This window comes from Oncorhynchus mykiss, chromosome 7, assembly GCF_013265735.2.
Source record: "Oncorhynchus mykiss isolate Arlee chromosome 7, USDA_OmykA_1.1, whole genome shotgun sequence".
Classification (NCBI taxonomy): Eukaryota; Metazoa; Chordata; class Actinopteri; order Salmoniformes; family Salmonidae; genus Oncorhynchus; species Oncorhynchus mykiss.
In genome coordinates, this window is record NC_048571.1 from 38,059,620 (window position 1) to 38,110,901 (window position 51,282).

Below are 51,282 nucleotides of genomic sequence, written 5' to 3' on the forward strand. Positions count from 1 at the left end.
AACACACATCACGACAAAAGACAACACAACGCTACATAAAGAGAGACCTAAGACAACAACATAGCAAGGCAGCAACACATGACAACCAAGGGTACTCTGTGACAGGTTGTGGCTGAGACAACAGATTTTGACTTTATACACTGAACCCTTTGAGAAAGGTAGTTAGCAAACCAGGCCAAAGACCCCTCAGAGACACCAATACTCCTTAGCCGGCCCACAAGAATGGAATGGTTTAACGTATCAAAAGCTTTGGCCAAGTCAATAAAAATAGCAGCATAACATTGCTTAGAATCAAGGGCAATGGCGACATCATTAAGGACCTTTAATAAGGTTGCAGTGTCCCATCCATAGCCTGAAACCAGATTGCATACCAGTGAGAATACTATTGACATCAAGAAAGCCAGTCAGTTGATTATTGACAAGTTTTTCCAACACTTTTGATAAACAGGGCAAAATAGAAATAGGCCTATAACAGTTAGGATCAGCTTGATCTCCCCCTTTAAATAAAGGACGGACCGGGGCTGCCTTTCAAGTAATGGGAACCTCCCAGAGAGGAGAGACAGGTTAAATGGTCAGAGATAAGCTTGGCGATGATAGGGGCAGCAACCTTAAAGAAGAAAGGGTAAACCATCTGACCCAGATGTTTTTTGGGGGGTCAAGTTTAAAGGAGCTCCTTTAGCACCTCGGGCAGGGGGAAAATAGGGAGGAGCGTCAGAGCTAGTCGTATTAGAAGGGGTGGCTGAGTCAAATAAGAATCCTGACTTAATGAAGTGGTGATTAAAGAGCTCAGCCATGTGCTTCTTGTCAGTAACAACCACATCATCAACATTAAGGGCATGGGCAGATGTGGAGGTGGTTTATTCTCCAGATCTTTAATTGTTTTCCAGAACTTCTTGGGGTTAGACCCAGAGAGAGAACTGCTCCTTAAAGCAACTCACTTTGGCCTTCCGGATAGCCTGAGTGCACTTATTTCTCATTTGCCTGAACGAGAGCCATGAGTCAGCCTGAGTATGTGTATGCTGAGCCTTTTGCCAAATGTAATTCTTGAGGTAGAGTAACTCTGCAAGATCATGGTCGAGCCAGGGGCCGAACCTGTTTTTAATGATCATTTTGTTTATGGGGGCGTGTTAACAATACCACTGAAAATATCAAAAAAAGAAGGTCCAAGCGTCTTTGACAGAGGGGATCAAGCTGATTCTATACCATTTGACAGAGGCCAGTTCATGAAGGATGGCATGCTCATGAAAGTTTTTTAGCAAGCGTCTATGACAAATCAGGACAGATCGTTTCACTGAGCAGCCATTACGAACACAGGCTGTAAAACAGTGATCACTAAGCTCATTACAGAAAACACCAGACTGATACCTACCAGGATTATTTGTGAGGATAACGTCGAGGAGAGTAGCCTTTTCTGGGTGTTTGGAGTCATACCTTGTGGGATTGGTGATAATCAGAAAGATTTAGGGAGTCCCATTGCTTTAGGACTTGGTCAGGTGGTTTAAGCATGTCCCAGTCACTTGGCAGGATATATTCAGACTTAGTGTAAAGGGCCGGTTCTGATGGAGGACAATAGCACCCAGCAAAAGTCAACAAAGAGCTTTTTGAAAGTTTAATGCTTAAAACCAACAAATCAAATTGTTTGGGGACAGACTTGGTGGAGACAACCGAGCATTGAAGGTGATCCTTGGTAAAGATTGCCACTCCCCCACCTTTGGAAGATCTGTCTTGCCGAAAAAGGTTATAACCAGAAAGGTTAACATCAGTATTCAAAACACTCTTAACCACGTCTCAGTAATGACCAACACATCTGGATTGGAGCTGTGAACCCACACTTTCAATTGATACATTTTAGGCAATAAGCTTCTAGTGTTCACGTGCAGAAAACACAGGCTTTTACAAGAGTAGAAATCAGTGGAGCCGATATCAGAGCACAAGTCAGAATTGGTGCTAGCAACAGTAGATGGGCCAGGGTGTACATGCACATTTCCACATATAATTGGCAGTAATACAATCAAGGTACGGCAGAGGACAGGGAGAGCTCTGCAGTGTTGATTTATCAAATCAAATGTATTTATATAGCCCTTCGTACATCAGCTGATATCTCAAAGTGCTGTACAGAAACCCAGCCTAAAACCCCAAACAGCAATCAATGCAGGTGTAGAAGCACGGTGGCTAGGAAAAACTCCCTAGAAAGGCCAAAACCTAGGAAGAAACCTAGAGAGGAACCAGTCCTCTTCTGGCTGTGCCGGGTGGAGATTATAACAGAACATGGCCAAGATGTTCAAATGTTCATAAATGACCAGCATGGTCAAATAATAATAATAATCACAGGCAGAACAGTTGAAACTGGAGCAGCAGCATGGCCAGGTGGACTGGGGACAGCAAGGAGTCATCATGCCCAGTAGTCCTGAGGCATGGTCCTAGGGCTCAGGTCCTCAGAGAGAGAGAAAGAGTTCATAACTTATGATTATGAATGTGCACCAGATGGCAACAAGATGACATTGTACAGCAATTTCATCAGATAACATGAATACAAAGCCGGCGAGAGGTGGTTAGAATAGGATGGGAAGCCAAAAGTCTGTGTAACCAATTGAGTCAGAGTCCCGAGTGAGGGAACAAAGTCTGTCCCAAGTTCGGGTAAACAATAAAGTTCATAGTCAACAAAGCATGCAGGAGTCATGAGGCAAATAGCAAAATGCACAAGAACATTTTAAAAATATATAACAACTTGGGGCTAGCCATTGTAAGGTCAGGGTCACTTTCCCCAGCAGTGCGTGTGTGCTGGAGGCGAGCGAAAGCTCGGAAGAGAGGCGGGAGTGTGGTAGGGGTACCTGTACCAGACAGGGGGAGATGGGCCAGGGCAGACGGTGAACAGGAGGAATCCAAGCAGCAGTGCAGCAGGCAACGGGTGTAGGTGTCATCCATTTGGGAGCAGCTTTTTCTCGTAGAAAATGTCAGTGGATGGTCTCTGAACAACAGGAGGTGGCTTCAAAGACCTCTGGATTTGGGTTGGGCAGACGGAGTTACTCGTGCCACTTGTTGGGCACAAAAGCCTTGATTCCTCTCACCTCAGTGCTAATTGAAGTTGTATCTGGTCTGTCCTAGCAAGCCTGGCAGCCTTAACTCAGCATTCAGTCCCCACAAAGTAAAATATATCATTGTAACGTACTTTATTTTTCATTTTTCTTCTCCGGTTTCAAAATAGAATCAGACAAAACACTACTCACTCAGTTCCAGGTTGGATGGTGTCCTCAAGTCTCTGCTGTATAGCTTGAAAAAAGGAATCATTGGTAGCAGTAATCCCTCCAGGTAATTTTGTCCAAAATTAGGTTGTTGGTTTGGAGTTCTGATCTGGAGCAAAGGCCATGCTGTGGAGGGTAGCATCCTGCCGAAAAATCCAAGTTTATCTAACTCCAAATCTACCCTTCTGTAAAAAAAAAAAAAAAGCTCACATGCAGCCATCTCTCGCTCTCTCCCTTCTCTCACTGCTGACTGCAGGAACATCCACCAGAGCCGTTGCCAGAGAATTTAATGTTAATTTCTCTACCATAAGCCATCTCCAACTCATTGGCTGGGCCTGGCTCCCCAGTGGGTGGACCAATGCCCTCCCAGGCCCAGTCATGTGTAATCCAGATTAGGGCCTAATAAATCTATTTCAATTGACTGACTTCCTTATATAAACTGTAATTTAGTAAAATCTTTGAAATTGTTGCATTTACATTTATTTAACTGTATTTTATTGGATAAAAAAATAGTAGTAAAAGTAGTGTTTTCTCCATATCCCTTTTGCCATAGAAGTACGCATTGAGGGAAAAACCTGAAACTAACTATCAGAGGTTGTGATTTGAACACTTTACTGTACTAGAGGCACAATGAAAGGTTGATACAAGTTTGCATATACTCCTGAACCCAACAATCACCAAAGTATCTTTGTAAAACCTCTCAAAACACCACATTATTTCACTCTTTGTGCTACTTATCAGCATTCCTGTTTTCATTGCAAAGCATTCACGTATAACAAAAATCTTAAAGCATTCAGCTAATTTTCCTGATTATGCACTATGCTTCCCTGGAGATCTCATTCATATTGGTAATCAGGGACTGGGTTAAAGGTCAACTGTAGCCATTTTACCCTAATATCAAATTCCAGAAACAATTAAGTCTTACGGTGATGGGTGCACATTTAGTTTTTTTCCCCAAGCACTACACAGCTGATTCAAATAACCAACTCATCATCAAGCTTGGATTATTTGAATCAGCTATGTATTGCTTGGGCAAAACACTAAAAGTGCACCTGGGGACAGGGTTTGAGAAACCCTGGTCTGAGTTGGGGAGGGGAAAACTGTAAATGAGATGTTATTAACAGAGGTTTGGAACTCTTTAAAATCGGTCTATTAACTAATTTGCCGTATGGTGAAAACTACATCCCACAAAAACAGGCTGTAATTTCAGGTAGTCTTTCCAAAAGGCTCTTACACTAAAAAGTCATTCGCATTTTTCACAATTTTACAGTATTATTCCAACCGCAGGGTGGAAATATTATAAAACACAGGAATATCACAACTGCACTGGGCCTTTATACAAAAATCTCTGTAAAATGATGGCACTTGTTTCCACTCCACCATTTGGCTCCAAGCCTACCATTGTACCATGGCATTACAATACACACTTAGACAATATTCCCTAATATTACAGACTTTATTCATTAAGAAGTACAAAGAGTGAAACCCATACATTTCAGAGACTTATTAAAAATACCAGAGATATAAAACATTTCCACCACATGTAAACATTATAGCTGTGTTTGTGGCCTTTGCTCTACTTCTCTCTCTCCAACTTGAAAATAAAACTATAAAACACTGTAGGAGTACAGTCAGTGTGGGGTTGGGGGGGGGGGGGGGGGGGGGGGGGGGGGGCGGAGGAGGAGTCTGAGGAGTTGGTGTGGCAGGTAAGAGGGGGGGGGGGGCTAAGGCTGTAGCAGTCAGGTTGTAGACGTACACGTACTCTCTTCAGCTAGCAATTTTTTCAATCTCATCCAGATCATCTGTGTCCAGCTTCTCAATTTTCTTATCTGTGGATGATGGGGAATAAGGATTAGGTCATTCTAAAGACTATTGTCTTATGGAGAGAAAAAAACAACATGTTATATCAAAAGAAAATGGATGACTAGCTAAACTGGATAAATCTCTGCAGTGGACGTATTCTAAAGTTGTTATTTTGTTCTTGGTTGATAATTCATTATTTCTGTGTCATATAGCATGCAGAAATTAATATAGAGAAATATTGCACAACATAGCATTTCCATCGTGACTTACTGAAGTGATCCTGGATCTTGTTGAGGACATTCATGCTGAACTTGCTGTCCACCATGTTGATGGCCAATTCCCTCTTCCCAAAACGACCTGTGCGGCCAAGCCGGTGCAGGTACGTCTCATTGTCTGGGTCACCGTCTCTGTCCACCGGCAGGTCAAAGTTTAGCACCACGGAAACCTGCTCCACGTCGATACCTGGAGGGAAGGTCAGAAAGACAGATGAGAACGGGTGGATGGCCAGATCATTTGGCGCCGACAGATAGGGCTGCTGTGCTTCTAGTTCTTAGGATTTTTTTTTTTTTTTTGTGTTATTTCTTACATTATTAGCCCATATTTTTTTGTGTTATAACATACAGCTGGAAATAACTTTTGGATATCAGAGAGGCGGCTACTCACCAGAATTACGATAAGGAATAGGACTTTCCCAAATCAGATCCTTTGTTAGTATCCCCCAGGGCAATTGAACTGATTCCAGAAGCTGACCAAAAACACCGCCGGCAGAGGAGAGATACTCAGAGTGGAATTCTAGTCCGACTCAGGTGGTGCACACACCACCCACCGCTTCCGAGTATATTACTCGCTAATGTTCATTCTCTGGATAATAAAGTTGACGAGCTCAGGGCGAGGTGTGATAACAGAGAAACTCAAGTCCTTCTGCTCACCCGCCCGAGAATACCTCAAATGCCGACCGTATTACTTCCCAAAATAATTATCTTTGGTTAGGGTCGCAGCCATTCATATTCCCCCTCAAGTCGATACCATGACGGCCCTCAACTTCACTGGACTTTGTGCAAACTGGAAACTACATATCCTGAGGCCTCATTTATTGTAGCTGGTGATTTTAACAAAGGAAATCTGAGAAAAACGCTACTGAAGTTCTATCAGCACATTGACTGTAGTACTCGAGCTGTTAAAACACTCGACCGCTGCTACTCCAACTTCTGGGATGCCTACAAGGCCCGACCTCCCTTCGGCAAATCTGATCACGAGTCCATTTTGCTCCTCCCTTCCTATAGGCAGAAACTCAAAGCAGGAGGTACCTGTGCTAAAGTCTATTCAACTCGTCTGACCAATCGGAATCAACACTTCAAGATTGTTATGATTCCGAAGACTGGGATATGTTCTGGGTAGCCTCTGAGAATAACATTGACAAATACACTGATACGATTGGTGAGTTTGTGTGTGAAGTGTATAGGACATGTTGTAACCACTGTGACTATTTAAAACCTACCCTAACCATAAACTGTGGATAGAATTGGGGCAAATATTTTCCCTCATAATCCTGGACTATCGGACCACCATTTTATTACGTTTGCAATCGTAACCAACCAAGGAGCATCAAAAGTCGTGCTATAAATTCTGAGACAAACCAAAGATTCCTTGATGCCCTTCCAGACTCCCTCTGCCTACCCAAGGACATCAGAGGACAAAAATCAGTTAACCACCTAACTGAGGAACTCAATTTAACCTTGCACAATACCGTAGATGCAGTTGCACCCCTAAAAACATTTGTCATAAGAAACTAGCTCCCTGGTATACAGAAAATACCCGAGCTCTGAAGCAAGCATCCAAAAAATTAGAACGGAAATGGTGCCACACCAAACAGTCTTCCGACTTGCTTGGAAAGACAGTACCGTATCGAAGAGCCCTCACTGCTGCGCGATCATCCTATTTTTCTAACCTAATTGAGGAAAACAAGAACAATCCAAAATTTATTTTTTGATACTGTCGCAAAGCTAACTAAAAAGCAGCATTCCCCAAGAGAGGATGGCTTTCACTTCAGCAGTAATAAATTCATGAACTTCTTTGAGGAAAAGATCATGATCATTAGAAAGCAAATTATGGCCTCCTCTTTGAATCTGCGTATTCCTCCAAAGCTCAGTTGTCCTGAGTCTGCACAACTCACAACCTAGGGAGACACTCAAGTTTTTTAGTACTATATCTCTTGACAATGATGAAAATAATCATGGCCTCTAAACCTTCAAGCGGCATACTGGACCCTATTCCAACTAAACTACTGAAAGAGCAGCTTCCTGTGCTTGGCACTCCCATGTTGAACATAATAAACAGCTCTCTATCCACCGGATGTGTACCAAACTCACTAAAAGTGGCAGTAATAAAGCCTCTCTTGAAAAAGCCAAACCTTGACCCAGAAAAAAAAAATATATATATATATACAGTGCCTTGCGAAAGTATTTGGCCCCCTTGAACTTTTCGACCTTTTGCCACATTTCAGGCTTCAAACATAAAGATATAAAACTGTATTTTTTTGTGAAGAATCAACAACAAGTGGGACACAATCATGTAGTGGAACGACATTTATTGGATATTTCAAACTTCTTTAACAAATCAAAAACTGACAAATTGGGCGTGCAAAATTATTCAGCCCCTTTACTTTCAGTGCAGCAAACTCTCTCCAGAAGTTCAGTGAGGATCTCTGAATGATCCAATGTTGACCTAAATGACTAATGATGATAAATACAATCCACCTGTGTGTAATCAAGTCTCCGTATAAATGCACCTGCACTGTGATAGTCTCAGAGGTCCGTCAAAAGCGCAGAGAGCATCATGAAGAACAAGGAACACACCAGGCAGGTCCGAGATACTGTTGTGAAGAAGTTTAAAGCCGGATTTGGATACAAAAAGATTTCCCAAGCTTTAAACATCCCAAGGAGCACTGTGCAAGCGATAATATTGAAATGGAAGGAGTATCAGACCACTGCAAATCTACCAAGACCTGGCCGTCCCTCTAAACTTTCAGCTCATACAAGGAGAAGACTGATCAGTGATGCAGCCAAGAGGCCCATAATCACTCTAGATGAACTGCAGAGATCTACAGCTGAGGTGGGAGACTCTGTCCATAGGACAACAATCAGTCGTATATTGCACAAATCTGGCCTTTATGGAAGAGTGGCAAGAAGAAAGCCATTTCTTAAAGATATCCATAAAAAGTGTTGTTTAAAGTTTGCCACAAGCCACCTGGGAGACACACCAAACATGTGGAAGAAGGTGCTCTGGTCAGATGAAACCAAAATTGAACTTTTTGGCAACAATGCAAAACGTTATGTTTGGCGTAAAAGCAACACAGCTGAACACACCATCCCCACTGTCAAACATGGTGGTGGCAGCATCATGGTTTGGGCCTGCTTTTCTTCAGCAGGGACAGGGAAGATGGTTAAAATTGATGGGAATATGGATGGAGCCAAATACAGGACCATTCTGGAAGAAAACCTGATGGAGTTGAATAATTTTGCACGCCCAATTTGTCAGTTTTTGATTTGTTAAAAAAGTTTGAAATATCCAATAAATGTCGTTCCACTTCATGATTGTGTCCCACTTGTTGTTGTTTCTTCACAAAAAAATACAGTTTTATATCTTTATGTTTGAAGCCTGAAATGTGGCAAAAGGTCGCAAAGTTCAAGGGGGCCGAATACTTTCGCAAGGCACTGTATATATATATTTTTTTTTTCTGGGTCAGCTTTTTCAAAAATGTTTTGAGAGGAATGGGAGATTCGATATAGGCCTATATATATATATATATATATATATAACATTTTTGAAAAAGCTGTTTCGCAGCAACTCAATGCCTTCCTGAAGACAAACAATGTATACGAAATGCTTCAGTCTGGTTTTAGACCCCATCATAGCACTGAGACTGCACTTGTGAAGGTGGTAAATTACCTTTTAATGGCGTCAGACCGAGGCTCTGCATCTGTCCTCATGCTCCTAGACCTTAGTGCTGCTTTTGATATCATCGATCACCACATTCTTTTGGAGAGATTGGAAACCCAAATTGGTCTACACGGACAAGTTCTGGCCTGGTTTAGATTTTATCTGTCGGAAAGATATCAGTTTGTCTCTGTGAATGGTTTGTCCTCTGACAAATCAACTGTAAATTTCAGTGTTCCTCAAGGTTCTAGGACCACTAAGGTTTTAGGACCACTATTCTTTTCACTATATATTTTACCTCTTCGGTATGTCATTTGAAAACATAATGTTAACTTTCACTGCTATGCCGATGACACACAGCTGTACATTTCAATGAAACATGGTGAACCCCCAAAATTGCCCTCGCTGGAAGCCTGTTTCAGACATAAGGAAGTGGATGGCTTGAACATCTTGGCCATGTTCTGTTATAATCTCCACCCGGCACAGCCAGAAGAGGACTGGCCACCCCTCATAGCATGGTTCCTCTCTAGGTTTCTTCCAAGGTTTTGGTCTTTCTAGGGAGTTGTTCCTAGCCACCGTGCTTCTACACCTGCATTGCTTGCCATTTAGGGTTTTAGGCTGGGGTTCTGTACAGCACTTTGTGACATCAGCTGATGTAAGAAGGGCTATATAAATACATTTGATTTGATTCATACCAGGCTGTGTCAGAGGAAGGCCCTATTATGTGAAAGACTCCAGCCACCTTAGTCATAGACTGTTCTCTTCGCACGGCAAGCGGTACCGGAGCGCCAAGTCTAGGTCCAAAAGGTTTCTTAACAGCTTCTACCCCCAAGCCATAAGACTCCTGAACAGCTAATCAAAGGGCTACCCAGACCCCTCTTTTACACTGCTGATACTCTGTCTATAATCTATGCATAGTCACTTTAACTCTACCTACATGTATATATTACCTCAACTAACCGGCGCCCCCGCACATCGACTGTACCGGTACCCCCTGTATATAGCCTCCACATCGACTCTGTACCGGTACCCCCTGTATATAGCCTCCACATTGACTCTGTACCGGTACCCCCTGTATATAGCCTCCACATTGACTCTGTACCGGTACCCCCTGTATATAGCCTCCACATTGACTCTGTACCGGTACCCCCTGTATATAGCCTCCACATTGACTCTGTACCGTTACCCCCTGTATATAGCCTCCACATTGACTCTGTACCGGTACCCCCTGTATATAGCCTCGCTTGTTATTTTACTGCTGCCGTTTCATTATTTTTTTCTTTATTTTCTATATTACTTATCACTTAGTTTTTTATTAAGGGCTTGTAAGTAAGCATTTCACTGTTGTATTCAGGTGCATGTGACAAATACAATTTGATTTTAACATTTAAAAAAAAGGTAGTGTACACAATAGTTTCCCAAGTAGAGATAGACCTGTGTAATGAATCAGTCTACTACAGCCATGTGCAGGAGTCAGAGTTGCTCTTGTATGACTACCTTAACTGAAAGTCTTTCTCTAAAAGAGCTCTCAGGTCTATGTGTTCTGATGCATGTCTGTATTGTCCCTCAGTGAGTCCTATACTGTAGACAATTTCCACATACAGATCATTCAATTCAGTTAAATGCATTCAAAGCTCCCATTAGTATGGTTGCTTGAGTAACCTCTGGCGCAGACGTTGTTGGTGACCAGGACCTTCTCCCTTCCTTCTCTGAAGCGGTCGATGACAGCAGCTCTCTGCTCCACCTGCATCTCCCCACTGAGCAGCGCCACCTGGTGGCCCTCCCGGGACAGCTCACCTGCCAGCCAGCCCACAGCCTTGTCTGAGGGAGGACAGAGAAGGGGGATAAAGTATACTGAGAGGAACACCACATACCAAATCAACCCCCTACCCACTTGAAACTGCTCCCCTAGCCCGTTGTGTAGATCTGAGATTATCAAATAGGTGTAAGCAATATGGTAATACTGCTTACATTATTTTACAATTTTCAGATTTAAAGCTTGGCAGTTGGGATTGAAAATGCCCTGATTCCACATCCCTTATCTGAGAATAAATAAAATACATTGTGTGTGTTTGAGATCGACTACATTGCCGACAGACAGCTCCGAATCACTGATCTACAAATCACCTTGCTTCCCAAATAACTACTCATCATGTGATAACGATTCGTGGTTCTGCACCTGCAAACGTCCAGATGACTCGCCCCGAATAACTCCTCTTAAATCACATGACAGAAGATCATGGCCTGAGCAATGGTGATGGCCCCGTAGATGTCGCAGAGGGCCATGAACTTCTCCTCTTTGCTGTGACAGACGACGTAGTACTGCTTGATGGTGTCCTGCGTCCCCTCTTCCCTCTTCAGCTTGATGATGTTGGGGGTCTGGGACGACGCGCTGGGCAAAGTTCCACACCATCTCCTCAAACGTGGCAGAGAACAGGAGAATCGAACACTGTTTGGGTAGCGTCCTAAAATACAGAGCGCAAGAGGGGGGGGGGGGGGGGGGGGGGTCAGGGGGGTGTGTTTTTTTGTTTGTTGGCAATCAACTCAGACACTGGAGAAGTTGTTCATTGGTGAGCTTGGTGCGGTATTTGTTTTTAAAAGAAGTTAATTGTGGAGAAGACTGATTCACAGCTGTATGTGGAGCCAAACATGGTCAGGATGTAGAGTGCCAGTTTCTTGAGAACAGGGACATCAGCTGCAGGTAGCAATCTTTCCCCAAAAGGTTACAAAGTTAAATCACCAGCCTGCTCCTTCAAAGCCACATTCTTTTGCAGCTCAATCAACTCCATTTGCAGTGATGCAACACCTACCAATCTGAAGAACTGTTTTGCTTCTTCTGACAACTTTGTCATATTTGTGACCAAGAAGTGGTCCTGGATGAGCAGCAGCAGTACTATTCCAATAGTGAAGTCATCAAAGCGAGCCATGAAGTTATCCATTAGCTTCTGGATGAAATCAACACGGTTGGAAACACCTTTGTCTCCCTGCATTTACACCAGAAGATTTGGGAAGTGGACAAGTAAGTTCTCCTGGAGATCATTCTTGAAAAGCTCCAATTTCTTCTGGAAAGCCAGGACTGCCGTTATATCATACACTGTGTCGTCCCATCCCTGCAGATTAACATTCAGTTGATTAGCGGTGTGATGTAATGTCTGTCAAAAATGCAACTGTTTCCATCTTCTCCTCATCTTCCAAAAACTCAGAAAACTGAGTTGCCTGGTCACTCTTTCTCTCGGAGTAAAACAAAAGCTTTGATTTCCTTCCCAAAAGGCCCACAAGAGTTCCAAAACCCTGCCGTTGCTGAGCCATCTGACATTGCGCAGTAGTAAGTCCTCAAAACTGGCATTGGCCTCTGTCAGAATGCCTCGCAGCAGTTGATGTTTCTCTCAAAATGTTGACCAGTTTAATCATCGTTGTCATGACCTCAAGAATATTATTATTTTCCCAGACTGGCACATAGGACCGATTGATGAATGATGCAGTGATATGTCAGGTCAGGGTGGTCCTCTTTCAAATGTGCAACCAGTACCCTTATTCTTCCTATCATGGCTGGAGCGTCATCTGTGGTGATGGAGACCACAGACTTCAGATCTATCCCCCTTTGTCATTATCCCTTTGATGGCCTCATGGATATCCTCTCCGCGCATCTGTGCTTCTAGATTTGTTAAGCCCAACAGCTCCTCACAGAATCCCTTCTTTGTTTCGTTATGAAATCTAACAAAACACCAGAAGCTGGGCATAATCAGTGTCATCTGTTGATTTAGCCACAGCTAATGAAATGCATGTTGCATTCTGAATGGCCTTCATCAAGATGTGAAGTTAAATCTTCAGCTAATATTTCAGTCCTCATTGTTGTGGAATCTGTCAGTGTGATTTGTTTGATATTCTCCCTGAGCTCATCTTTTTGTTTACCTTCAAGCAAGGTGTCAGCAACTTTACACATGCATTATTTTACAGTCTCAGTGTCTGAACATGTTTTTTGGTGTTTTCCCAAAACCCAAGTTATCCTCAGTGAAAAATCCATTGCACATTGTTGGGCTGTCAGGAAACTGACAAGGACTTTGGTGAACATCTCATATTGGGATTTGAGTTGGTTAATCTGGTTTGTTCTCACCTCAGTGTTCAGGGGATACATCTGATCCAATTTACTATGTCTGGGCTCATAATGGCACTTAACATTGGGACTTTTCACAAGAGCTAAGGACTCATATGTGCTAGTTTTGTGCTAGTTGCGGGGAGAATGAATACATGCTGTTCCATCCAATTGTCTTTGAAAATACGGTTTTCAGAGTCAACCTTTCTTTTTTACAAGCTATATTAACAAAGATACTGGTAACTAAGTTCCTTCTATCTGTGATATTAACGGTTGTGAACTACGGTCAAAACGTTGTTTCTTTCCGTCTACCTGTCCCAAGATTCCGCAGAGGATATTTGGATTGATGTAATTGCGTATGACGCGGTTTCTTGTATTTGCATATAACTACTCGATTGGATTAGACGGGGCACTAGTAGTAGGTGGCCGTTGCTTGGAGAGAGAGTAAGAAAGAGAGGTTGCGGAGTTAAAGAGAGCGCTGCGCCCGGTAGATTTTTTTTTTAAAGCCGTCTAAAAATAATTTATTAACTTTATGTATCAAAATGCGATCCGGGTCCGGTTTGGATTGACCCTTCTCTGGGCCCGGACCCGGATCCGGATCGCAGTCCACCAGTTGAGTTTGGCTCTTCTAAAACATCCCATTGTGACATCATCACTAATATACACTTTAAACAATGTAACTTTTGACACATCAGCTACTTTGACCACTTCGCAATCAACTTAGACAAAAAGTTAAAGCATATGAAATCTTCCTGTATTTCTCTGCTATACAAATCTGAAATATTAACAGAATTATCTGATACCAATAAAACTTTACAGCTGTTTAAGTAACACGGCATGAACAACATTTTATCTAACTTTTTAGAGGGTATGACATCTTCGTATATTTCTTTCAAATCTGTTTGCAGAACAAATATATATCAGCTACAATAGATCTGTTTTAACACATTTATTTCCAAAACAACTGCTGTTTTGACCACTCCCCCAACAAGTCAGACAAAGACTTAGAGTATGAAATCTTCATATACTGCTATTCAAATCTGGTTTGAACAAAAAATATATTCTACCAATAAAAAGTTAACTGTTTGTAGGAGTTTAGAGTAACAAACAAAAGCTAGCTAACAGCCCCCTTATGTCTCATCATTATGCAGCCCAAACAGAGCTGTTGCTATGGATACTCACACAAACTTAGAGGGTATGACATCTTGGTCTATTTCTGTGTTATTAAAATCTGGAACAGAATCTAGAACATAATTATTCTACCAATAACAGCTGTTTGTCAGAGTTTAGAGTGACGAAAAGCAGTTAGCCAACTAACACCTCTCTTTATGTCGCTTCATTGAGTAGAGCAAATTGCACCGTTGCTATGGATATATCAATGCATTTCGGATGGCAAAAAGGTCCATACACTAGAAAAAAAAAGACATCCAATTCTCGACCTCTCCTCATTCACCATCAACTCCAAACCAATGCTGAGACGTTCAGACTGACTTTACTTAGATTATGGTATCAAAAATCTTTTGACAAGCAGACACTTTTTGAACTAAAACCATTTAAAATTTGCATAAATTAACCTGGATTTTTATTTTATACTAGCATTTTCCAACCTCTTTTAAGAGACAGTAAAGGACTAAGTAATAGACTTACGTTTGTTTCCTCTGATGGCGTAGACTAGTTTGACCTCTGAGGAGTACTTCCCCATCTGCTCAATGACCTTCCCTGTCTGTAGGGCCAGCTCATAAGTGGGAGACACACAGACACTAGGGGAGAGGAGAGAGGAAGGTGTTAGATAAAAGTGGTATTAAACATCTCACCTGCTAACGCCCAAAATATGCCACTATGAACAATGGAGACACACCCATGCAGTCTTGCCCCTTTACACATGGGTCATGTTCATTAGGCGCGTTTGGACGTACTACCTGGAACTGTGTGTCCTAATGAATATGACACAGAGAGGTCAGGGTTCAGAGGTCAGACTCACCTGAGGAAACTTGTTGTTGGGGTCGACGTGACTGAGCATGGCCAGGACAAAAGCAGCCGTCTTAAATGGGGAAGAGCAAGAGAGTGAGGGAGGTAGACTCTTGGTAGTGATCTCATGTTTTAACTCAAATCTAGAGGAAGCTCTCTGTAAACTCACGGTTCTGCGAGCATCAAGGGTAAAGCATTCTCTTGGATTTTGGAGGGGCGGTTGAAGCCCACGGCATATACTCCCTGAAGCAGCTGAGGTTTACTGTGAGGACGGTAAGGGGTGAAAGGACACAGTGGATATTAAAGGCCAAGTACAGTCAAAAACATGGATTTTCTTCTGTTTTATATATTTCCACACTATGAGGTTGGAATAATTCTGTGAAATTGTGAAAATGATAATGCACTTTTAGTGTAAGAGCGGTTTGAAAACACTGCTTGAAATTTCAGCCTGTTTTGGTGGGATGGAGTTTACCTGCCTAGCGACATTACCAGGCGGTATAGCTAAATAGACCAATAACAAAGTCTACGTTTCAAACACCCTCGTCCACTTACCCTCGCCTTATGCCCTTGGGGGAATCCCCACGGCCATATTTGTCATCGGTCCAAATGATTAGCCAAGCAAGGGAAGTTTGCAGCGTAAGACCCTCAGCCCTCGTTTTGAAATGGAGTTCGCGAGTGTACAATTATGTTCACTTCGGAGCCTGAAACGCCCCATAATTCAATTTGCGATGATTGTACATCCGCTAAGAAAAGTCCACCAAAACTTAAAACGTCAACGTCGATAATGGAGTCAACTTTTTAGAAAAGTAAAAAACGAATGTAAATAAGTTTGAAATTGTGCTACTAATGCACAAACAGGTCTCATAAAAGTAATGATGTTTTTGTTCGGTTTGCTTTTGGAAATTGGAGAAATATAACAGGTTCCTTCTTCAGAAGTAGCTAGGCAGGCTAACCTTAGCTAGCATATGAATTAGCTAACTATCATACAGTAGGCATATATTAATAATGCTATAGTTAATATAAGTAGACATGCAATCATAATTGACTGCAGCGCATATAAAGCACCCACAAGGGCGGTCCATTTAAAATTAATTCCTCCCTCCCTCGCCCTGCAAGTGTAAACTCGTCAGACGTCATCAGAAGTGTCCACTTAATTTGAGGGCTGAGGGGAGACGGTGTGCCTGTTAAGTGTTTGGAATGCAGCCAATGAGTTTCAAACCTAGTTCAGGTTACATACAGTGCCTTGCGAAAGTATTCGGCCCCCTTGAACTTTGCAACCTTTTGCCACATTTCAGGCTTCAAACATAAAGATATAAAACTGTATTTTTTTGTGAATAATCAACAACAAGTGGGACACAATCATGAAGTGGAACGACAGTTATTGGATATTTCAAACTTTTTTAACAAATCAAAAACTGAAAAATTGGGCGTGCAAAATTATTCAGCCCCCTTAAGTTAATACTTTGTAGCGCCACCTTTTGCTGCGATTACAGCTGTAAGTCGCTTGGGGTATGTCTATCAGTTTTGCACATTGAGAGACTGAATTTTTTTCCCATTCCTCCTTGCAAAACAGCTCGAGCTCAGTGAGGTTGGATGGAGAGCATTTGTGAACAGCAGTTTTCAGTTCTTTCCACAGATTCTCGATTGGATTCAGGTCTGGACTTTGACTTGGCCATTCTAACACCTGGATATGTTTATTTTTGAACCATTCCATTGTAGATTTTGCTTTATGTTTTGGATCATTGTCTTGTTGGAAGACAAATCTCCGTCCCAGTCTCAGGTCTTTTGCAGACTCCATCAGGTTTTCTTCCAGAATGGTCCTGTATTTGGCTCCATCCATCTTCCCATCAATTTTAACCATCTTCCCTGTCCCTGCTGAAGAAAAGCAGGCCCAAACCATGATGCTGCCACCACCATGTTTGACAGTGGGGATGGTGTGTTCAGCTGTGTTGCTTTTACGCCAAACATAACGTTTTGCATTGTTGCCAAAAAGTTCAATTTTGGTTTCATCTGACCAGAGCACCTTCTTCCACATGTTTGGTGTGTCTCCCAGGTGGCTTGTGGCAAACTTTAAACAACACTTTTTATGGATATCTTTAAGAAATGGCTTTCTTCTTGCCACTCTTCCATAAAGGCCAGATTTGTGCAATATACGACTGATTGTTGTCCTATGGACAGAGTCTCCCACCTCAGCTGTAGATCTCTGCAGTTCATCTAGAGTGATTATGGGCCTCTTGGCTGCATCACTGATCAGTCTTCTCCTTGTATGAGCTGAAAGTTTAGAGGGACGGCCAGGTCTTGGTAGATTTACAGTGGTCTGATACTCCTTCCATTTCAATATTATCGCTTGCACAGTGCTCCTTGGGATGTTTAAAGCTTGGGAAATCTTTTTGTATCCAAATACGGCTTTAAACGTCTTCACAACAGTATCTCGGACCTGCCTGGTGTGTTCCTTGTTCTTCATGATGCTCTCTGCGCTTTTAACGGACCTCAGACTATCACAGTGCAGGTGCATTTATACGGAGACTTGATTACACACAGGTGGATTGTATTTATCATCATTAGTCATGTAGGTCAACATTGGATCATTCAGAGATCCTCACTGAACTTCTGGAGAGTTTGCTGCACTGAAAGTAAAGGGGCTGAATAATTTTTCACGCCCAATTTTTCAGTTTTTGATTTGTTAAAAAAGTTTGAAATATCCAATAACTGTCGTTCCACTTCATGATTGTGTCCCACTTGTTGTTGATTCTTCACAAAAAAATACAGTTTTATATCTTTATGTTTGAAGCCTGAAATGTGGCAAAAGGTCGCAAAGTTCAAGGGGGACCGAATACTTTCGCAAGGCACTGTATCCCTCCATTAGGCTCGTCCAATTAGGCCCCTCCCGCAGACCACTCCAAGACAGTCTTAAAGTTAGAAAGTTATTGCTTGAGAAATTGCTCATTGCTAAGCAGATATTGGCTTTTTTATTTTTTATTTTAATTGAAAACAATCACAGTAAGGTACTTAATTGTTACCCAGAAATGATTTGATAGAGATAGAGTTAAAAAATAAAAAAATGGCTGCATTGGCGCTTTAAAGAGAGAAAAGGAGACAGGGCACCATGGGAAAAGCACATTGGTTGTGTTCAATAAGACTCGCAACTGAAAATGTTTTAAAATATTTTGCAACAGAGAGCAAAAATAAATATTTTTGTAGGGGGGACAAGTTCATTTCAGGTATTCCGTGTCAGTTTCAGTCAGTTTCCTTCCATTTGATGCCTAATAAACACCACCCCTGTATGTGCACTCTTGACTGGACAGTTTGTAGCATAGCTGGGCAGTTTGTAGCATTACTTACAGCCGCAGCTCCACAAATTATTTTACGGACTAGAGTGGAGAGTTAGGATCCCGCTGAAGGACCTCGATTTGTTGTGTTCACTAGATTACTGCGTATCAACTTATTCAACAACGACTGTGCCGCCTTGTCATCTAAGGAACATACAATACACCAGAAGAGATGTCAGTTTGGACATGCTGTTACAAGTTCAAGTACAAGAACAGAACAGTACTTTGACAACATAGAACATTTCCATAAACATCTGATCATTGAAGGCGACCCAGGCTCTCTGTCAAAGTAAACTTAAGCGTACTATAAATAAGTCACCGTATTCTGTGAGGCCAAGCTGTAATGGTCTGTTGTCTTGGTTGTGCCCACCTTTGTCGTCTTTCTCCTCTGTTTTGTTTCCCTCGCCTCCTTCCATCTTTGCAGGCGTTGAAGCACTTGCTGCTGCGGTTGTTGTTGTCGTGCTTGCTGCGTCTGTGTGGGTTCAATATGTTATGTGTTAGCTTGTATTCTCAGGACAAAGTATACATTTTAAAATAAAATATGTTTATAGACCTAAGGCGGCTGAGAACCTATCTTGTCTTTGATTTGCAGGCTACCAATCTAGGAAACAAAAACCTTGAATGTTTTTGGGGACGTGCAAGAATTTTGATTATGTTGTACTATACTTGTCATTTCAGGTGCACCCTTTCAATTACAAACAAAGAATGATTGCTGGCTTTGACTTGGTTCTCGGGAGCCCCATTGGAGTCATGAGAAGGGCTAACTTTGACTCAAAACAACTGACAGCCAAGTGCACTGACAGATCGATGAGTGGGTAAACGTCAACCACTGATTTCACACACGCATGCCCGGCCACTTCGGAATCTTCAGCTCCCTGGACAGATGACACGCTCGTGAACATGTCGCGAGAAGCAATAATTGTAATCTAGTACGAAATCAAAGTGTGTCATAAGCTTAATGGCATGCATTACCATCAAAAACAAACCACTTGTTACTAGTTGATCTGGCTGGCCGAGTTAGAATGGTAACTCACTTGGTTAACTAGCTAGCGTTAGTCGTCGTGATGTTGATTTTTTAAGATTGAGGGAGTCTTTGAGTCATGCATACAATGTTCATTGCTTACAATACATTTAGGTAAGTTGACAGAGGACGCGGTAGCTAGAGAACTAGACGAAGTATAGGCAGGGGGACTAACATTTCGTCAAAAGCGCCGTTCGGGCTAGTGCTTACCGATTCCGCCGCGGCTTCTTGTTCGCCCACAGCCTGGGCCCAGGAGTCCGTTGCCATGATGTCAGCGGTTGTTCAGTCACCACCGGGACCCCTCTAGTTTCAACACCGAACAGACAACTGAGCTAGGAAAGTGTTTCCAAAGTCTGAAAAATAAACTAATTGTACAATGACGTGCCGGGATTCGGGTCCAGACGGTTTCCACTAGTTACCACAGCCACAAAGTCCACATCGATTTTTGGTCTTCATTCACGGTTAGGTTTAATAAAATCTCATTTTAAGAAAAGTATTTGTAGAATTAGTTGGGTTGTATGACTTTGTGTCAGGTCAGTGGTAACTAGTGAGGACCGCTCTGGAATGCACCTGTGCGTCCGTAAAAAGGTCTGAATGGAGAATGAGACAAGAGCGAGCAAAATAGTTCCTCCCAACACCCAACTGGCACAAATAAAAGTGCATTCAAAACTATCTAATTATATGTTGTGCATTTACAAAAAAAACGCCCTTTCTGGGTAATATTATTGTATTTCCGATTGAGTTTTCTCAATACTTGCCGATGCGTTCAATAATTTATCTGCCGTAAAATATTTCTCACAATATGAAATACTTTACTCAGCCTTTAGATGTCGCCCTAAACATCCTGTCTTGGAAAACTGGGATAGTGGTTGCATTCAAGTCATTTCATAGATCTTAGGGAACAGTTTGCAACTATTTGCAGAGGAATCCATTCATAGCTCATGTAATGGCTGTGTCCAGTTATTTACAGACAGTCTATGGAATTGTGTTCTGAATTTACTCTTGTCTGGATGCAAGCAAGCCCAACGCCCTGACCCACAGAAGATAAGGGCACCTAAAGACCCTGTGCCCTGCCTGCCTGCCTGCCTGCCTGCCTGCCTGCCTGCCTGCCTGTCTCTCTCTCTCTCTCACACATACACTTTCTCTGTCTCTCTCTCTCACAAACTCTCTCTCTCTATCTCTGTGTGTTTGTGTGTCCAGCTGCATTGTCCAGACACAGCATTGATTAAACCCACAGAGAGCCAGAGGTCACCTCTTTGAAGCTTGACTTCCCTGCGGCTACTGCTGCTGCTTCATTACATGCAGAATTGATTTAACACCTTGCTTGGTCTCGTTCCACTGGGATGGATGGACAGAGACAGAGAGAGAAAGAGAGAGAGAGAGAAGGGATGGCTAGATGGATGGCGAGAGAGAGAGAGTGAAAGAGAAAGAAGAGGGAGATGTATACGATGACAGTGGCTTTGGATTGTGTTGAGGAAGACTATCTTGATCGTTGTTCCCATGTCACTCGTCGAGAGTGATCATCGGTGCATGTTGAGGTATCGGAGGAGGTGTGTGTGGGGACTTTCAGAGCTTTAGTTTGGAGATGCATTTATCAAGGCTTAAAAAGGAGTCTTGAGTTTATTGTTGCCTTACAAACGGCGGCTGCGCTGGAGGAGGTATCCATGGCAACCGAAAGTGTAAAAGTAAGGTTTAAGGTCCCCCGAGATTTTTGGAAGAGACAAAGAAGAAGTGCTACGCATAATCACATCAATGAAACTCAATGGTGTGTGTGTGCGTGTCTGTGCGTGCGTGTGTGCTTGTATATATTTCAATTTTTTTTTTTTACCAACAAGCAGGTTTGGCGTCAATTCCAATTTAGTTTTAAATTCCAATTCAATTCTTGAATTCACTCATGTAGTCGAGTATTTACGTTGAATTCAATTTCAACCTTCAACAGTCTTCAAGTTTTGGAATTGGAACTTAATTGGAATTGTAAAAACATTTTCAAAAATTCAAATTCAATATTTTTTACATTTCCAAGTTAATGGAATTAATGTACTTCGTATCAAACATTTACTGCAAGATTTGCTTTAAATCATTTTATTTCTATATTTCAAGTATAGCTAGGCAGTTTAAACAGTGATACGATCAGCCTGAAAGCCTGAGAGAATTGGAATTTGTGGAATTGTTGGGGATAATATTGAATTGGGAATTTAATTATTGGAATTGACCTAACATTGGAATTGAGAGGAATGGAATTGTCTCTGAATTCAAACACTGACTTGGAATTTGAATTGAATTAAATTGAATTCACAGGGAGAAGGAATTTATTTTGAATTTAATTGGTAAGTCTTGTACTTACAAGACTTACCAATTTACCACATCATCCACATACATCTAGTAGACTGTGTTTACCGTTACTGCAGGTACCAAACCATTGTCAATGTGACAACTATAGAGATAAGGTAGATATAGTTGTATATGTGACAGTACATTGTTTTCACAAATGTTGAGCTTCAAGCCTGTGTCTCTTCACTCAGATGCACTTTGGCTAAATCAATTTGACAGTTTTATTTTTTACCAGTGTCGAAGTCACATATTTACAGGTACCAAACCATGGTCAATATGGCAATAATACTATGATCAGGTTCCTTCACATCCAGATCCAGTCTTTACTGTTTCCTCAGTCCCATTGTGAAGGTGTTTGGCTGTTTGTGTGTCTGCTAATGAATGAGATCAAAGGGAGGCTGATCCTGTAAACTGGTTGCAGGTCCCTGTGGTCAGATAGCAGGGATTAAAGAAGATTCTCCTCCTCAGTCCTCATTTGCATCCCAATTGGTACCCTATTCCCTATGGGCCCTGGTTAAAAGTAGTGCACTATATAAGGGATAGGGTTCCATTTGGGACGCTCTACTGCTCTGTTCCTGGAAGACATTAACATGCAGTCCGTGCCCCCCCCCCCTCTCTTCCTCTATGTCTCTGTCTCCCTCTCTCTGTGCATCTCTCTCCCTCTTTCTATTTCTCTCTGCCTCCCTCAGAAAACATGCACACCCACGCCAGAATTAAAATGGTGATGCAGCACTTGTTTTCCGTCTTAGAGAGAGAGAGAGAGAGAGAGAGGAGAAAGAGAGAGAGATCAAGGCTGGTTGTTATTCCAGAGGCTTAGTGAGAGAAGTGAGCGGAGCATACTGGACATCACTACGGAATTACAATGGCGACACAACATCCCATAATAGAAGCATGTATTAGGGTTTTCACCACTATTCTTCACTGGGATGCATAGAGCATCGTTGCACACAGAAATGCATTGGATAGACTGGACATGATAGGGAGTCATTAATTACATTCCAAATGCCTTCTCTCTATCTGCTATGAACTTCTGAATGATGATGTGTCCCACAGTGAATACCAAGCATGTTCTTGGTTTACCCGACTGAGTGGCTTCTTGAACAGGGGAGCACTACTACGGTCCTTGAGGGCCGCTGTGTCTGCTAAGTTTCACTTCTCCCTTTGGAATAGTGACTGATTTAGACCTGGAAATCCAGGCAATATTTTGGGTTATTCGTAGCGTTAATGGATAAGATAGGTGCTAGGAACAAGATGAAAACCAGCTAGTTGATCATCCCTGGGTTAGTGGTTATCAGTCTTGCATTGGAACAAACTATTCTATAACGAATTTAATTTTATTAATTTTTTTAAATCAGGAAAATACAGTAGTTCTGGGGTTATGCAATGACTAGTTGTCCACTCCCTAATTTAGAGGGTTCTAGTGTAATGTCCAAGCAAAACGAGTCTGCAGGCTGGAGTTTCAGGGGTGAACTGAGCTGTTTCCCTCAATAGCTGGATCATGACATAACTCATGGGGCCAAATAGCTGCAGGTTCTTTGAAAACATTCAAGGTTTCTTTAACCTAGACCTAGTCCAAGTTGATGCTGTTGATGCTCCCGGCCTTGCTTTGTTTGTCAGGTTCATGGCCCCGCTTCAATGTCCTCCATCACTCAACAATTTTTAATTCCCTAATAATTTATTGATACTATACTGACAATCAAATTGCATATCAATAATGTAGAGCAGGGGTGTCAAACTCATTCCATGGAGGGCCTAGTATCTGCGGGCTTTTGGTTTTTCCTTTCAATGAAGTCCTAGACAACCAGGTGAGGGGAGTTCTTTACTAATTAGTGACCGTAATTCATCAATCAAGTACAAGGGAGGAGCGAAAATCCGCAGACACTCATCCCTCCGTGGAATGAGTTTGACACGTGATGTAGAGGGTTCAGTGTCGTCTTATAGCCGTGTTGATTCAAAATACTTGTCTGTTGTGCTCATCCATGCTTGCAGACATTGGCTTTGTCCCAAATGGCACCCTATTCCCTTATATAGTGCACTACTTTTGACCAGGGCCCTATGGGACGCTCTACTGCTCTGTTCCTGGGCCCTGGTCAAAAGTAATTAATTATGTAGGGCAGGGTTTAACAAACCCCTGGGTGCCCGTTTAGTTTTTTGCCCTAGCACTACACAGCTGATTCACATAATGAAAGAGTGACGATGAGTTGGTTATTTGAATCAGCTGTGTAGTGCTAGGGCAAAAACCTAAACATGCAACCAACTGGGGCCCAGGGAAAACCTGATGTAGGGAATGGTGTGCCACTTGGGATGCAGACATACAGTACAGTGAGCTATGTTTAGTTGCATGTGGTCTGTGGAAACAGCATGATTGTTATCTGCATCACTGAACTGAAGAGGAGACGAGCAGCAGCACATATAGCATCTAGAGCACGACAAAATGTTTATCATTCTCGGATTTTGTTTTTTCTTTTTGCAAGAGAGAATGATATATCGCATTGTGAAAGAGAGAAATTTTACAAACCCCGAACTACAAGCCATAATACAAAAAACTGATACAATTGATTAGAAGTGAAGTAAAAACAGAGCAACCATGACCAAGATTACATATTGAGAAAGAGTTGTAATGTTGTATCGAAAAACATGTCATATGTACATTATCTTAGTAGATGTACACTGTCCTTGGATCATGTCTCATCATCTATTTAAAGGTAGACTCAGGGATATGATGTAGATGCAGAAAGTAAACAGCATAGTGGGTCAATTTCCGCAACAACTAAGAGAGTTGAAGCGGCGAGGCTCAACTTTTCCGCTTTTTTGGTCCCCTTGCTCCCGTGCTGTGACAGCGTGAAGTGGACCCATGTGCAGATACTGTGTGTGATTGTGAGAGAGCGAAGTCTTGCATCTCGCTCATCTCAATATCTCCGGTGCTGCTCGTGGCAATGACATTTCCCTGAGACTAACTTTATTTCAATATTCAGCTCCTTTTTATTTATTTGTACATGTTGTATTGTATGCAAATGCGCCATTGCATTGTTATTCTCCAACTCCAAAGAGGACAACCAGCAACAACAGTTGGGAACGTGTGCTAATTTCATCCACATGATATACAAACAAAAAACCTCTCTCTAAGGCCTCACTGTCCTGTGTGTTTTGACGCAAGCCAATCACGCATGTAGGACAAATTAAGTGACCAATGGCGGATTTCCACCTAGGTCACCATGTTTTATTCAGGAAGCTCGGCACACGTACACAGTTACATGCCACTTCGCCCCGGGGCCCTATACACAATCCCTGATTTGGAATGCATCCCAAATGGCACCCTAGTCACTATACAGTGCACTACTTTGGACCAGAGCCCTATGGGTGGAAATGATCTCTGTGCATGAGGCCAGAAAGCATTCCGTTTTTTTTGTTTTTTTGTGGTGTTGTTGTGCAGCAAGCAGCCTGGTTTGGATATTGCTGATTGGGGGTGGGGATTTGGGAGTGGGTGGGGGGTAAAGTGGTGGTGGTGGAGGTCGCCGTTCAACGCAGGGGAGAATACAATCTGTGTGTTGGTGTGTGTCTGTGATAGCAGCTAACAGTAACGTGTTGCTGAGAAAGAGGGACAGAGAGAGATGCATATGATTCCTTATGCATGTTGGATGGACACCCACACTACCGTTCAAAAGTTAGGGGTCACTTGTCCATTTAAAATAACATAAAATTGATCAGAGATACAGTGTAGACATTGTTAATGTTGTAAATGGCTATTGTAGCTGGAAACGGCTGATTTGTAATGGAATATCTACACAGGCGTACAGAGGCCCATTATCAGCAACCGTCACTCCTGAGTTCCAATGGCACGTTGTTAGCGAATCCAAGTTTATAATTTTAAAAGGCCAATTTATCAATTGAAAACCCCTTTGCAATTATGTTAGCACAGCTGAAAACTGTAGTGCTGATTGAAGAAGCAATAAAACTGACCAGTCTCAATGTCAACAGTGAAGAGGCGACTCCGGGATGCTGGCCTTTTGCAGAGTTGCAAAGAAAAATACATATCTCAGACTGGCCAATGAAAATAAAATAATAAGATGGGCAGAAGAACACAGACACAGGAACACTGCCAAGAAGGCCAGCATCCCAGAGATGCCTCTTCACTGTTTTTTTATTTGACTTTTAATTAACTAAGCAACTCAATTAAGAACAAATTCTTATTTTCAATTACATCCTAGGAACAGTGGGTTAACTGCCTTATTCAGGGGCAGAAAAACATATTTACATAGCCTGGTTCCTCTCTAGGTTTCTTCCAAAGGTTTTGGCCTTTCTAGGGAGTTTTTCCTAGCCACTGTGCTTCTACACCTGCATTGCTTGCTGTTTGGGGTTTTAGGCTGGGTTTCTGTACAGCACTTTGAGATATCAGCTGATGTACGAAGGGCTATATAAATACATTTGATTTGATTTGATATTTTTACCTTGTCACCTCAGGGATTCGATCTTGCAACCTTTCGGTTACAAATCCAACGCTCTAACCACTAGGCTACCTGCCGCCCCAAATGTTGATGTTGAGAAACGTTGATGTTTGCGGGTACTATTTATGAAGCTGCCAGTTGAGGACTTGTGAGGCATCTGTTTCTCAAACTAGACACTCTATTGTACTTGTCCTCTTGCTCATTTGTGCACCGGGGCCTCCCACTCCTCTTTCTATTCTGGTTAGAGCCAGTTTGTGTTGTTCTGTGAAGGGAGTAGTACACAGCGTTTTACAAGATCTTCAGTTTCTTGGCAATTTCTCGCATGTAATAGCCTTAATTTCTCAGAACAAGAATAGACTGACGAGTTTCAGAAGAAAGTTTTTTGTTTCTGGCCATTTTGAGCCTGTAATCGAACCCAAAAATGCTAATGTTCCAGATACTCAACTAGTCTAAAGAAGGCCACTTTTATTGCTTCTTTAATCAGAGCACAGCTGAAAACTGTAGTTAACATAATCACAAAAGGGTTTTCTAATGATCAATTTGCCTTTTACCATGATAAACTTGGATTAGCTAACTGGAACACAGGAGTGATGGTTGCTGATAATGGGCCTCTGTACGCCTATGTAGATATTCCATAAAAAATCTGCAGTTTCCAGCTACAATAGTCATTTACATTAACAATGTCTACACGGTATTTCTGATCAATTTGATGTTATTTTAATGGACCATTTTCCTTTGCTTTTCTTTTTTTCTTTTCTAAGTGACCTCAAACTTTTGAACGTTAGTGTATGTCCATGCATATGTTCACATGAAAGAGCAACTAAGACATCACCATGTCTTAGTTGCTCTTTCATGTTAACATATGCATGGACATACACTAACGTTCAAAAGTTTGGAGTCTGTCACACACAGATCAATGCCACACACAGATCAATGCAGACATCTCTCCTTAAACTCCCAGAACATTGTATTATGCTAAAATATATATACTGTACACAGTATCTAAAAAGGATTGACGAATGCATGGGGATGGATGGAAAGCGATCAAGCAGCACAGTGTGAAAAAGAGCTCACAAGGAGAGGTGGAGATAGAGGGAGCAATGGAGAGATGGAAAAGGGAGATGGGAGAGATAGAGGTAGGAATAGAGAGGGGGAGGGGAGAGGGGGGACATGAGACATGTAGTGTTACAACAGCATTATTGTTACTGTGAAATAAGTTGGTTTATTAACATCTGCTTATGATGATGATGCCACATGCACCAAAATCGGGGCTTGCTAAAAAAAATCCTCTCCTCTTCTCTCGTAGTCAGTCGTTTCCCTCCAAAGGCTTCACAGCAACAAAGCAACAGTGCGAGAGAGCCTGGTAATGGTTGCCATGGCAACCATCCTGGTCGGTCTGAACCGACCGTTTCGCTGGTTGTCTGGCGCACGTTTCAACATATTGAGCCTATGCTCTCTGTTTCTCTCTCTACATCTTTCGACATCTCCCTCTCTCTTCCTATCTTTCCTCTCATCTCTATTTCTCTCTCTCTTTCTCTCCCGTCTATCTTTCTCTCCCCGTATACTTTTCTCTCCCCTTCTCCTCCTGTGAGATCACAGATTTCTTGGAAAACAGCAAGTTGTTTGACGATAATACAGATTGGTCTCCATCTGTCTGTCTCTTTCTCTCTCTGTCTCTGTCTTTCTCGCTTCTGTTCTAATGACATTGTTCAGTTTCATCTGTTAAAATAAAGGCGTGAGGAGGAGGGGGCGTCAGGCATGAGACAGAAACGTGTACTGGGTCTTTGGTTTCAGATTGGGAGCTGGTGCAGTAGGCTGCCAGAGAAAGAAGGAAACATGGGAAGAAGATGAAGTTGTGGATCAAAGTCATTGTTGAGTCATGCCATCTTCACTTCCTCCTGTGACAGAAGTCGGTAGCATATAGATTTCAAAACCGGTGTCACGTCCTAAGCTCAAATCTATTTTGGAATCTACCTGTGACAGAAACATGTAAAAACCCTGAACACAAACATAGCAATCTATTTTCATATACTACAAAAACATTTTTTAAAACTGACACACAACAGATACACAACAGAAAAACAATTTCCAACAGTAGCTAGGTTTCCATCCAATTGGCGACAGATTTTCAAGTGAGTATTTGAGAATCTGCATAAAGAAAATATGTGCATTTTCCCACCAGTGGTACACTACATGGCCAAAAGTATGTGGACACCTGCTCGTCAAAAACATCTCATTCCAAAATTATGGGCACTAATATGGAGTTGTTCCCCCCTTTGCTGCTACAACAGCCTCCACTCTTCTGGGAAGGCTTTCCATTAGATGTCGGAAAATTACTGCGGGGACTTGCTTCCATTCAGCCACAAGAGCATTAGTGGACTTCGCTTTGTGCATGGGGGCATTGTGATGCTGAAACAGGAAAGGGCCTACCCCCCAAACAGTTACCACCAAGTTGGAAACACAGAACCATCTCTAGAATGTCAAAACCGGTGTCATGCTGTAGCGTTAAGATTTCCCTTCACTGGAACTAAGGGGAATAGCCCGAATCATGAAAAACAGCCCCAGACCATTGAAAAGGTGGCATCCTATGACGGTGCCACGTCTGGGCTCTTCATTAAGGCCATTCTACTGCTAATGTTTGTCTATGGAGATTGGCTGTGTGCTCAATTTTATACACCTGTCAGCAATAGGTGTGTCTGAAATAGTGTCCACGCACTTTTGAATATATAGTGTATGTTTCCACCTAATGCGGGTTAAATAGCACTGCGTGATAAAGTAGTACACACAACATGTACTTTTTTCGCTTAAGTTTTCATGTACCAATTAAAAATCTAAAGTTCAATGTGTTTCCATCGCAATTTTCAGCTCTACCGATATTTGGGTCATAAAAACTGTTACATTGAATAGCAAATGTGCCTACTCTGGGCTTGGCACCTATGTTCTAGTCAACATCTCGCAGATACAGTGGGAGTAGGCTGTGCGGTTTGGCAAGTCTACATAATGAGATTATTATGGATAAACAGTCGAGTGTTGATCGTCATGTCAGGCCATCATTGATATTTACAGGAAAGCAGCATTAAGCTCATCACCGTGCACTTTCACTACCCTATGAAGTTTATCATGACCATTTTCCACGAGTCATAGTGGGAGGACCACACACCATATCATTGTGACTCCAAATTGACTTTGATATGATGGTTATTATATCAATATTTAAGGCATTTCCACCGCCATTTCCTGCTTAATACATTTTACTGACACAAAAAGATACCATGTCGAACGAACAAATTATCTGCCGGGCATTTAAAAAATTACAATGAAACTTCCTGTTTCAATCACAGCGTCGTGATTTTTAAAAATACGATATGACTTTATTCGCACAGAAACTGTGGATGGAAATGTGGTTGCTGACGTTCTAGAATACAGAGAATCAGACATAACATTCCTGGTACTCTTTAGGCACTAGATCCTGTTTTCCCCAATGTTCTTCCCGATCTCCCTGCTTATCAGTGGTCGCATGGTGTACTCCGAGCACTGACGATGCCTGACGATATGACGGGAGACTCCAACCTGAAACAGATGCAAATCTATCCTGGGTAATTTGCTGGGTCATATTTCCTGGGTAATTTGCATGCCACACACACAGGACCACACTGCACCACACCACATCCATTTACATACTAACCTGATGACGAAGGACAGTGTGGTTTTCCACCCTGTGGTTTTCACTCACTCCTTCACTGGCCTGGCCCCGGGGCTGGGGTGGTGGGTGGGAAAACCCTGGTGGTGTGTCAGGGCAGCCTGCAGAGTGTGTTTAATCTGTCTGTGTGTGTTCCGTGTGTGGTCCTTGCTACTGTGTCTCGGCTCAGATAAGTTCTGACTTAAAGTGGTGCTGTTGATTCGCTGACATAGAGAGAGCTTGCCTGCTTGGTCACAGAACATGAATCATTTAGTCACCAGAGCAGAGCTGGAAATGTCAAGTCTCATCACGACGCAACATACCTCAGTGGCCCAGCAACCACGCTGTCTACATTACACCAACCTGAGTTAAGAGTTTAAGAGGAGGAGGAAGCCTTGAGTAAAGAGAAACTGAGATTTGGATACCGCAGCAGCAGGGGTTGTTCGTGAAGGATGGGAGAGACACGGATACTATTAAGAATCAATCCTATGACTGGGATGAGAAAATGAAGACATAACATAACAAAGCTTAATTTACAGAGCCAAGAGACACTAGTCTCTCCATTCATCTTACTCTCTTGAGTCTTTAAGTTAAGTTAAGCTTATTGAAAACAGTTTTGAAGTAAAACTGTGACTGACTCGATTATTAATGAGCATTATTTACTTGGTCAAACAGTTCCTGTAATTCCAGTTTCATTCCTTATCTGAGTTTCCCAGAAACAGTAATCGGCTTTCTCACATAGGGAAAAAAAGAGGGCTGACTCGACCTTGACTGTCAAGTGGGAGACCACATGAGCAAAACTTATTTTGTAGTGTTTCCATTCCTCTCGGGACAGTTTCCTGGACAGAGATTAAGACTAGTCCTGGATTAAACACAATTCTGAATAGCCATTTTAGTCCAGGTCTAGGCGTTATCTGTGTCTGTGAAACTGCCCAGGGTTGACTTGAATACATTCTATTTCTGTGTTTTGTGTGTTCAGCAAATACAGGCCCAAACTTACCAATAAAGCAGCACAGGGGCGTCACGCACCCATTATTGTAGAGGTGGCACGAGGTACATGAGGATGGAGGAAGTTGGAGAATTTTGCAAACACCTGAAATGGCTTTTTCATGCAATCTAGTGCCATAATCATTATGCCTAATTCTGTTTTTTTTTATGTAAAAAAGTAAAGTATATTGTTCAGCATAGGTTATCTAAGCATACCTTTACCTGTTCAATTGTAATTTTAATGAGGGTGTCATTCTGACTGTTGTAAATACCACATCTCAATATACAGTGCCTTGCGAAAGTATTCGGCCCCCTTGAACTTTGCGACCTTTTGCTACATTTCAGGCTTCAAAGGCTTTTGTGAAGAATCAACAACAAGTGGGACACAATCATGAAGTGGAACGACATTTATTGGATATTTCAAACTTGTTTAACAAATCAAAAACTGAAAAATTGGGCGTGCAAAATTATTCAGCCCCTTTACTTTCAGTGCAGCAAACTCTCTCCAGAAGTTCAGTGAGGATCTCTGAATGATCCAATGTTGACCTAAATGACTAATGATGATAAATACAATCCACCTGTCTGTAATCAAGTCTCCGTATAAATGCACTTGCACTGTGATAGTCTCAGAGGTCCGTTAAAAGCGCAGAGAGCATCATGAAGAACAAGGAACACACCAGGCAGGTCCGAGATACTGTTGTGAAGAAGTTTAAAGCCGGATTTGGATACAAAAAGATTTCCCAAGCTTTAAACATCCCAAGGAGCACTGTGCAAGCGATACTATTGAAATGGAAGGAGTATCAGACCACTGCAAATCTACCAAGACCTGGCCGTCCCTCTAAACTTTCAGCTCATACAAGGAGAAGACTGATCAGAGATGCAGCCAAGAGGCCCATGATCACTCTGGATGAACTGCAGAGATCTACAGCTGAGGTGGGAGACTCTGTCCATAGGACAACAATCAGTCGTATATTGCACAAATCTGGCCTTTATGGAAGAGTGGCAAGAAGAAAGCCATTTCTTAAAGATATCCATAAAAAGTGTTGTTTAAAGTATGCCACAAGCCACCTGGGAGACACACCAAACATGTGGAAGAAGGTGCTCTGGTCAGATGAAACCAAAATTGAAGTTTTTGGCAACAATGCAAAACGTTATGTTTGGCGTAAAAGCAACACAGCTCATCACCCTGAACACACCATACCCACTGTCAAACATGGTGGTGGCAGCATCATGGTTTGGGCCTGCTTTTCTTCAGCAGGGACAGGGAAGATGGTTAAAATTGATGGGAAGATGGATGGAGCCAAATACAGGACCATTCTGGAAGAAAACCTGATGGAGTCTGCAAAAGACCTGAGACTGGGACGGAGATTTGTCTTCCAACAAGACAATGATCCAAAACATAAAGCAAAATCTACATTGGAATGGTTCAAAAATAAACATATCCAGGTGTTAGAATGGCCAAGTCAAAGTCCAGACCTGAATCCAATCGAGAATATGTGGAAAGAACTGAAAACTGCTGTTCACAAATGCTCTCCATCCAACCTCACTGAGCTCGAGCTGTTTTGCAAGGAGGAATGGGAAAAAATGTCAGTCTCTCGATGTGCAAAACTGATAGAGACATACCCCAAGCGACTTACAGCTGTAATCGCAGCAAAAGGTGGCGCTACAAAGTATTAACTTAAGGGGGCTGAATAATTTTGCACGCCCAATTTTTCAGTTTTTGATTTGTTAAAAAAGTTTGAAATATCCAATAAATGTCGTTCCACTTCATGATTGTGTCCCACTTGTTGTTGATTCTTCACAAAAAAATACAGTTTTATATCTTTATGTTTGAAGCCTGAAATGTGGCAAAAGGTCGCAAAGTTCAAGGGGGCCGAATACTTTTGCAAGGCACTGTAGGCTACTGCACTAATATGCCTAGGATATTTATTCCAAATTTCAACACACTACATTGGATCATAACACACATCATACATTAAAGCAGAGAGCTCCTGTACATTTTGTAATTAATTCATTTATGTAATTTTTTTCCTACAATATTTTTGTTTTAAGATTGAATAATCAGTATAGCTAATTAATATCATTAGAATCCACCACAGCATTAATATTGAAGCTGGCAAGTCATTTTGTTTGTTTGGCTTGCTAGCTAACGTTAGCTGTTTTGATTTGAATGCCAGCCAGTCTCCGGAGGTTGAGAAGCAGAAAGCAAGACAGCAGAGGTGTGCAGTGATGAGGATCATAGAGAGGACAAAGTTATAAGGCTAGGTAGGTGGCTAGTATTACAGAGAAACAACGAAACATTTTTTTAAAAATTATTTATTCATCAACAAGGAATCAATAGGCTACATATCCTGATCAAATTAATTTGCAAACATACCTCAAGTCATGCCGATCACCGGGAGCTTAAATCAAATCAAACGCTGTATGTGTCAGTCTGCTACACTCTCTCTCCTCCTCCACTGGCGATACTGTCTGCATGCACTGCGTCCTGCAGAGCATACTCTGTGGTGCACCTTGGAAGGAACCACTTTACTAGGGACAATAGGTGAGGGTACTCCATTTCAGGCTATCAATCAAAGCCTGTGTGCCCCCTCCACAAAATACTGCTGACAGAAGAAGAAAAAAAAACATCTGAGGGGGCACGTGTCTTTGTGCCCCCAATGGGCATGACGCCTCTGACGCAGCACCATTTCGGCAGCAACATAGAATTATCCAACATACATCACAATAAACACTGTAAACTTCTTAATTAACTTATTCGGAATCTTTATTACAAGATATTAGACTACTGTACAAATCAGTGAGATAATAGTACAGCACAGTACAACGTACGTCATATTAAGACTGTTCTGGAGGATAGTCATTCCAAGTGGTATAGGAGGTGTTCTAGAATACACAAGATCATCTTCAGAACATTGCCATGCATGCATGATTCCATTTCTGCCATGCATCAGTTGGTAATTCAGTGGTAAGAAAAAGCCCTGAACAATGGCAACAACAGAAGAATAACAAAATTGTTACAATTAAACGTATAGAAAGCACAACATAAGCAACCATGTTGTCTGGTTATCCCTCCTGATATTTGGCACACGTGATAATGCGCAATGCAATAGAAATAGTTAATAAATAGGGAGTGTGTACAGTTATATTTAACAATCCAGACTTTAGGCCTTTTGGTGCCTTACAAACCAGTGATGTACAGTACTGTATAATGTGTATACATGACTCTATAGATGCAAAGGATGGTAACAAAAACTGATCAGGCGACATCAAAATTTATAAGAAGTAAAAAAAGGAAAAGATCACTTCATTAATTCTGTCATCATAATTCTCTACATACAAAACTGTCCCTCAGTCAGGCCTTGAGCACTGCAAAAAACTTCTCCAAAGGCTTAATAAATAAGGTCTCTTTATACAGACACATTACGTTAGATTACAACAAACCATTTCACTGCTTATTTTCTCCGCTGTGCAACAAAACGTTAGCCTGGTCTCAGATCTGTTCATGCCATCTTGCCAGGTCCATATCACGACCAATTGTCACGCCAAAAATGACAATTCCACAAGGAGTTGACAAGAGAGCAGAAACCGACTGGCACCCAGGCTAACAGAACGTGGGGCTGCAGATGTAGGGATCTTAATTTGAGCCAGTTTGCTACAGCAGGAAAATAATCTTGCAGCAACAGGAAATGTGAATTATTATGTGGATCATAATTAATGGACATTTGTAGGGTTTGATGCATTTCTCATAAGGGAAATCATGCCTGAAATTTCAAAGTGGAAATGACTAACTTCAGATGCCTTTTTAAACCTCACATACACTACAAGTTTTACTGCAACAGGGTGATCAAATTAAGATCCTACATCTGCACCATTTCTTATTTACAAGTTATTTATATTATTTATTTGTTTGCACTCGTCATCAGAAGAATCAAGAGCAGAAAGAATGGTAATGTAATATCATGTGGTTTGATTGATATAAGAGTGTGTGTGTGTGCTTTAGTTTATAAGATAATTTCTATAGTTTGTTCCCTGATTTCTGCGTTTGTTCGACAGCATTGTCTTCCTCCATCAGCATCCTCTCCTGGTCACATGGTTTAGACCCTCCTCCTTGATAGCTATCCCCCTCCGGCAGGGTTTTGATCCATCCCTACTCTAATACACCTAATGCTACGAATTAGCTGCTACCCAGGACCATGAAAAGACAGTTTTCAGACTGCTACATTTGTTGGTCAACCTGCTTAGGAGTTATATACGACCAATAATTGACTAGTGTAAAATGTGTAGGGCTGAAGCAAAAGCCTGCTGCTCACCCAGTAGCTCTCTGGGTAGAAGGCTGGTCATCCCCCGTTTTAGACAAGCTCTATGGGCATAAACCCTGGCATGACAGCATTCACCTGGGCGTCTGTATCCATCACCGTCTCGGTCTCCGTGTTCGTCTCCATCTCCATCTCTTGTCTTGGCTGCTTCCCCATCCTGCCAGTATAAGTCCCAGGAGATCACCATCATGAGGACTGGGAGAGGGTCTAGAAGTGCTTGCTGCCATATGGGATGAAAGTGCTTATATACAGTGTCTTTGGATTAAAACTGTTGATTTCGAATAGAAAATGAGAATCAATGTCTTTCGGGGGGGGGGGGGGGGGGGCGGGGGTGGTGTGTTTAAGCCTCCGTCTGTGTTTTCTCTGTCCCGTTTTTCTGCGCCTCGTCAACGCCGCTCTCATCCTCGACGACTGTGAAGAACACGAGGGAGATGATGAGGAGGAGGCGGTTTGGCACATTATCACATCTAAGAATCTAATCTTTAACTGGTATGAATACACGGAACTCATGCACTAGGCAACAGCACTGCACGGAAGTAGAAAGAGAGAAAGACAAAGAGAAAGATGGTGTGTGTGCATTTGCGCATGTAATACATGAGTTGTATGTAACACACACACACACACGAATAAGGCACACACAGAATACATTCTACAATCCTATAGAATCGCATCATGTGGAAAATTCAGTGGAACAGCATGGCAACACTTAGCCAAGTAAAACTCAAATCCACGATGCGTTCTATTATTTGAGTGCTGAAATACATCGTTTTTTTAAATAAAAACTACATTTTATGTGACGTCTGAGCTCCTGTCCGCACACACTAGTCGCCGGTCAACTCGGTGATGTCAAGTACATTGTGGAGTTGAGTTTTACACATGGACCTAGAGGCATTTCACAGCAGAACGCACGCACTGCGCATCCAAACTTGTGTTGCAATGCGAACAGAATTCTTAAAAGCCATTACCCCATACCATATTCATCAGAATAAACTTCCCATTGAATTGCCGATAGCCTACCATTATTTCCCATCCAATGTTGAGTATATGGACAATGGAGACACAACTGAAAATACTTTGGTCATGGTTACCTCGTTTGCTTCTGCCTATCTGTCCAAGTTTGGGCGGGCGTTTGCCCCCCTGCGAGCCGCTGAAGAAGTTGTTGGTGTCTTGGAGGCGACAGGTGAAGGAAAGGTGTCCCTCATCGTCCTCATTTCCATAATGACTCATTTCGTCTTGTAGTACTTCCGACATTTCCAACTGCGTCTCAATAACCAACCAAGGTGCACAAACCAAAATATGACGCTCTGCTCGACCTTAGGACCACTACCGTGGCGTTATAACAGCCTGTAACCGCTTATAACGCGGGAGAAAAACGATATAACCTAGGCTACTATCTGGCTGTCCAGTCCTGCTGTCTGTTTACCTCGAAGGCATGTGTCTCCTCTAGTGCGCAACCAAACGGATTGATCCAAATATATTCCTCAATTTCACCTTCCGGAAAGCTTCGGCAACATTATTCAAATTTTCCAATGGGTTCCGCCGTGCGTATTGCTTTGGAAATGCCGGGAGCATGTAGATATTGCTGCGGTGCTACGCCTTATTCTATGATTTCGAGCGGCTAGACCGTCGCACGGAAAATCTAAAGAAGAAATGCAAATTAGGGAGAGATGCAAAACACGGCTCTCAGGGAAACGAGGCGGTGGGAGGGAGCGAGAGAGAGACAGAGAGAGACAGAGCTGAGCGTCTTCTGCAGCCCATATCAGATACAGAACAGAGAAGATTCCAGTTTGTCCTGACAGGCTGATGTTCCATCTGCCCGCTGGGATCTAGCTGAAATCCAAATTACACTAGAATAGTATTTTATTATAGGCTAAGGTCGACTGGAAGACTAAATATTGAGATATTTTTTATTCAATATTCATTCATTCAATATTATTGCATGTTCATCAACCTATTAAAGGAACAAAAGCAGGATAATTCTCATCTTGGACATTTTAAAAGGAAATTTAAGTCCAATATAGGCTTTTTCTCCAGAGAATTTTAAAGATATTTTTGGCTGATTTTAAAGTCTAATGTTGAGTTGATGTATAGGTCCAGTCACTGTATTTTGCCCAATATTGACTGATGGTCTATCAACCTGGACTTAGGGGTAGACATGTCATAGGAAATGCAAATCCGGGACACTCCAATTAGTATGGTGTGATACCTTTCGTATGGTATGTATACATTTAGGGATGTCCATCATCCATTTCATATATTTTATATTTTACAAATTCTAATTCATATGATATGTTGCAAATTGCAATTCATACAATATGTTATGAATTTGCAAAAAGGTATGACATGTAACGAATTCAATGTTTTTGTGATTAATGATAGCTTGGTGGCTAACACTACTGTTAGGGTTAGGGATTAAGGTTAGGGTTAGGCGTTAGGTTAAAGGGTTAATGTTAGGCTTAGGGAAAGGGTTAGCTGAAATACCAAGTAGTAGCAAAGTAGCTAAAAAGTAGTGAGTAGTTGCTAATTAGCTAAAATGCTAAAGTTGAAGTTCAAACCTTTGGGTTGCCATACATTTGCATTATACACCCACCCAGCCACACTGACCAACCACCCTACTTTCATTTTTTGAGCTAACTGTCTTATGTATCCATACCAAACGTAACATATCATACTCATTTGAGTGTCTCGTAATTACATTTACTATGTTACGTCTAGTCTATGAGACCAGGCTGATTTTTTTTCTAGCTGGCATGCCTTGTAATGCCTGTGTTACAGCAGTGTTGTTATGGATACACCCACCTAGTAGACAAGCATGAAGCCTCACCAGAGCATGGCAGTGTTTTCATATGAATTGGGACATAATGCCCCTTAAGACTTTTACACCTATAATTTGTTTTGTTGTTCTGTTCTGAATTCCCATATGTGACCCGATTCAGGAAACTAGGCGGATGTTGTAAGTCACGACTTCACAGGAGACCTGTTTGAACATAAACATTAACATGTTTTTTGGCAGGAATGCCTTCTCGAACATGTGAACGTTCATGTGCCTTATCAAACTTGTATGCCATCTGTAAAAATGAATACAATTGTTAAATTGCGAGCCTAGTTGGTTTAGCCACAGAAAAAGTGAGCAACCTTCCAGCTAGCCATGATTGGCAGAGATAATAAGTGGACTGGACATGATGAGAGAAGAGTTTGTATTGGTCTGCCATAGAGCATGCATCTGTCTATTGGAGCTGATCAGTATGTTGAGGTAAGTGTCAAACACATAAAAAAATAAAAAAATGTATTGCGTAGTAAAATTGCATAAACCTAATGTCAAGTTAAAGTGTACTGTTAGCTATATTAGTTCGAATCCCCGAGCTGACAAGGTACAAATCTGTCGTTCTGCCCCTGAACGAGGCAGTTAACCCACTGTTCCTAGGCCGTCATTGAAAATAAGAATTTGTTCTTAACTGACTTGCCTAGTTAAATAAAGGTAAAATAGAAATAGAAAAGATAGTCTAGCTTGCTACATTTTCAGATATTACACATTTCTAATTTTGACATTTGCTTGAGTAATGTAAACTCACTCACTTTTGTACATCGCCTTGGTCCGTACAATTGATCTTATTTTAGCTCCCCAAAAACGTAATACTTCTAGATCAACTGTAATGTCAATACCATTGTAAAGCACAATTTCTCCCCTTTCCAACATGATCAATTACATGATCCCCACGCTGCCGTCGGGTCTTTTTTTTAAATGGCGGGTGGGGAAGCGAAACTAATGGGTGATGGAGAGATGTTGTGTGGGAAAATTGCTTCTTTTTTTTCCACTCGATCTGTCCAACTTATCGCCTCTAAAATGTAAATAAAACACTATAATTTGAATCAGGTTTTTAGGGCGTTGCTAAAGTGATCTTAGAAGTAAACAGCGGCTTTGAGAATGATGATCGCATGCAATGATGACACAAAATGACTAGGTATACCCCCCTTACGCCCGTCACTGTCCATTTCTTGTTTTTAAAGATTGAGAGAAGTGCTACACCTGGTGGAGAGAGATTGTAAGACATAAATAGTAGCTTAATGCGTGCTGTACGTTACGGCATGACACGTCACGATGTAACAGAGGGTCAGTTCTCAACTTTTCTCCAATACTATAGAGCTATTACCATGTCGATCAACGCTTGAATAGAAACCTAGTTCACACCCCCGATTTTGAAGTCAACACAGTCGCTACAGTCCCATTAGTTTTCTTTGTAGCCTCGTTTGAATGTTGCGGTTGCGCACATTTGTACGGAATGGGGTGAGTTTACATTAGTTATAGCCATTGAACCTGGTTGGTTAGCTACCTGCAGATTCATGCAGGGTAGTAATGTCATGAGTTGTGATTATAGTCCATTGATAAACTAGCTAGCTAGCTACATGTCTTAACAAAAGACTCCACTCTAATTTTGACAAAGTATTTTCAAGTTAGTGTACTGTTAGCTAGCTAGCTGACGTTAGTTGGCTGGTTCGCTAACTAACGTTACGTCATGCATTGGGATTTATTGTTTACCAAGCTAGCTATCTAGCTACATTTCTTAACAAAAATATGTTAAATATGTCCGGTGTCAGTAAACGTTGGCAACAAAGCATAATTCAATTCTTGCCAGCAGCACTGTTAAGGTCACCAATGCTCTGGATAAAATAAAAACTGCCTAACCAGCTCTGATAGTGGCAGAGTGGGGTGTTCTCTCATCATGTGTCTGGAAGTAGCTAGCCGGCTGTTAGACAGTTAGCTTGGGTGCTTGACTGTCGTTGTGAGGTCAGAGCTTTCAGAACAACCCTACGGTGCATGTACACTAGATAGCAATAAATTGCAGCGTGTCGCTTGTGACGTTATCAGGGATATTATACTTTAGTAATCCACAATGACCTGGTGATGAAAAGGTCAAATAATTACATTGTCTTCCATATTCCTACAAATACCTTGTAACTGGAGATTCCTTTCCAAACGATTGCCTACAGTTAACATCTAGGGCACTGCAAGGTTGGGTGACCAGGGGTATCTGGGACTGCCTCCTGGAGGAATACAGGTGTGTGAAGGCTACCTGTGTCCTGCATAACTTGATGAGGATGGACATGAGGACAAGCAGGGGATCTGCAGCTTGCCAACGTGTTCCAGAGGAGAAGTCTGCTGCTCTGCAGGATGTTTCAAGGATGGGGTCCAACAACGCAGCAAGAGAGGCTATTCGTGTACGGGAGATCTTCACCTCCTATTTCTTCGAAGAAGGTGCTGTTCCCTGGCAACACCATAGACTACACTATGCACAACGAAAGGCTCTTTTAAGAGACATTCACATTGCAATAAGAGTATTCTTCCATTTACTTAGCTATGACAACTGCATTTATTCAATTCCCAGTTTCTCTCCCTTTGATTTCTACTTCTCAGGTGAGGGTGCTGTTTAGGTAAGGGTGTGATGTCTGTACAAAAACAAAACAGGCTATTTTAAAATCACCCATATTGAAAAAGTGTAGAACAATTAGGCACCCTATAACCCACACCTACACACTGATGTAGCAATCTGATTGATTCAGGTGTATAACTGTGGCTCATTCCACCGTAAAAGAATAGGCAAGAGGTCCAACCAAGGAGAATAGTAAGACACTTAATTATTTCTAGAAGTACACTTTATTGTTTGTTCTCGTGTGTCCGTTCATGTTTTTCAGCATGTCCACTTAGTGTGGACACCAGGTGAGGCCACACACAGAGATTCCTGTTGAACACTGTCTCTTTAACTACCTTGTTTTCTCAATAACAGTCTCTCTCCTTCACTTCACCCCTCTCTCCTCTTCTCCCTAAATCCTCTAGGTCATATCAGCTGTGTCGGTGAACCCTTCCCGCATCTGAACTGGCTACATAGAGGGCACAGCATGATCAGAGGTGAGGTCAACAGGAAGTATTGTTAAAGAGATGTTTTACATTGAAATACAGATAAAGATGCAGTAGTCCCAGAGTTAATGATCCAAGGTCAGTTTTGCATTTCACCTCCTGATTATTATGATGATTAACAATGTTAGTATAAAAACTAAAAACACAAGGCTTAAACATACTCTCTCTCCCCCTCCATCGGTCTCTCGTCTGCAGATATTTTTTGATGTGAGAGAGGATGCCAACCCTCAGTCCCATCATCTCCACCTCACACAGTTTAAAGATAATCTTCAAGCTAACTAGATACACTATGTAATTGTGATGAACTGAGAGAATATTTGGGTAGCACTGTGATTCTTTGAGCATATGCTGCCTTCCCTGCTCCTATGTCCTTAACTATTTCCTTTTCTGTCTTGTACACCTCTCTCGCTACCTCCTCGTTCTTCCTCTGTTTTATAATGCACAACAGATGTGCATTGAAGTACAGATTGAACTTGTATTTATAATATTACAATTATAATATGTATAATGCATGTATTTATAACACTTGGATAATGAAGAGTTTCACATTCTCTACTGGTTGAAATTAAGTCTCTCATTTGATTAAATACTACACCTATCTTGTGTTTAGCAGATCAATGCAGATGAAGGACAGACATTGAGATGAACCGGTTTTAGAGTATTTACATGATGCATAGGAAGTGTAGTGTACTGTTTTTTAATATGAAATATGAATATGAATATGAATATTTTTTAATATGAATTACAAATCAGCCTTTAACTAGTTAAATCCTGTTTGTAGTCTATTGGTTACAATGTGTAACCATTGATGTGCCAGGACCAAGATTGGTAAACACTGTTGAAGTGTATAATTGTAATACATACATGCAGACACAGCATAATTCAAAGACTGGAATTTGGATATGACTAAAAAAGAATCTCAAAGACATTCATAGCTGAATTTCACCTTTATTTGCCAAGGTAGAGTACATGATCAGTGAATATATTAAATGTACAGGCTACAATGTGGGGATCTCATGCATGGTAATAACTACAACTTGCATCCTTGGCACAGAGTTATATTATATTGTACTCAATCCATAGGCTTCATTAATGTCATTCAGACTGTTTTGAAGTTGATACAACTAGCTATGATAGCTGAGGTTCATAGCTAGGTTCTGACCTAATACGTACACCAAATGTTTGGGTCCATACACAGATCGGCTAGATAGCTAGCTACACATCCACAGGCATACAGGTATTTTTATCCTCCACTGCACAATAAGCTAGAACATAGCTAACTACGTTATTTCATCTATCTGCATTGCATGGCAAATATCAGTCAGGCAAGCTTACAAAATCGTACATTCAATTTGCAGTAAATGCTTTAGCTAGCTAGATTCTTTACATCAATTGTTAGGCTAGACAGATGAAATTCTTAACAACACTTTTTCCGGACAAAAACTAGTTCATAGCATCCGCCGTGGAGCCCAGTTTCATAATATTACAATATGTCCCAGCTGCTTGCCATAATTTTGAAGTAATCACAAAAAGACAGGCCTTATTTTAGGGCATTTTTCACCCTGCCAGCTCCTATTAGTTCTATTGAGCACCGTGGAACCAACTTGCCTTCCGAACATTCTATTCCCAGCCCATTGTTCTACGTCACAATGCCTGCTTCGCTATTGCTGGCACTGAGACCTGCCCACATTGAACTCAGAGGCTTACCTCAGGTGATTCATTATTAAAAAGGTTACAACTACTTTGTGAGCAAGCTCACTGTTCGCCTGGGTACACATTTTTGTGACCCACTGAGTAAATGATGACTGGCGCATAGCCATCAAATGTTAAACATTCTATGGTCATGGTTAACCATCTTCTTTTCAGAAAAAGGTGTAAACCTGAACAAAAGGCATATCGCTGTCCTCTTTTTCAAGATGTGGCCGATTTAAACAGCCAGAAGATGTTTCTTAAATTAAGAAAAAAACTTTTTTTTTTAACGATTTGTTGTTTCTAAATGGCTGCTGGGGAATTTGATATGCGTCTAAATATGTTTGTTTGTATGCATCAAATTGAGCAAATGCTACGCAGTTTCACTGAGTTGCAAACCAAATGGATAGGTCTAGCTCATTGATTTGCAGATTTGATTGAGTTGCTACCTCAGATTATGAACCTAACAAGTGTTACGAATGAGTAATGTAGTACCCACAGAAGGCCACAGGGAGGAGGAAGAGAGCTATAAACCCATACTGTTTTTTGCCTTAAAAACCCTAACCCTAAATCCTAACCCTGACTTGTAACACAATGCACCTATAGCTGTAATGGTACCATTTTTTCTAACCCAAAACTTAACCCTAACCCTGATTGAAATAATATAGCATGCAACAAAATCCTATATGTCCCATGATATATATAAATAGTATTAGGCCTGTGTTGGTTTTGGGAGAGAAAAAGTATATATATAATAGCAAGTTTTGAAACCCGGACAAATAATCACTAGTCAGATGCGCAAACCTCAACTCTAGTATACATGCATTATGTAACCATCTTAATACCTCATTTAACAATAACAGAAAACACAAAAGACTGCCTCTTCAACAGCCTGCGAAAAATTCAATCATGCAACCCTCGCAGTTAACAAATTAACATGCCCTTCACTTGCACGAGAAGACAGAGTGATCGCTGCCGCTGACAGCATGAGCTTTTGGCAGGGCTTGTTGAGTTGGCTACTTGTGCGAGAAGGCAGAGCGGCTAGATTATGTTGGTTGATGAATTTGACAATGAGAATGTGACAATGAATATAATAGGAAAAGTAAACTGCCTGTAGATCAGGCCCTGAAGCCAGGATATGCATATAGTTGGTACCATTGAAAAGAGAACACTTTGAAGTTTGTAGAAATGTTAAAATAATGCTATAATAATATAGCACAATAGATATGGTAGGAGATAATCCAAAGAAAAACCAACCATAATTGTTTTATTGAGAGAGAGAGAGACCATGCAAGAGAAAAGACATATTGAAAATCATCTCCCTGATGCAATTCCAATGGCTGCCACAAGGTGTCAGCAGTCTATGTTAAAGGTTTCAGGCTTGTTACTTCAAAAACACATAAGAAATAACGGTTTTAGTAGAAGGACACAGTCTTGGAAATTTGTGTTTGCAATCGTCTTGAAGGAATTACGCACCTGCTAAAATTGATTTCCTATTGAACATACTTCTTTCCGAAATAAATATTGTAGTTTGATTAGATTTTATTGTATTTGAGGAGTAAATAGAAATGTATTTTGACTTGTTGAAACAAAGTTTAGGGGTAGATTTTCGGATTCCTTTCTCTGCAAATTGAACGAGTGGATTACTCAAAATCGATGGCGCCAACTAACAGACTTTTTGGGATATAATGAAGGATTTTATCTAACAAAACGACACTATATGTTATAGCTGGGACCCTTTGGATGTCAAATTAGAGGAAGATTTTCAAACAGTATGTGAGTATTTAATCGTTATATGTGAATGTATGAAACCTGTGCCGGTGGAAAAATATTTTGATGTGGGGCGCTGTCCTCAAACAATTGTGTGTACCTACATTTTTAAAATCCATAATATTTATGATTATTTATTTCAATTGCGCGCCCTCCAGTTTCACCGGAATTTGTCCGGCTAGCTGGACACCGATCCTCAAACCTCCAGACTAACTTCAATGCCATACAACTCTCCTTCCGTGGCCTCCAACTGCTCTTAAATGCAAGTAAACTAAATACATTTTCTTCAACCGATCGCTGCTCGTACCTGCCCGCCCGTGAAGCATCACTACTCTGGACGTTTCTTGCTAAGAATATGTGGACAACTACAAATACCTAGGTGTCTGGCTAGACTGTAAACTCTCCTTCCAGACTCACATTAAGCATCGCCAATCCAAAAATAAATCTAGAATCGGCTTTCTATTTCGCAACAAAGCATCCTTCACTCATGCTGCCGAACATTCCCACGTAAAACTGACTATCCTACCGATCCTCGACTTCGGCGATGTCATTTACAAAATAGCCTCCAACACTCTACTCAGTAAATTGGATGTAGTCTATCACAGTGCCAACTGTTTTGTCACCAAAGCCCCCATATACTACCCACCACTGGAACCTGTATGCTTTCGTTGGCTGGCCCTTGCTTCATATTCGTCGCCAAACCCACTGGCTCCAGGTCATCTATAAGTCTTTGCTAGGTAAAGCCCCGCCTTATCTCAGCTCACTGGTCACCATAGCAGCACCCACCCGTAGCATGGGTAGCCCGTAGCACCCCCAAATCCAACTTTCCTTCCAGTTCTCTGCTGCCAATGACTGGAACTAATTACAAAAATCACTGAAGCTGGAGACTCATATCTCACTCACTAACTTTAAACATCAGCTGTCAGAGCAGCTTAGAGATCATTGCACCTGTACACAGCCCATCTGTAAATAGCCCACCCAACTACCTCATCCCCATATTGTTTTTTTTGTTGCTTCTTTGCACCCCAGTATCTCTACTTGCACATTCATCTTCTGCACATCTATCCCTTCAGTGTTTAATTGCTAAATTGTAATTATTTTGCCACTATGGCCTATTTATTGCCTTACCTCTCTAATCTTACTTCATTTGCACACACTGTATATATACTTTTTCTATTGTGTTATTGACTGTAAATGAATCTGTTAAAAATGCTGTTTCAGTCCTTCCTCTTGCATTAGCAGTGTGGAAAGGGACAGAAAAAGCGTGTGCGGGAGTTCTTCTGTGAGACCGAAGGGGTGTGGGAGCTGGGGGGCTGTCAGCTATAGTATGCAGTAAACTAACGATTGGCCCGGGGCATTCGTTTTGCATAATATAGGGTATATAGGGTAGCCCTACCGGTCGCCATATTATAGAATGCAAAACCAAAGATACGCCCCCGCACGTCCCTATGGGCTTTAGAGATGCCTGGCGCTGGCACGTTGCCTCCAGAGGAGCCGGTGCAGGTATGTAGCCTAGTATTTGTTTGGTGTAATCTCAATCAACCCGAAATCTGTTCCTTTTGAATGACCTTAATGTTTTCCCCAACAGGACTCAGTGTTTGTGTTCTTGCAGATTATATGTTTCAAGGCGCAAAACCTGCATTGCCTGATGCACACTGCCGGGTGCACCCTGACACCTCTCTGGAGTGAGCAACACATCAGCAGTTGTACCATTTGCATATCTTCAGTGGTCCACTGCTATTGATTGTACACATTGGCACAAACAACGTAGCTCAAGGGGATTCTCCTTACGACATTATCAGGAGGATGCGGGAACTGATCATTGGAGTTAGGGAGTATCGGTATGAAGTAAAGTTTGCCGTTTGCTCCATTCTACCCCAGCCGAAGGACAATGCTACCACTAAACGTGTAGTGAAGGAAACAAAACAGCATTTTGGGGCATCTGTCACATGAAAACGATGGTGTAATTTATTTTAGAACTAATAGATCATTTCTGAGGCACTCACAACCCAATCACACACTTTATAGCAGTGACCAGCTTCATCTGAATTGTCACGGCAAGGGTAGGCTTTTTGATTATTTGCAGCGTTTTTTGTTTCATGAGGTAGGTTAGTCAGGGCAAGTTTAGATAGTTTATTTCTGTTATTTTCTTTGCATTTATTTTTTGAGTTGCCTCAGATTTTTTTTATTTGACCTTACATTGATTTGAGGTTTTAATTGTGCTATCCGGTGTTTATGTTTCTTGTTGTTTTCCAAACATTGAAATGCCCCAAATCCCTTTGTTCATGTGATGCCGTTCACTTGAATATGAGAACTGTTGCACTTTGTCAATTTATGAAACGTTTACAAACACTGTTTATTGGCTTCTGCTGTGTTTTTGCCAAACATTAAAATGCACCAAATTGCCTCCTTCTTGTGATGCTATTCACTTGAATTAGTGCAACTTCTGACAGGCTTATAGTGTAAGACATATTGCTATCAGTGCAATCCTTAATTGCATTTTTCCCATCGGGTTTACAACACAAGCATGCTACATACATTCCCCCCCCCCCATGTGATTTCTGAAATTCTCCCAACCATGAACATTAATAAATATGCCTGTCTAAGAATGAACGAGACGCCCTGACTATATGTTAGATTGCAGATATCTTTGGATGGTTGTAAAACCGTGTATCTAAGCTACTCGGGATGTGGTCGACCGTCAATTTTACTTCATGAGAAAGTTTTGTTATATTGTTATATAAGTTGGTGATATTGCATGCTAATAGCATGCCTAATGAAATGCATGCACTTGCGTGCAGTCGGTTTCAACTCGAGCAAATCAAATGCATGTATCTGATTGGCTACCGTTCCCAGGTGGGAAACGTCCCGATGACGTGCCCTCTGGTCCTTGCCATCCTGCTATCCAGGTTCGTTGGGACGTCCCTATCCATTGAATTTGAGGGTTAATGTTAGCAAAGACAGGAGGTTTCTTTACGGGCACCCCACTTAAAAGTGTCAATATGAGGTGACTGAATTAATGTTCAGGATTATTGATAATCGTTATTGAAATAGTAATTAAGTATCATTTCAATACATGCACGTGAATACAGGTAATAACACAAATTAAGGGTCATTCATTCACAGTAATCAGTTCAAAACTATTTCTGTAGCTGTGCAATAGCTCAACTCTAACACACATACAATGGAAATTAGACCTTTATTATGAATGATTTGGCTCTTAAAAGAGCCTTCGTTTTTGTAACAGAAAATTATGTTTAAGAAGGTTGCACCAACACTCATATTCTAGTGAATGTAATCACAAGAACAAAACGTTTTTTGGGGCATTTCAATATAACCCGCACTAGATAGTGAGAGGCAGACACAATATAAAAGTCATATTAACATAATATACTGTAAAGAGTATGATTAGCATGTCTTTGAGTTAACTACATTATGAACCTAAAAAAGTATATACATACAGTTGAAGTCGGAAGTTTACATACACTTAGGTTGGAGTCATTAAAACAAATTTTTCAACCACTCCACAAATTTCTTGTTAACAAACTTGTTTTGGCAAGTCGGTTAGGACATCTACTTTGTGCATGACACAAGTCATTTTTCCAACAATTGTTTACAGACAGATTATTTCACTTATAATTCACTGCATCACAATTCCAGTGGGTCAGAAGTTAACATACACTAAGTTGACTGTGCCTTTAAAAAGCTTGGAAAATTCCAGAAAATGATGTCATGGCTTTAGAAGCTTCTGATAGGCTAGTTGACATCATTTGAGTCAATTGGAGGTGTACCTGTGGATGTATTTCAAGGCCTACCTTCAAACTCAGTGCCTATTTCCTTGACATCATGGGAAAATCAAAAGACATCAGCCAATACCTCAGAAAACATATTGTAGACATCCACAAGTCTGGTTCATCTTTGGGAGCAATTTCCAAATGCCTGAAGGTACCACGTTCATCTGTACAAACAATAGTAGCCAAGTATAAATACCATGGGACCACGCAGCCGTCATACCGCTCAGAAGGAGATGCGTTCTGTCTAGAGATGAACGTACTTTGGTGTGAAAAGTGCAAATCAATCCCAGAACAACAGTAAAGGACCTTGTGAAGATGCTAAGCAAACAGGTACAAAAGTATCTATATCCACAGTAAAACGAGTCCTATATCGACATAACCTGAAAGGCCGCTCAAGGAACAAGCCACTGCTCCAAAACCGCCATACAAAAGCCGACTAAGATTTCCAACTGCACATGGGGACAAAGATCGTACTTTTTGGAGAAATGTCCTCTGGTCTGATGAAACAAAAATACAACTGTTTGGCCACAATGACCATCGTTATGTTTGGAGGAAAAGGTGGCGGCTTGCAAGCCGAAGAACACAATCCCAACCATGAATTACGGGGGTGCAGCATCATTTTGTGGGAGTGCTTTGCTGCAGGAGGGACTGGTGCACTTCAAAGTATATGGCATAATGAGGAATGAAAATATGTGGATATATTGAAGCAACATCTCAAGACATCAGTTGCTAGTTAAAGCTTGCTCGGAAATGGGTCTTCCAAATGGACAATGGCCCCAAGCATACTTCCAAAGTTGTAGCAAAATGGCTTAAGGACAACAAAGTCAAGGTATTGGAGTGGCCATCACATAGCCCTGATTTTCCTACAGAAAATGTGTGGGCAGAACTGAAATTGCGTGTGCGAGCAAGGAGGCCTACAAACCTGATTCAGTTACACTAGCTCTGTCAGGAGTGGGCCAAAATTCACCCAACTTATGGTGGGAAGCTGGTAGAATTGCTACCCAAAACGTTTGACCCAAATTAAACAATTTAAAGGCAATGCTACCAAATACTAATTGAGTGCATGTAAAACTTATGACCCACTGGGAATGTGAGGAAAGAAATTAAAGATGAAATAGACCATTCTCTCTACTATTATTCTGACATTTCACATTCTTAAAATAAAGTGGTGATCCTAACTGGCCTAAGACAGGGAATTCTTAGTAGGATTAAATGTCAGGAATCGTGAAAAACTGAGTTTAAATGTATTTGGCCAAGGGGTATGTAAACTTCCGACTTCAACTGTACATACTTAATTAAACACAAATATATATATATACAGTCTTGTAAAAGAGTATGATTAGGGGGTGGGAATGGGAAGGTCTCTTAAAAGAGCCTTTGTTTTGGGTTTGGGAGAGCAACAGAGTTTCATATATTAGAATGCAAATCTAATCAAATGACTGAAGTTACATTTTATAAACGGGCATTCAAGTTTAACAAAGAGTTACATTGTAGGCTCCCTGTCTCATATCACTTTCCTGCAGTCCTAAAGCAGCTACGTTGTATTGACACAGAGTTATATATTATAACAAACACAATTCTATGAAATCCAGTCACAGCTGGTATTTTATCCACGTCACTTAAAATGGCTGCTCATCCACTTCCTCCACACTGGTCCAGAACCCACCATATTTGCCCATATCTACAGTAATCTGTTGTTTTTTTACTGACTCCCTGAAGGTCTTTTTGATTTTGTCTATCTTGTTTCTCTTTAAGTGCCTGCAGTCTAGTCTCTCTTATTTTGAACATGCGCTCACAATATATGGCTCTCTGTCCTTTAACTGATGCCCTAGATGTTTCAAGGACCTCAGCTTTCCTCTCAGGACCTAAGCTAGCCAACCATTCCCAAGAATGCTATCTCTAATACTATTATGCTTGTCCTAATCTTTAATCTTATTAATTGATAAATCCCTCTCACATGCAACGTTCGTTTTTGGAGCAGATTCTAACACTTTATTCTGCTCATCAGATACATTGTCATACCATCCATGCTTTAGGTGATCTGCGGTCAACCTACAGCACACTTTCACTAGACTAGCAAAAATTTGCTCTCATGCTTATTTTTTCATGTCATCAAACTCTTCTGATTCTTGTGCTAGGAGTTTGTTGTAGATGGGTCCCCTGTGGACGTCTACGTCAAACAAAGTGGCCTTGCCTCTAATGAAGGTGCTGCTGTCTGCCTGCCGCTCTGTGAGCTTCATAACAAGCATACTGTACTTGTTCATTGCAAGAATCTCTTTTTCCAAGAACTCTCCAGAATGGTTCTGTAACCTGTTTGGACTTAATGCCCTACATCCCGCATTGAACTGAATGACATTGAGATCAGCAGGAATGGCTTGAACTAACCTGTTTCCATTTTGGGTGAGTCCCATGAAGTCCAACAAGTCATTGTAGAGATAGGAAACACAGTTCACTCTTAAAAAACAACAACTGTAAAAAAAAAATTCTATACCTGTCACGGTTTTCTTCCATCGAAGGAGAGGAGGTTAGATGCAGCGTGGTTAGAGTTCATGGTTTTTAATATGAGAAACTCAACATGAACACAATAACAAAAACAACAAACGTGGCAAAACCCGAAACAGACCTATCTGGTGCAGAGAACACAAAGACAGAAAACAATCACCCACAAAGTACCCACAGAATATGGCTGCCTAAATATGGTTCCCAATCAGAGACAATGATATATAGCTGCCTCTAATTGAGAACCAATATAGGCAACCATAGACATACAATATACCTAGAAAGGATACAGCCCCATAAACATACAAAACCCCTAGACAAAACAAAAACACATACATCACCCATGTCACACCCTGACCTAACCAAAATAACAAGGAAAACAAAGAATACTAAGGTCAGGGTGTGACAGTACTCCCCCCAAAGGTGCGGACTCCCGGCCGCACACCTAAACCTATAGGGGAGG

The 51,282-nt window shown here is 41.4% G+C and overlaps 1 protein-coding gene and 1 non-coding gene across 3 annotated transcripts; both read right to left on the reverse strand.

The window, feature by feature from the left end:
- Positions 1 to 3,669: 3,669 nt before the first annotated feature.
- Positions 3,670 to 20,015, reverse strand: LOC110527705 (ATP-dependent RNA helicase DDX19A). Of its 2 annotated transcripts, XM_021609159.2 has the most exons (8): positions 19,603 to 20,015; positions 18,742 to 18,843; positions 15,212 to 15,304; positions 15,056 to 15,115; positions 14,722 to 14,834; positions 10,644 to 10,802; positions 5,316 to 5,507; positions 3,670 to 5,071 (listed from the first exon to the last, which is right to left on the reverse strand). In XM_021609159.2, the coding sequence occupies exons 3-8, from the start codon at positions 15,223 to 15,225 to the stop codon at positions 5,010 to 5,012; spliced, it is 600 nt and encodes a 199-aa protein (XP_021464834.2). In that variant the 5' UTR covers positions 15,226 to 15,304; positions 18,742 to 18,843; positions 19,603 to 20,015; the 3' UTR covers positions 3,670 to 5,009. The 2 variants fall into 2 exon arrangements, with proteins under 2 accessions (XP_021464834.2, XP_036839090.1); XM_036983195.1 differs by lacking the exons at positions 18,742 to 18,843; positions 19,603 to 20,015 and adding an exon at positions 17,480 to 17,527.
- A 13,568-nt stretch (positions 20,016 to 33,583) lies between these two features.
- LOC110527706 lies at positions 33,584 to 36,903 on the reverse strand. Its single transcript, XR_005052575.1, has 2 exons — positions 36,242 to 36,903; positions 33,584 to 35,564 (listed from the first exon to the last, which is right to left on the reverse strand). It is a non-coding gene; the product is annotated as an uncharacterized LOC110527706 (transcript).
- Positions 36,904 to 51,282: the final 14,379 nt, after the last annotated feature.

Coding starts and splice junctions, on each gene's coding strand:
- LOC110527705 (XM_021609159.2), bottom strand. Junction 10,803..14,721: donor CGCCATCAGAGGAAACAAAC/GTAAGTCTATTA, acceptor GTCCTCCCTCAG/ACAAGGCTGTGGGCTGGCTG. Junction 5,072..5,315: donor CAAGATCCAGGATCACTTCA/GTAAGTCACGAT, acceptor CATCATCCACAG/ATAAGAAAATTGAGAAGCTG.